The following is a 72,089-nucleotide window of genomic DNA, read 5'->3' on the forward strand; positions in this document are numbered from 1 at the left end:
ATTTATGATGAAAACTGTAATATTTATGTGAACATTGTAATATTTATGATGAAAACTGTAATACTTATGAGAAGAGGGATACACATATTGCTATTTATAAAGTAAAATGTACTCCGTAATACTTATGAAAGAAAATGTAATACTAGTAAGGGATAGATTGATTGTTACCTATGATGAAATGTCTAATACTTTGAGTTAAATTGTGTTACTCTGATTATTTAGGGTAAATTGATTGTTTCTTATATTGATATTGTACTACTTATAATTGAAATTGTAATATTTATGATTGAGACAATATACTAATAAAAAAGTATTACATGTTTGTTAAAAGTGCTACTTTTCTCTAGAAAAATATTGCAATCATTTTTGTATAATAAGGATAGGAAATACATAAAAAGTTTTATTATTATTTAAAAAAAGAGAAATACCTTATTTTAAAATTACTAATTTTAAATTAAAAGTATTAATTTTTATATACATTTGATATGTATTAGTTTTAAAAGTTGGAAAATGCTTCTTACCCGTCTTGAATTTCACTTCCTAGATTTCCCTTCTGATGTGGCTTCCACTTATTGGGTGTCATGAATTGGTTAATCCACCATTAAAAAAAATTAGTAACCAATTAACTAATAACACATCATGAATGATGGATTGGAGGGAAAAAAATACGTTTTTTTTTTTAAATAGTAACCAATTAACTAATGACACATCATGAAGGATAGATCAGAGAAAAAAAATATATGAAGGGTATCTACCCTGACTCTACTAGGTTATCAATTGAGGATTAAAATAATAACATTTCATTTGGAAGAGTCACTTCGTGCCATTAGACCACAACGTCATTAGTATCTAACATTACTCTTAAAAGTATTAGTTTTACAAAAATTTAAATAAAAATAATAGGTATTATTAAAATCTTTCCTCATAAATGATTTAAACCCAGACGTTTTTTAAAAAATAATAGGCATTATTAGAATCTTTCCTCATAAATGATCTGAACCCAGACGTGGATTTGGATTAGTTGGTTTGCACCAGACATTTTAATACTGCTAATAGAAAAATACATTTGAAGCGTCGACAGCAGGATTCGAACCTGCGCAGGCAAAGCCCAACAGATTTCGAGTCTGTCTCCTTAACCACTCGGACATATCGACGCTTGTTAACTTTGGAAGGATATTACTTTTAAATACAGATATCAGGGGACCTTTGGATAAAGAGACAGATCGAAATGCAAAAAAACATTTGAAACGTCGAAAGCAGGATTCGAACCTGCGCAGGCATAGCCCAACAGATTTCGAGTCTGTCTCCTTAACCACTCGGACATATCGACGCTTCGTTTACTTTTCAAGGATATTTACTTTAAATATGGGAGGTATGACTGTTTCTATTGTTTTTTTTGAAGGTGTGTCTATTGTTTAATTATTCACCTCATGACTAACTATGGTTATGTCAATTTTAGATGTTATAGATTACTAATGTCCTATGTGCAATTGAGAGATAAATTTAAAGGCTAAAAAAATCTTAGGACGATATTACAGGGAAAGTGTTTCAATTTTTTCTTTGTACATTTTATTTTGTCTAATTCTTCTTCATTCATGTAAGATTTGTGTACAACTGTACAATATTTTTTATGTGTTGGAATAAAGTTATACATAGTATTATTTATCTTTTTTTTTTTTTAATGCTACTGTGTTGGGGAAGTAAATATTGTTTTGGTTGTTGTTCCACTTTCGAGGGTGGAAATCCTCCAGAAAAGAAATATGAGGGAGAAACAGATTAATTAGAGTTCAGAGAGGGAAGTTTTGATTCAAAGGGTAATGCCCTGTACTTTATTTCTCATGCTCAATAAATATTGAATTTACAAATAACGGCTTCCTAATTATCCGAGATTTATTCCGCACTACTAACAACCATAAAGAAATGCAGTAGGAAATAGTCAAATGAAACAAACATGCATGCATGACTAACTAACAACAATTATTTTTATCCACAAACATAATCACGAAGCTTGACTGATGGAGTAATTAATCTTGAAATCCTCCTTTTGTTACCACCTTCTCCATGCATGCTCTTATTCGTAACATTACCCACCCCATCTAAAGGAGCCTTATCCTCAAGGCGGATATCAGGGAATGAAGCATGAAAAAGATCCCAATTCTCCCAAGTTGCTTCTGAAAGTGTAGTATGATCCCAATGGACGAGCACTTGATGTACCTTCTTACCATTTTCCTTGACAATTCCTCTGGCCAAGAATGCTGAGTGGAATTGGGAATTGATCTGCTGAAGGTGGGGGATGCAGTGGGATAGCACTAGACGGATTTGGACAGAACTTAAGAAGAGATATGTGAAACACTGGGTGAATGCGTGCAGTGTCTGGCAACAATAATTTATAAGCAACCTTCCCCACACGTGCAACTATTTGATACGGACCAAAGTAGCGTTTAGCCAATTTATGATTACGTCGCCAAGCAACAGAACTTTGGCGAAATGGTTGGAGTTTTACATAAACCCAATCACCCACGGAAAATTCCTTATCACGCCGATGATGATTAACCTGTTCTCGCATCCTCACTTGAGCCCGTTGCAAATTCAGTTTAAGATTAGCCAAAAGAGCATCACGATCTAAGAGTGCACCATCGAGAGCTTCCACAGGAGTGCCATCACTAGAGTAGCTGACTAGTGGTGGTGGGGGTCTGCCATAGACAATCTGGAAGGGGGAGAAACCGGTTGAACTATGAACACTGGTGTTGTACCAGTATTCTGCCCAAGGAAGGGTGTTGACCCATTTGGTTGGATAATCACTTACAAAGGCACACAAATACATTTGAAGGCATCGGTTGACTACTTCAGACTGCCCGTCAGTTTGGGGGTGGTAAGATGTACTCGGTTTCAGACTAGTTCCTTGTAGGCGAAAAAGCTCTTTCCAAAATAAGCTGGTAAATAAAGGATCACGATCAGAAACAATGGAGCGGGGAAACCCATGTAGTCTCACATATTCACGGACAAAGTACTCTGCCAATTTTGGAGCAGTCACACCATCTGGTAAAGCACAGAAATGCCCATATTTAGACAACCTATCAATGATAACCCAAATGACACATTTCCCACCTGATTGTGGTAATGAGGTTATGAAGTCCATGGTAATATCTTCCCAAATTTGTGAAGGAATTGGTAATGGCTGCACTAAACCTTTTGGACAAAAATTCTCTGGTTTGGTTTGCTGACAAACCGAGCATGCTTTCACATGCACCTTTGTGTCCTTACGCATCATTGGCCAATTGAAAGTAGCAGCTAGACGGGTATATGTTTTGTGCTCTCCCGAATGGCCTCCAACTAGCGAACCATGGAACAAATGCAATAACTTTTCACGCAACCCAGACTTTGAAGGGACATAAATCCTACCGTCATAATATAATATGCCATGCTTCTGAGAAAATCTCGTGTCAACTGCTTCCCCTGCATTAATAGATTTGAGAATGTCTTGCGCAAATGGGTCTATCTGCAACGCTTCTTTAACCTCAGTTAGAAATGTGGTGGTGGCAACAGTGAGACTCATCAAATTAGTTGTTGCTTCAACAGTCCATCTTGATAAAGCATCGGGACCACGGTTTTTGCACCAGCTTTGTGCTCAATGGTAAACTCGAATCCCAATAATTTAGTTAACCATCGTTGCTGCTCTGGGGTTTGAATGGTTTGGGACAAAAGTTGCTTCAAACTTTGGTGGTCGGTAACGATGGTAAATGGCCGACCTAACAAGTATGGGCGCCAACGTCGCACCGCTGCTGTAATAGCATACATTTCACGGCTATAAGCTGAGGCCGCTTGGTATCGAGGTGGTAACTTCTTACTAAAATATGATATGGGGTTATTTTCTTGCGATAGGATGGCGCCAACTGCACACCCTGAAGCATCTGTTTCCACGGTAAATGGAAGGTCGAAATTTGGGAGGCGAAGAACTGGAGTTTTAGTCATGGCTGCTTTTAGTTTATGAAAAGATTCCTCAGCAACCTCTCCCCAATCAAAACCATCTTTCTTCAATAACTCTGTCAACGGTCCTGCGATCGTAGCATATCCCCGAACAAATCGCCTATAATAGCCTGTAAGGCCAAGAAATCTCCGAACCTCGGTTACTGTCTTTGGTTTAGGCCAATCTACCACAGCTTGGATCTTTGACGGGTTTACCTGAACACCATCAGCTGATACAAAATGTCACAAATATTCAAGTTGGCATTGTCCAAAGCTACATTTAGCAAGCTTCGCGTACAACTGATTTTGGCGAAGTGTTTCAAGAACCATAGTAAGGTGTTGAATATGATCAGAAAGAGAGCGACTATACACCAAAATATCGTCTATAAACACCAAGACGAACTTACGGAGGTACGGATTGAAGATTGAGTTCATAGTAGCTTGGAATGTTGCTGGTGCATTTGAAAGGCCGAAGGGCATCACAAGAAATTCATAATGTCCCTCATGGGTTCTGAATGCGGTTTTAGGAATGTCTGGGGGATGAACACGAATTTGAAAATACCCGCTGCGCAAATCAAGCTTTGAGAATATCACTGCTCCATGTAATTCGTCAAGTAACTCATCTACCGATGGCATAGGGAATCGGTCTTTGATGGTTATGGCATTAAGAGCTCTATAATCAACGCAGAATCTCCAAGTCCCATCCTTTTTGTGGACTAATAAGACAGGTGATGAAAAGGGACTTGTTGATGGTTGGATTATTTTGTCTCGCAGCATTTCCTGGACTAGTCTCTCGATTTCATTTTTTTGGAAATAAGGATAACGATACGGTTTAACATTGACCGGGATAGAGTGGGGTAATAGAGTTATTTTATGGTTTAAAGCTCTATGTGGGGGTAGACCATTTGGTATGCTAAAAACATCGGAGTACTGAGATAAGAGAACTTGGATACCTGGTGATAGTGTGTGGTCAAGTGGGGATGACATGGGTTGCATGGTCAACATGAAGTATTCCTCTATTGCACCAGTTTGCTGCAATCTCATCAACTGGTGGTTAGTAATAGGTGAAACAGAAGGTGTTTGGCTCCCTACCAGTCTAACAGGTCTTCCTCCATGCTCAAACTCCATTGTCAAATCCTTGTGGTTTGTAATTACTTTCCCCAAACCTTCCAACCATTGGACCCCTAAGATAACATCTGCTCCTGAGAACTCCAGAATATGAAAATCAGCAACAAATTGTGCCCCCTGCATAACAAACTCCACATTATTACATGTTCCAATACTACGAATTTTTTCACCATTCCCCACTGCTACTGAGAAGCAAGAGGTTGTGTCAACCGATAAATGGAGGAAACTCGCGATCCTTGGTTGGAGATAATTATGGGAGCTACCGGTATCAATAAGAACTGTAAAGTCATGTTGTTTTATGCTTGCAATCAACCTGAAAGTGCGTGGTCCCATGGACCCAACTAGAGCATGCAAGGAAATTTCCGGTTCAATTTCGGGTTCCATCGTGGTTGGTTCACTTCCGTTCGCCTTAAAATCTTCTTCTTCAACATTGGTTGGCTCAGATGGATCATCGACCAAGAGTAATAGAAACTGTTGTGTACGGCAGCGATGTCCCGGCCTATACCGCTCATCACAATTATAGCACAACCCTTGTGCTCTTCTGCCTTGCATTTCTGAAGCAGTAAGACGTTTGATTGGTAGGGAGGTTTTATGGTTTGTGGGTGGAGGAAGTGGTAGCAGTGGTGGCTGGCCATCATGGCGTTGGTTTAGTGGTGAGTCAGGGATGGTGTTGGTTAGTTTCCAAGTGTTGGGTGTGGTAGGACGATGATATGTTGGTCTAGTGTCTCGAAGCTTGTCTTCGACTAACTTAGCCAAACTTATAGCTTCAGAAAGTGAAGAAGGTTTAAGTAAGGCCAACTCACATTGGATCGCTGGTTTAAGCCCAGAAACGAAACAATCTAACAAGGCTTCTGGGTGCAAGTTATTTACCCGGTTGCTTATGGCCTCAAATTCTGATTGATATGCACTTACTGTGGTTTTTTGGACCGATTTGAAGAGAGTAGCTCGATGATTCACATATGTTGAAGGCCCAAATCTTTGCTCAAGAGTGACCGTGAATGCCCTCCACGAGGAGAGTTGTTGGTTTCTATGCATCCACTGAAACCATGAAAGTGATTGTCCCACCATGTAAAAGCTTGCAACATCTATTTTTTGTTCCTCTGCAGTATCCCAAAGACTGAAATATTTCTCAGCTTGGAATATCCAGTCCAATGGGTTGCTCCCATCAAAGGTGGACATGTCGCAACGAGGAGGTCGTGGTTGTAACACATTTGTGTTCTGGTTCACCATGGTTTGATTGGCGCGAGCCGGTGGCGATGCAGCACCCGGAGAGGTAGACGATGACGCGGTAGGTAGTGTATTGAGATGGGTGATTCTGACCGATAAGTCTGCTATAGCGTTATTGATGGCAGTAGTAAGAGCCTGGTTTTGATCAGCCAAGGCTCGCCGGAGCTCTTCCGTCGTTCGTTGTTGGGATTCCCGGACCTGCTGTATTTGGTCTTCTAGAGCCCGCTGGCGAGTTTGTACGCCTTCATTAGCCATGATACTCTCAATGAAAGCACCAAATTGTTGGGGAAGTAAATATTGTTTTGGTTGTTGTTCCACTTTCGAGGGTGGAAATCCTCCAGAAAAGAAATATGAGGGAGAAACAGATTAATTAGAGTTCAGAGAGGGAAGTTTTGATTCAAAGGGTAATGCCCTGTACTTTATTTCTCATGCTCAATAAATATTGAATTTACAAATAACGGCTTCCTAATTATCCGAGATTTATTCGGCACTACTAACAATCATAAAGAAATGCATAACAACCATAAAGAACATAAAGAAATGCATAACAACCATAAAGAAATGCAGTAGGAAATAGTCAAATGAAACAAACAATCACGAAGCTTTGACTGATGGAGTAATTAATCTTGAAGTCCTCCTTTTGTTACCTCATTCTCCATGCATGCTCTTATTCGTAACATACTGACTTTATTACAGTGTGACTCGATCTCATTCGTAACATACTGACTTTATTACAGTGTGACTCGATCTCGTGACCTCCCATATGGGAGAAGTCACTACATGCCATTTGAGCAAAGGGTGCTTGGTAAATTATTTATCTTTACTATTACAAATTTGTCAAATAATTTCCTACACTTTTCTTTTTATTACAAAGGAATGGGTACACCCATACAAACTATGCCTACAATGCGGCTCGAAACCTAGACCTCCCACATAGGGGAGCAATCCGATACCAGTGGACCACAAGCCACTTGGTATTTCCTATACTTTTCATTGTATCTTCAAAAATATTTCGTCAAATTAAAAATGGTTATTACGCTCTAAAAAAAAAAAAAAAAGACATTATTATTGTATTCTGGGAACAACAAGTATTTTTATATTTCTTAAATATTGTTAAATTGTCATTAGACATCTATTTCAAAATTTATTTTAATATTCAAGTTTTGATTTTGGATGTCAATGCTCATAATGGTTGAATATGGATATTTGATTGTTTTTTCATACTTTTAATATGATGGTTTTTATGTGTATACTCACCTCTACGCTCTAGTACATAATATTAAGTTTAATTATGGAATTTAAATTTATGACATTCTGATTTACAAATTATAACATGGCATACTATTTTGATATTGTTAAAATTTGAAAATTTAGTCTATCCCTCGTAAAGTAAATTTTATGCATCAAAACCTTTTGCATTGGATCTACAACTTGTAACACCATATTAATTAGAGACGAAAATTACACTTGCATTATGACTCAAATGCTAAAATTACAACTTTTCTTATCTGTTATGATTAATTATACATAATATAATTTATTTTAGTCCACATATATTTTTTTATATACTTTGTATAATTAATTATGGTAAAATAAGATCATAAATTAACTACAGAGATTTTGAATCAACATATAGTTTAGTAGTAGTTTTAGATAGAAAATCAAATTATTTACTCTACATATATTTTTAAATAATTTGTTTTCAAAAAAAATAATAATAATAATAATAATAATTTACCATCTCTATCTATCAGTTAGGAATAATTGTAGTATAGATTTAGATGATGTTACAAATATATATTAGCAACTTAGACTCCTCATTCGTATGTATCAAGTCATAAGAGCCTTCAGCAGACCTTAGGAGTTGAAAAAGAGGCTCGGTAGTTGTAAAAGGTTGCCTAAGAGAAGCTTCCTGTGATCACTTTCGATAGACCTCTTATAGTCTAATAAGGTCAATCGGTAGACCCATTTTCAGAACCGGAACCGTGGCCAAGCCTATGACAGTATAATTTCTGGTGACCATAAATCCATTCTCACGTCTAAGTCCATCAGCGAAGTATCTATTAACTTTAACTAATCTGGAATTATTTGAATTTGACCAAACCATAGTTGCACACAAATTAAACAAGACAGACACATCACACATGGGAATAAACGAAATTTTGTACTATCAATAAGGCTCAATTGTTAAACTTGCTTCCATGTGCTTTATTCTGTGGGGCATAAAATATTAAGAAATGATGAAGGATATCAACCATCTGAGAAAACTTATTTAGATTGCAGAATTTGAAGATCAGTATCATTCAGGAATGAAGGCATGACTTTAATGGGTTGAATGATAAAACCAGCTTTCTGGCAATCTTCCTCGAGTTTCTTCACTTGGGATGGACCGTCAGGACAGAATGCAACTACGGCACCTCCACTTCCTGTAAATTTTGACGCTGCACCCACTCTTCGGGCCACTTCAACCATCTCTATGTTCAAGGCACCAAGACACTCGTCCCCGAACATTTGCCTGCAACAACGCCAAGCTAAATCTCATCTCCAACGAAAATATTTTGCAAGTTTGATTCAACTCAAGCAATAAGTAGTCCCAATATGAAAAATGAAATGAGGTAATAAAGCAAGGCTAAGCACCTACTAAAGAACTAATAAAATTTTCAACCTATTCTACATATCATTCTCACCTTCGTAGGTCAAAATTCCGATTCATGAGCTCTGCAAACGTGACATAGTCTTTCCCAAGTAATGCTTTTTGTCCTTGCACAGCTAGTTTTGCAACCTCTTCCATTGATGATATTATGAACTTATCATCATCTAACCACCTCTGACGAACTGTACTGTGGACCTGTATCACAGAAACGTTTTTATCAACTTGTTCAGAGATTATTCTAATCACATCGTTTATTAGCCTCGTAGGAAAAAAGATCTTTCCTAATTTATTTATCTCCCAACTTTCAAACCTTCAAATAAAGAAGCGGAAGTGAGTTATAACACTGACCTTTCCAGAATCACTGGGATTCTCAGCATAGATTAGATGCAAAGGGGGGAGAAGATCAATATCCATGGGTGTATATATTCCATGACCTAACGCATCCATATGCTTCTTGCCAAAATCCTGAAGAAGAGGAAGTACGATTATTCAAGACGAGTTTACGTCATCGCTATGACAAGATTACTTTTGTGTATTACGAGTATGTAAAGATTGCAATCATTGCATACCATGTATACGACACCGCCATAGACCTGTGCCACCCTATCTTGCAAACCAGCCACAATCCCGAGTTCCTTCTCTGCATTGAGGATAAGGTTTGGTCTGACCTCAACTTTAATCAGATGCCTAACGTTGTAAAAGTCGAGGAGGCAACTTAATGCAGCACATACAATAGCACTAGAGCCCGAAAGACCTGTCTGAGATGTAAAAAGTATTGATTTTTCAGTTCTGCTTTGAAATATTAGATAGTCCAAAAATATAACTGTCTATGCAAGTTATAAATCAACAAAGGCCAAAGTTCAAATTGTAGTAGACTAGAAGTAGTCACCACCTGGCGGGGGATGTTAGTATCATATGAAAGCTTGAAATTTCTTTCATGTAGACTGATGTTATTATCCTTGCAGTAATTGTGAAACACCTTACAAATTGCCATAAGCAATCGCACACCTCCATAATAACCTTCACTTTGCAAACGGTTCACCTAAGAGTCAAAGAAATACTTTAGATGAGTTTATATAGATCCAAAGAAACAAAAAACATAAGAATACCAAAGTGGAAGCATATTTTAATAAATTTTCTGTAAACTCTTCTTTGCTAGCATTTTAGCAGAAATAACTTTTAAATTATCAAATTTTCAGGAAAAAAGACACCCAACAAAACCATGCTCAAATCACAAGCAGAATGGACCTTACTAGTTTGAGGTAGTCCAATCATAAAGTGACACTTTCATCTATCAATAATTAGCAAAGAACTTCCTAAGCAATAGACATTATCATAAACAATCTAATATGCCCCGAGGCATAACTCGGTGATCGAAAGCCTCTGAGTGTAGGTCTAGTACCCAGCAATTACCCGGATTCGAATCCTCAATAAGGAGGATCTCAGCCCGAGAAAAAAACAAGACCCTACCTCACTTAGGCACATCCCACAATGAGGGCTCTCTGTGTTTAGGGTTAACCTATAAACAATCTAATACAATCCTCAGTATCAAACACAAAGGTTGAAAAGGGGAGATCAATTTATACATAGATAATTCAGCAATAAGAGTAGACGATTACACAATTCACCAGACAAGTGCAGAGAGAATAAGTTAATAGTCAAAACAAACGAATCAGATCAAGCACATTCCAAATCAATAGCATGAAAAAACGAAATAGACAGAGAGAGAGAGGGACCAGATTGGATAGGGAATTGAAGTGGACGTGATCGTGAGTAGGATGGGGGGAGATGAACAGATCCGGCGAAGGCTCCAAACGCACGGAAGCCCAGAAGTTGCCGAGGCTGAAAGATATGGCGTTGCCGTAATACACATCGCTGGGGTTCCCCAACAGACCCACCCTCGCGTACGCCTTGTGTTCGATCACTTCACTATTGCCACTCTCCATTACTGCTCAATTGCTTGCTCTCCACTGCTGCACACCAAATTGAACACTGTCAAATGATTCAACTCAACTTTATCCTTTATATATATACTGAAAGATTGCTTTACTTAAGTTGAGCTGATTCACCTCAACTTTATCCTTTATATATATAAAGATTGCTCTTACTTAATTTGGGCGATATCCAGAATCTCCGCGTCACGCTGATGAGTCAACTTAAATCCTACTCCGTAATAGTTTAGGTTTTTTCCCAAATTTTGTATGGATCTCTACTTTTACCTCATCATCCAGACTCAATCTCAAAAACTCCTTTTTTCATTAATTTTAAATTTTTTCTCATTTTTATAGACCCATCATTTTACTTTACTATAATTTATTTATTTATTTATTTATTATTATTATTTATAAAAATTATAATTACAATTATTATTTTTATTATATTTAAATTAAACATATCAAATTTAAATAATTTTATAATTATAAATGTTTTAATGTATCCACCTTTAGTTGAAATGATAATTATAAAATTAAATTGTTAATAAATATAATATTTAAAATTAAAATTATATATACTATATGGCTAAAATAGATTATATAAACAAAAATAATTTTATTAAAAAAATAAAAATTGTAGCAACGGCCAAAAGATTAAAAAAGAATAACAAAGCTATATGAACTAGAGTGACCGCCAGCTGGCGGCCACTCTGAGACGCCTCAACTGCCTTTATTTTTTTTAATTGAAAAAAACTAACAAAAATCATATATTTGCAGGGAGATTCAAACCCAAAAAATCAACCGTGCACATTAGTTAAAAACTCAACCTTGGGATTTTTACTATTCCAAAAACTAGGAAAGATCCCCTATTGGTGATGCTCTTAGGATTTATTTATTTATTTATTTTTGTGGCGAGGAAAACACGTAGTCACTCTCATAACTAATCGACTCAAACTAAGGGGACTGAAATTCGAACTCGTAATCTTGTGATTACAGGTTTGCATCCTTGTCCATATTTATTTGTATAGTTATTCCCACGGTAGAAGAATACCCTATTGAGTCAATATCTTTATTTGATTGATTATTAGTTTATTTATAATTTATTTTCTTATAATTAATATAAAAATTATATATTTAAAAATTACATTTAAAATATTATTAACCCACCAAAAAAATTAAATTTAAAAATAAAAAATACTAAAGAATATAAGAAAGAAAAAAGATTTAGTTTGAACAATGCAAATTTTGACTAACTTAATTTTGCTGACATTTACTTGTAAGCTAAAAGTCATTCGAAATTCTCCAAATCTTTAAAAATCATTAAGATTTTATTTAGTAGTCTTCTAAAGACAAACATTAATCTTTCTTTGCAAAGACGGGAGATCTTCTCTCAACAGATAATAAACGAAATATATGAAATGAGACCGAGGTTGTACTTATTTGAGTTAATGTCATTTTTAAAACAGATAATAAATGGAATATATGAAATGAGACTAAAGTTGTACTTATTTGAGTTAATGTGATTTTTAATCTTCTAAATAAGTAAATATACAGACTTGGTCATTTTTAATTTTCAACTTTACAATCAACCAATTTTGTTCTTCAAAGTAATAATTTTTACCACTTTTGATCATCTGATAAATGTTTTTGAGATACGACCAAAAACATTATTTCATTATCCAATGACCCTAAATCATCTCATATTTAGAATTGAAACAAAATTATATCATCCTAAATTGTTCCACCAGACATCACATCATGAAATGTATTCACCATGATTTACATCCTCCCAAATGCTCTGTCGGGCGGGGTGTGGGGGTCCTTAGGGTTGGGGTTCAACCTTTTGGAAGAATGAAATGTATTCTTGTTATATTTTTTTTAATATGAGATAGTTTAAGCTTCTTTTTTCTTTGAATTTGGGAATTGAGATGCTTTTAAGGGAATTTGATAATGAAATTACATTTTATCATCTCTCAAACGGTCATTTCACAAAAAAAAAAAAATAAATAAATAAAATAATCTATTAGAGAACTTAAAGTGGCAAAAAAGTTAATATTTGGAAGATAAAAAATGATTAGTTTTAAAGTTCAAGATTAAAATTAAATTGACAAAGTTTATACTTTGACGGTTCACGGGAGGCGCTGAGCTGAATTAAAAGGAAGGGATGACGGAGGGTGATGGTGGAGCTGGAAACTGATGCACAGGTGGTGACGAGAGTGGTGGACCGAGGTGCATAATATCTCGTTTGGGGACCTTATTCATAATATTCGAACGAGTAAATATCCAAAATGGTCCCTCGACTATAGCTAAATTCACAAATTGGTCCTCAACTTTCAATTTCACCCAATTAAGTCCTTAACTTTGTAATTTTAACACAATTTGGTGCTCTGTCTATTTAACCGTTTGTTGACTGTGATTTTTGAGGATATATATATAATTTCATGGTCCATCGTCGGTTTTTTAAGGTTCCGGTTACATTTTCAGACCGCACTGTTACATTTGAATTCACTGTCGAAAGCAATCTACCAAACCCGGTCACCTTCTTCATCCTCCCTTTGGATTCAATGTAGTTGAATTCGTACCAGAGCGAAGAAGACGACGTGTTTCCGAACCGGTGCAACGTCATCCTAGAGGCCTCCACGTGCTCCGACGAGAGCTGAAGGTTCTTCTGGAGATCGTCGATCACGGTCAACAAACGATCAATTAGATGGAGGACCAAATCGTGTCAAAATTGCAAAGTTAAGGACTTAATTGGGTGAAATTGAAAGTTGAGGACCAAATTTAGCTATAGTCGAGGGACCATTTTGAGTATTTACTCTATTTGAACCTTGTTACAAGATTTGGATTCGGTCTTTCTTTTGTTTGTGCACCGAGGTGGAAATGCCCAGCCGCATAATATGGCACGAAGTTCTCTTAGAAATCACGGTTTTGAGCTTTCTAAGTATTTTGATTATATTTCGTGTTGTATTTCGGGATGTATGTGTTAAATAATCCTTTATGCACTATAACTTAAATGCAGAAGCACAATTAACCAAGATCGCATGTAAATTAAATCAATCAACTAAACAATGTTCATGATCATGGATTTTTAATTAAACAGAAGTAAAGATAGAACTTACTTGTTCCGTTGGAGATGTAATCTTTAAATTGATTGAATTAATAATATAATGTTTCACCTCTCTGATCCGTATACTTTAATCACCTCTTGATGATATGGAGACTAGAAAACTATTAAGATCCCTAGAGTTTTCCTGGGTATTTATAGATGTGATGAGAAACCTTTTTCAAGAGAAATGAGGAACATCCTCTAGAAATAGAAATCCCTTTAGAAATGTGACCCCCTTTTAGGAATATAAATCCCTTTAGGAATGTGACCTCCTTTTAGGAATAGAAATCCCTTTAGGAATGTGAAACACATAACCTTTTTTCATTATACATCTTTTAACCCTTATAAACTTAAATTTTAACCGAATGAGAGGGAGGGAATTTCACCAAGTAATTCCGCCTTTACACATCACTAATTATCAACGTGAGTACCTTATTCAATTACAACTTTTATTATATAAATCATTGTTAGAATTATTTCTTACAGTATGAAGCTCATGAATTAATATATCTTGTTTTCTTGGTTTAAAAAAAAAAAAAAAGTATACTTTGAGAATTAGATATGGTATTAACTTAGTACAATAAAGATTTTATTATTACATTTAATAATAAAATATTAAATATTAAAAATGTACTATATTTAATAATAAAATATTAAATATTAAAAATGTACTAAACATATTATTATTATTATTATTATTATTATTATTATTATTATTATTATTATTATTATTAACTAGTAGTTTTACATATGCGTTGCACGAAATAGATATGTTATAATATGTAGTCTAAATGTTGCCACTCCCGTACGGTACGGGAGGGGCAATATATGTACCATTTTTAAAATTAAGGAGCAACATTTACACCACTAATAATTTAGGGGTGACATTGATAATTGACATATTAATGGAGAGACATAAATTACAATTTTTACTTATTTTCTTATAATATTAATTTTAGTATTAGTATATAAAAATTATATAATAAAAACTACATTTAAAATATTATTAACAACAACAAAATTAAATTTAAAAATAGACAAATGCTAAAGAATATAAGATAGAAAAATATTTAGTTTGAACAATAAAAAATTTGACTAACCTAATTTTGCTGACATTTACTTGCTAGCTAAAAGTCATTTGAAATTCTATAAATCTTTAAAAATCATCAAGATTCTATTTAGTAGTATTTTAAAGACAAACATTCATCTTTATTTGCAAAGATTAGAGATCTTCTCTCAATAATAAAATGAAATATATGAAATGAGGCCGAAATTGTACTTATTTGAATTAATGTCAATTTTAATATTCTAAATATATCGATTTTGTCATTTGTAATTTTCAACTTTACAATCAACCAAATTTGTTCCTCAAAGTAATAAGTTTTTGCCACTTTTTGTCCCTTGATAAATTTTTTTGAGATACGATCAAAAACGTTATTTCGTTATCCAATCACTCTAAATCATCCCATATTTAAAAAAAAAATAAAAAAATCTATATCATCCGAAATTGTTCAACCAAACATCACATCTTGAAATGTATTTTTGTTATGTTTTTTAATATGTGATCGTTTAAGTTTCTTTTTTCTTTGAATTTAGGATGCTTTTAAGGGGATTTGATAATGAAATTACATTTTTTATCATGTCTCAAACTACCAAAAAAAAAAAAAAAAAAAAAAAACGAAGCTAATATTTGGAAGATTAAAAATGATTGGTTTTGGGTTGTGGTCCAATGATATCAAGTTACTTCTTCATAAGGGTGGTTGTGGAATCGAGAGACGTGAGTAGTAAGATGAACATTAAAGTGACAAAGTCATTATATATACTTTTAGAATTAAAAATCGTATTAACTTAGTACAATAAAGATGTTATTAGTACATACATTTAATAATAACATAATAAATATTAAAAATGGATTAAATATGTTATTATTATATTTAACTATTATTTTTGATACGTGCATTGCACGAAATGGATTTGTTATAATATTTTAAGAATATATATTTGGATCGATATACAATTATATAAATTATAACAATCAATATTATATAGCGCAATTGATAAAATGTGTTGGATGGATTATGTTTTTTGATGTTACCCTTGCTTGAATTCGAGCAAATAATTGCCCAATTACTCGTGCGATACACGGATCAAATTTTTTTATTACATATTTAGATAATAAAATTAAAGATTGCAATTATAAACAATTCTAATATTTGACTGTGTACATTTATTTTATTATAATTGAATAATATATAACTCGTTTGTCTGCAATTATCTTACAAAATCGATATGCATGTAATATGATTTATGTAATTATATTATTACTAAAATAAATATAATATGGGAAAAACGAAGAAATAATTTATTTGTAATTACTAGTATTTGCGCCCGTGCGATGCACGGAATAGATTTGTTGTAATATATTACGAATATTTGGATTGATATATAATTATTTAAATTAGAGCATCAAATATTATATAGTGCAATTGAATATGTGATTTGAATCATTTATGTGTTTTGATGTTATCATTGCTTGAATTTGAGCAAATAATTGCTCAAATTAATAGCTAATGTGTAGATGTACGCATGCGGTGCTGCAATTTTGAAAATTATATTTATCATCATCTAGTATTTTTTTATAAATTAGGAAAATGTGCTCGTTCTCCAGCCACTAATTTATATGGAAAAATTGCTATCTTAATTCATTTGTATATATGGAAGATATATTTTTTTTGGGAAAAATGGCACTTTTTCCCCCTATGTTATATACTTATAGCACTTTTTCCCCCTCAATTATTTATGTAAGCACATTAGCCCCCTCAATTATTTTAAAAGTGGTGGTTTTCTCCCCTAATATATTAAATTGACATTTCTACCCTTAAAGTAAACATTTTATTTATTTTACTTCTCCAACAAATTATTGCGTATATGTAGCGATTACCACGGTTCGGTTCGAACTGAACCAGACACTATAGCAATCGAATTAAAAGTTTTCAGTTATGATTCAGATCTAGAACCCAATATTTGGATTTCAATTTATTAAATTTAAGAATAAAAAAAAAAACTGGATCATGAACCGACGGTTCCGGATCCCGTTCGCGATTTTGAACCGTCTTTATTTTAAAATTTTATTTTTTATTTTAAAATAGTTTAAATTCAACAATAAATGTATTTTATTTTTTCAGTTTGGAACATGAACCGCCCATTCCAGTTCGTGATTTTAATAAACTATAAATATCGCGTTTTGATTATAAATTGTAATTGGAATATTTTGGTTTGGTTACTATAGTATCTGGTTTGAACCAAATTATAGTAATAATTTATTGGAGAATAAAAATAAATGAAATATTTATTTTAAGGGTAAATATGTCCATTTAACATTTCAGGGGGAAAAAGAGCCACTTAAATAATTGAGGGGGAAAAAGTGCTATAAGTATATAACATAGAGGGAAAAAGTGCCATTTTCCCTTTTTTTTTTGTCTAGATATATATGAATTTTGTCATTTAAAAAAATATATATAATATCAACTATTGTATTTACACATTATTGAAATCTCTTTGTAGACGAATTGGTAGTAGCAACACAATCTCGTCCATCTTCGTCTAGAGCTAACACCTTTAGTCCATCTGGATGGGTGACTCTTGTGAAAATATATAATGGTAGAATATTAGTCAGTGATCCTTTTATATTTTCAGTCAATTAGTAATATCATATTCATTTTCAGTCAATTATTCTTTTTTATTTTCAGTCAATTAGTCAATTAGAATATTAGATGAAGTGATATTTTTACCTAATTTTCGTTCCATTTTTAATTGATGATGTATAATATTTTTATTGAAATATTTTCGTTATATTTTTAATTTACCTTTATATTGTTTAAAATATGCATTTACTATTGATGATGTAGAATATTATTATTGAAATATTTTCATCTAATTTTTAATTTTTGTTTCATTTTTAATTAAAATACAATGATATGCCAGTTTCTTTTTTCATTTTAGTCAATCAATCAATTACTCAATTAGAAGTATTATTGTTACCAAATAAGCTTTATTAATTTTTTACTAATTAATTAATATTCATATTAATATGGGCGGAAATGTTGAAAATGAGGATTTTACTTTTATTAATAGTATAGATAGATTAATTTCATTTTGAAATCATTGGTTCACATATTTGAATTATTTTTTTTCTTAATTATTCGCATTGTAAACATAAATGATATTGCAATAATTAATTTATGATATTTATCAAGTTGTATCTTTTTTAAAATATAAAATTTTCACATGTTTATGTGTTAAAAAAATTTTAAAATTATTTTTATTTTTAAAATTTTTTTCCAGCAACACAAACACTCCCTTAGTCTCCCATCAAAAACTGATAAAAAAAATCATTTTATTAAGGAAATTAAAACTAATTAAATTAAATCTAATCATGCTATATTTATTTGTAACTGTATATTAATTTCATTTTAAAATCATTGATTCACATATTTGAATTATTTATTTTGTCTTTAATTATTCTCATTGTAAACATAAATGATATTGCAATAATTAATTTATGATATTTATCAAATTGTATCTTTTTTTAAAATATTAAATTTTCTCATGTTTAGGGGTTAAATAATATTTTAAAATTATTTTTTATTAGTAATTATTTTTATTTTTAAAAGATGTTCCAGCAACCCAAACACTCCCTTAGTCACCCATCAAAAATTGATAAAGAAAAAAATCATTTCATTAAGAAAATTAAATCTAATCATGCTATACCAGGACTATGTGGTCTAATGGTACCCGGGTTGGACTTCCATTTGGATGGTTGTAAGTTCAAGCACTGAGGCATTATTAGCTCTTTGTGTTTCAGTAGGTTGAGAAAGTATATAAACAGATACTACAATGTAATAGAGCTAGTAGCATTCATGCTATATTTATTTGTAACTGTATATTAATTTCATTTTGAAATCATTGGTTCACATATTTGAATTACTTTTTTTTCTTTAATTAATTATTATAAACAGAAATGATATTGTACTAATTAATTCATGATATTTATCAAATTGTTCCCAAAAAAAAAAATTATAAGATCTGCACATGTTATGAGGGGTAAAAAATATTTTAAAATTATTTTCTATTAGTAAGTATTTTTATTTTTAAAATATTTTCCAGCAACTCACACCGTCTCCCTTCAAAAAGTGATAAAGAAAAGTCAATTCATTAATAAAATTAAAACTAATTAAAGTATATCTAATCATACTATATTTATTTGAAACTATATATTAATTTCATTTTGAAATCATTGGTTCACATATTTAAATTATTTATTTTTTTCTTTAATTATTATAAACAGAAATGATATTGTACTAATTAATTTTTGATATTTATCAAATTGTATTTTTTAAAAATATAGTGTTTTACCCGTGCGTTCCACGAATTGTTTTTGTTATTATGAATTTAAAACAAAAAATATTAAAAAAAAAATGAAAAGATGTTAAAATGTACAATATAATAATATAATTGTACTATTATATATTTGGTCAAATATCTATTTTCATAACATACAAAATTAAAATTAAAATATTGTATGTATAATATAATCTCTAATCATTTACATATTTAGATAAATATATAGAAAAAATTCACATAATTAAGTTGATTTATTTCTAATTATATTTCATATATTATAATTCTAAAGATATGAATAATAAATTAATAACTAAGAGAATTGTACTTAGACTTCAATAAAAAAAATGTAAATTCCAAATTTTGAATGAATAAATTTAAACCCTAATTCAACGCATTTCCTTATATGATTGTATAATTTATTGTATATACACATAATATTTATTAATATGTATATATGAAAGTTCTATAATATAATTTCATTAATTATAATTTATAATTAAAAAATTACATTTAAAAATTTAAAAAGTAACATTTAAATTTTGTATGATTATTATAATGCATAAGTGTATGTATGTATATTTTAAAAATTAGAAATATTCATGTTTTGTTAATTTTATAATTTCATTTCTTTCATTATAATTCATATTTTATTAATTGTAATTTAATGGAATTGCCACAAATATTTCTATGGAAGAAATCTTATATTTCTCAATTTCATTAATTATATTAATTATAATATTTGTTCTAATCTCTTCCAATATTTAAATACATTACCATAATAATTACACAAAAGAATGAAAGAAAAATTATCAGAATAGTTACCTTTAATAAAAATAAGAAAATTATATTAAAAATTAATTATATATTAAGGTAAGTATAATTTATTTCATGCCAATAATATTATACATTAAGTATAAAAAAAATATATATGTATATAAATTACCATAATAATTACATCAAAAAAGATAACAATACATAATTATTAATATTATACATTAAGTGTGTGTGTGTACTTTTAATTTTATATTGATTACTATAGTCTATGTATATACTTTAAGAAAATATTCATTATTAAAAAAGAATATAATTTTAAAAAATAAATTATTAATTAGATTACCTAATATAATTGTTTTACTAATTGATTCTATGCTACTATGTATAATTCATATATTTGAAAACTTTTTAAAGCTAGATACCTATTAATTGCTTTAATAATTAATATAATTGTTAGTCAAATCAATATCCAATAGTACTAAAAGTATTATTTCAAATTTTTATACATAAGATATAAAATTATTAAACCGAAATAATTAAAAATAATGTGTCCATATTACAAAAGATTTTATAATAGTAATTTTTATTGCCTAATAGAATTTTTCAATTATTAAATATTATTTATGATAATTATTGTATGACATTTAAATTATTAGGTAGAATTTTTATAATTAAGGTATAATATTATTAAATCAAAATTATTAAAAATAATGTATCCACGATATAAAATAAATTATACTTGTCTTAATAATCAATTTTTTTAATGCTACTAACTCTATTACATTGAATTAATATAAATTTATAATAATCATTTATTAATATAAATTTACAATTATAAATTTGTATAAGGAAAACATAGAAACTTCTAGGAATAAATAAATAAATACATAAATAAAATCTCTCCATTTCATTTTTCTCTTTTGTCACTGTCACATTCCCACTCTCTTTAGAAAAAGACAAAGTAGGATGAGAAATGGCATCTATCTACAACGTCCTCACCCCTCAATTCGATTTAGCTGTTGCTTGATTGGTGTTTTGCCCAACGAACCACGTAAACTCTTAACGCTGCTTATTAAAAAAAATATAGAAACTTGAATGACATGTACAAATTTCAAAGCCAACATACTAACTCTAAGTTTCATAAAATATTACAAAATTATCAAAATCACTGTCATTATCATCCTCGATCGCATCTCTGCGCTCTTCCATAAAAACTAAACCATTAGGGTTCTGTTACCAAGCATCTTCCTCCTCAATTTCCTTTTGCTGAAGCAAAGCCTCCTTAAGTATCTTAAAGCTCATACCAGACGATATAAACTGCAAAACATATTGAAGTACGGGGGAATATAGTTAGAAAAAGGTAGAAAATTAATACGAAAAGAAAGAAATGATGAGATGGAGAACTAAAAAAATGCTTTGAATTTTATTTTGGTTTTTAGTGTATTCTTATCATGCTTCCCTTTGTATCTGTTTACATATAAAGAGAATCCGTCCCTCTTCAAACTTTATCCACTTGATGAGCTAGGAACTCTATTACTTCCCGATCAATCTTTATAGATCCGTATCTTCTCCACAAAAACAAACAAACAAACAAACAAAAATATATCAACATTTTGTCTTAGGAACCACTTTTCTTATTTAAAAATCGGAAAATACAAAGAAAAAAAAAAAACAAAAAGAAAGAAAGAAAAATGAATCTAAGATAATGAAAACCTCACCTGTGCAAATCACGTATCAACCTCAACTGTGGAAGATCATAGGATAATTAGCAAAAGTCAATAAAATAATTAAGTTTAGTTGGGATTGTAGGTGAAGTTGATGGATTGTATATGATCATGTAAGGTGTATTTATACACAATAAATAAGATCAAAAGAACTTAGTATTGAAATTATAAAATGGTAAGAGATTTGAAGAAAGGTAAAAACTTTTAATTTCACACGGCATTCCATATACATATACTACACAGTAATTAGCACAGCATTCCATATGTACATATACTACACACTAATTAGCTTAATTAACAATAATCACCTTAATTACTACCTATTATATGAGTAACCTATACGTTAAGTACACTGTTCTAACCATCATTTCCCCTAATTATTTAATTAATAATATATTACTAATATAATTATTATTCCTAATGTATTTATTTGGAATTGTGTGTACCCAAGCTCAATACAATAAAATGGGTTAGGAAGATATCAGGTCAAACTTGTAGCTTAAAGAATATAATATAAATTAGGCAAAATAATTTATTTATTTAAGGTAGAAAATACTAATTTGTATTTATAGGTAGAAAATATTAATTCAAAAGGAAAGGATAAAAATTTATTTATTTAAGGTAATAACATTATTATTATTATTATTATTATTATTATTATTATTATTATTATTATTATTATTATTATTATTATTATTATTATATTACATAAATACCCCTAAGTTTTGGGGGGAAAATTTGGCTAGGAGGATTTTAGTTTTATATATATATATAGATTATAAAAAATAAATTCAGCGACTCATGATTAGCTTAATTTCTATAATAACTGTTACGCATTTATTATTATTAGGCAATTATTATTATTAGGCAATTATACCAAATCTGTGCAATTAAACTTTTACAGGGTGTTTGGTTGGAGGGATTTTAAATTCCCTTCCCACTTAATTCCCACATAATTCCAAAGACCATTAAATTCCGTAGTTTGGTTGGAGGGAATTGCAATTCCATGGAATTGTAATTCCCCCATTTTCATGGAATTAAAATCCCAGGTCCCCCCTGGTATTTTAATTCCTGGGAAAAAAAGATAATGATGAGTCAAAATTACCTCATCCCTTTTTAACCTAAAATTAATGTCTAGCAACAATAATGGACATTTTTGACTTTATACTACTTATTCCCTTTCAATTCCCATGTATACCAAACATTGGAATTGAAATTCCCAGTAATTTTATTCCTGTCAACCAAACACTGGAATTTAAATTCCCACTTTATTCCCAGTAATTCAACTCCTATGGAATTACAATTCTTTTCCCACATAATTCCCTCCCTCCAACCAAACGCCCTGTTATATATACATTAAGTATACTAGTTTTTGTCCCGTGCGATGCACGGCATAAAATTTAAGTAACTTTATTATTGATAATATTTTAAAAATAATAAAATAAAATATTAATCATGAAATTAAAACTTATTCGGAAATGTATTTTTCTTTAACAATATTAACTTGGTTGTTATATCGAACATCACATACTGTTAGCATATATTATAAAGAATTGTGTTATAACATACCACATGAGATTTAAAAAGTGTATATTAAATTAATTATACACACACACACACACAGATTTTTATAAAAAAAAAATTAAAATTAGGAAATCAAACAATATACAATAAAAAAATTATGAAATTAAATTTTCTTATATATAAAAACATTTATTAATATGATTTGCAATTAAAGCCTATAGTACATATACTTGACAATATATAAATAAAAAATACAATTTCATCATCATACATTGAAACTAACTACGAAAATCTTTTCTTGAACATTGCTTAATAATAATTATTATATACGTACAACATTATATAAATCTAAACTAAATATGAAATATTTCATGACATGAAAGAAAAAATAAAACCTGCAATGCTAAGCCCAATAAACATTTAATTATCTATCCATATAACCCAGTTACGTTGCATTTCAGCCCAATACCCGAGCCCATTAACCCAATTATAAAATCTGATTACCAAACCCTAATTCATATTTTTTGACGATTGCGCTTCCGTCTACTCTGTTGCGTTTGTCATTCTCTCTAAAATGTTCACTGACTTACGCGAACCTTCTCTGTTTCCGGCATCTTGACACACTCGATTTTAAATCATCGCACGTCCAAGTAATCCACTGCTAAAAAACTTTTCAGATAATCTGACTGTAGCTTTTGGCCGTTGTGGAATTGCTTTCTTCCCGAAATGCCGATCTGAAAAATCGGGTGACCGGAGCAGATCTAAAACAAACTAATAAATACAGTATCATCTTCAGGTAAAACTTATTGTTTAAAACGAAACCATATTTTCTAATTACTTAATATCAGTTCAATAATTATTTGTTTAATCTTATTCGTCTCTCCAATATTATTGTTCATGCAACTGATTTAAATTTAAAAAAACTTTTTTTCAATTTAGTAACTGATTTATTAACTTTTTTTAAAAAAAAAATTTCCCTCTCAAAACTATATTAGAATGAACAATTAAATTGTTGTCGATCAACAAAATTGTAAGAATAAAAAAACAGGTTAATCTTATTTTTTAAAATAAGATATTCTTAAAAATACTGAAATGTATTACCTGCTTCATCATTAAATAACAATAATTGTAGATTAACATGTATTGAAAATAGATAAGTATGCTGCATTATATACCTTAAAATGATGCAATTTCATTTAATTGGTATTTAATACCTTAAAAATGATGCAATTTCATTTAGGCGGGAAATTGATTGACAAAAAACATTTTGCTATTATATAGAGTAAGATAAGATTTTGTTTTTTCACTATATCGCCTTTATTTTTTTTCAATTCCTCCATATTTGAATGAATTAATTTTAATTAACAACTCATATTTAATAGTAAATAGATACGACGAAGGCTCCAAATGCAAGGAAGCCCAGAAGTTGCGGAGGCGGAAAGATATGGTGTTGCCGCAATACATATTGCTAAGGTTCCCAACAGACCTGCTCTCGCATACGCCTTGTGTTTGATCACTACACCGTCATTCTCCATTGTTCTTCTCCCCAAATGCAGCACATCAAATTGAACAAAACACTATATTCAATCAATTCTTATCGAGTTTTACATGTATTCCCATATTTTATTCTCTCAACTTTACTCTCTGATGTGGAGAGCTCTGATAAGTTATTTTTTTCATGTGGGTCCCAATATAATTGTTACATCAAGGTTTTGTGTGTGAGAGTAAAATTGGGAGTAGAAAATGAGAGTACAAATAGCATTTTTCATGTATAGATGAGTTTTAATACATGTACTCCCAAATCTACTACCTCAACTTTACCCCTTATGTGGCGAGCTCTGAGCTCTGATAAGTTACTTTTTTTCATGTTGGTCCCAATACAATTGTCTACATCAAGGTTTTTTGTGTGAGAGTAAAAAATTTGGAGTAGAAAATGAGATCACACATAACATTTTCCATATATAGATAAGTTTTACTACATATACTCCGAAATCTTACTCCCTCAACTTTTTTTCTTGATGTGGCGAGCTCTGATAAGTTACTTGTTTCATGTGAATCCCAATACAATTGTCTACTATAATGCTTTGCAAACGTGACATAGTCCTTCCCAAGCAATGCTTTTTGTCCTTGCATATCCACCCTCGCGTACGCCTTGTGTTCGATCACTCCACCATTGCCACTCTCCATTGCTGCTCTGATCTCCCCAAATGCTGCACACCAAATTGATCAAAAGACTCTATTCAATCAATTCTTAGCACATGAGAGAGTGTATGAGTAAACAGCTTTGCAGACTAGACGTCAACTGATTCACCTCAACTTTACCCTTTTATACTGAAAGATTGGTTTGGGCGTTATCCTAACAAGATCCCCGTCACGCTGATACAATCAAACTGTTAGGATTTTATTTTCCTTTTTTGTGACGGAAAACACAATCCCTATTAATTAAGGAGGTATATATTGAGTTAATTCCGTCTTGTGATTATATTATTATAATGAGTAAAAAGATAAATTAATTTAAAGAGTTAATTATCAAAATGAGTTAATACCCAAAATCGTCCTCGACTATAGTGGTTTTTCTCAATTTCGTCCTAAACGACTTTGGTGACCTAATATCGTCCCAGACTTTTGTGTTTCGCTCAATTTAGTCCCAGACTTTTGTGTTTTTGCTCAATTTAGTCCCTCATTTGTTATTCTGTCCATTTGGTGTTAAATAAATAGACAATTCAGTAACTTTAATATTGGCATCTCTTTACTCATAGACATGTGAACTGCGAAATCCCTTTTTTTTTTTTTACGAATTACTCCTAAAACTGCGAATATAAAATTTGATTTGCAGGTCCGGGAGTAATTCTGGGTGTAATTCGTACAAGAAAGAGGAATTTCGCACTTCACAAGTTGAAAGTAAAGAGAGATCAATATTAACATTACTGAATTGTCCTTTTATTTAACACTAATTTGACGGAATAACAAATGGAGGACTAAATTGAGCGAAACACAAAAGTCTGGGACGATATTAGGTCACCAAAGTCGTTTAGGACGAAATTGAGAAAAACCACTATAGTCGAGGACGATTTTGGGTATTAACTCTTATCAAAATGGTTCTTTGACTATAGTGAATTACCAATTTCGTCATCGACTATTTTTTTTGACCAATTAAGTTCTCAATTTTAAAAATCTTAACCAATTTGGTCCTCCGTTAGTTTTGCCGTTAGACTTTCGTTAACTTGGGACAAAATTGGTAATTTTTCTATACTCAAAGGACAATTTCAATAATTAACTTTAGGTGTGGACAATTTGGTTCTGTTTTCTCGAACTAAACCGTACCGAACATTAAAGTAATTAACCGTATCGAACGATTCGGTTAAAAACTTATTGAAAATACCATTTGATTTTATTTAAATATAATAATAATAATAATAATAATAATAATAATAATAATAATAATAATAATAAAGGAAATATGGTTCGGTTGAACGGTAAAGGAGGCATCAAGGGACTTAAATTTACTTCTTTTTATTATTATTATTATTATTATTATTATTATTATTATTATTATTATTATTATTATATTTTAAATAAAATCAAATGGTATTTTCTTTCAGTTTTTAACCGAACCGTTCGGTACGGTTAATTATTTCAATGTTCGATATGGTTCTGTTCGGGAAAATCGAACCGAATTGCCACCCTTAAAGTTAATTGCTGAAATGGTCCATTGACAATAGCAAAATTACCAATTTGGTCCCAAGTTAACGGAAGTCTAACGGCAAAACTAACGGAGGACCAAATTGGTTAAAATTTGTAAAGTTGAGGGACTTAATTGGTCAAAAAAATAGTCAAGGACCACATTGATAATTTCGTTATAATCAAGGGACCATTTTGATAATTAACTCTTAATTTAAATTATAAGTGACTAGTTCAAGTTAATAGAATTGAAATTCGAACTCCTAACTTTGTGATTGCAAATTTGTATCATTATTCATATTTATTTATAGAGAAAATATTTGATGCACCGTCGGTGTATAGCATCTATACTCCGACGGTGAACCAAAACAAGACACCTCATTAAAAAGTAAAGTCAAAATAGTCCAGGTCCCTTTTAGCAAATTATAATAATTCTTAATTCTTAATATATATTAATTATAATACTCTACTCATCGTTATACCCTGCACCACGGCGCACAGTGTAATGTGCGTCCCGCGCCTCCCAAAACGACGTCGTTTTGGGATGCACGGTAGGAAGTTGACATGATTATGTATATTTATTTATACAATTATGTATATTTTTTATTATGTACATTTTTTATACAATTATGTATATTTTTTCATACAATTATGTACCTCCGAATCATGAAATTTTTGTGTATTATGTTAAGAGTTGATGTGTATTATGTTAAAAGTTTATGTTTATTATGTATTATGTTAGCTTATGTGTATTATCTTTTAAAAAAGAGTGTGTATTTTGTTATATAATTATGTACATTCATGTATGCAATTATGTGTATTCTAGTATAACATTATGTACATTTTTTAACATGAGGTTTTTTTTAAGGCAAATTAACTGCCAAACACTGGGTAGCGAAAATTTAAAAAAAATAAAAATAAAAATGATTAAAACAACGTCGTTTTGCATCTGGGCGCACAATGCAATGCGCACGGTGGTGCAGGATATAAATTGCCAAAAGTAAGTGCACGTACGTACAATATTATTGCCAATATTAAAATTATAATTGTATTAAATAACCTAACTAGTACATTCAAAAAAAAAAAAAAACCTAACTAGTAGTGATAATAATTGATTGCTTAATTAATTACTAACACAAGTCATAAAATTTATATTATATATATAGAATTAATATCATGTTAAAATGATTAATTATTGACATAATAATTGATTGCTTAATCAATTAACCAAACGCTCTTTATATAGAAACAAATCCTAAAAATTACTAGCTCTATTACATTGTAGTATGTGAAACACAAAGAACCAATAACGCCTTCACTAAGGCTCGAACTCATAATTTTCCAAATGAAAGTCCAACCGGGGTACCATTAGACTACATAGTCCTGGTAGATAATATGACATTATCCTTCTAACATTTCTAAAATAATTTTATTACTTGAACCAAAAGAACAAATCCTAATTGGTTTTCAAAAAAAAAAAAAATCCTAATTAATGAAAGGAAAGAATATTGTGATTCTTGATATACAATGAGTATCTTTTAAAAAACGTTACAGTATTTTACTATTTTGGTAGTGTTTATTAAATGACTAGTTTAATAATTTTCAATATATGAATTTTACGAACTTTATCAATTTGACCAAATAAAACTATTAAAATGAGTATTTGGTGAATGATGAATTGGCTTAACAAATAGTCATCAATTAGCTAGAACTTGAAATGCTACTAAAATATATAGGGTATTTAGTTTAGTAAATACCTAATAGTTGTTAGCTGATTGAGTTAATGAGTTTGACTAGTTGATAGCATTAGCTGATTGTAAAAAAATGTTTGGTAAATTAGCTGTTAGCTGATAACTGATTACATGCAAAATGATTTTCTCAAAAAGACAAAAACTGATCGAAAAAGTTATTTTGAACAACTTTTTGAATTTTAGCATTTTAGAGCAATAAATTGTTACAAAAAGCTAATTAATCAAACACTCATATTGATTGTTTAACTAAATTAAATAGCTAATAGTGGTCAAATAAGCCAAAATTAATTGATAGGCTGACTATTTCACCAAACAGGGCCATAGTGTTTTAAGATGATGGATTAATTGTTGGTCTGTCTCTTAAACAAGAATGGAAAAGAAATATTACTGTTTTTTTTTTTTCCCCAGAATGAAAGAGTTTGTGATTCAACTGTGATCCTATCTATCCTATCCTTATACGGTCTTTCAAAATACAGACAGACACACAGAAGATAACATAAGCAAGTTTGTCTGAGCCCACAAGATAATTGCCTAAATAATGTCGATCACTGGGAAAATACAAAAGCCAGTTCTTCGAGTGTTTGGTAAATAGTTGTTAGCTAATAATGGTTAGTTGATTGAGTTAGTGTGTTTGACTGGTTAATAACATTAGCTTATTGTAGAAAAGTGTTTGATAACAGTTAACTGATTACTTTCTCAAAAAGCTTATCAAAAAAGCTGATGTGAGCAATTTTTTGAATTTTAACATTTGGAGCAATAAGCTGTTACAAAAAGCTAATTAATCAAACACTCATATTGATTGTTTAACCAAGTCAAACAGCTAATAATGGTTAAATAAACCAAAATTGATTAATAATCTAACTATGTACCAAACAGGACCCTTGTCTTCTTGAAAGAACACCAACAATATGAGTTTAAGAATTTCACCTGAAAGATCTCCTAAGTTGGATATATATAGGGTTGGTTGTCTTAACTGTATAGAAGAATACTTCATGCCACCAGATCAATGACCCCTCCCATGTTAAGAAAAATGCTCTTACAGAACTGTACAAGCATGCCTAGCCACCTAATCTCTGGCAATTTCCAGGCAAAAGATATGAGTAAGTGTCTGCATTGTTCAGAAGATAAGAAGGAAGATGAACTGCTGAATAAGAATGAGGGATAGGTCCCATCCCCCCAATGATATCCTTGAATGTGAATTCCTCGGGAAGCATGTCATATAAGTCAGCTCCGCGGCAGATGATGTCTTGAATTCTTTTCGGGTCCAGAAAATGCGAAAACCTCACTCTGTCGTTGTGGCTGTAGGCTTTCATCTTGAATATGAAGTCCGAAATGTGGGGGAAACAAAAGCTACAATGCCAACCTGAATCCGAGAAGAGGTAGTTGGACTGGCGAAAATGTGCAAATCTCGTCTTCTTTCTCTGATACGTATGGACTGAAGCTCTCCAGCTGACATGATCGATTTGAAATTCGAACGAATACAAATAGTTCTTCAGTTGGAGATGAAGAACCGGGGGAATTTCATCACACCACCTTAACAAATCGATCGTGTGCCTGCTGGGTATCTCATCAACATCCGACATAATCAGCAAATCATCGTCTTCTATACCAGCTATCCCGAGAAGCTGGTCGAGGGCAACTCTCTGATACGCCTCTTCAATAAATGGATTTTCGCCTCTCTTAAACCTTCCCCCGTACGCTCCATAGGTCAGCCGGGGCTCAACAAAGCCAAACTGCTCGCGGTTATTTGCAAAAAAGTAAGGCTTGTGCAACCCGGTGAAAGTCGAGTTTGATTCGAGAAGAACAAATTGCGTGATGAAAGGATACAACTCTTGCCATCTGATCTTAAGCATGTCTACCTCGTTACTGAATAGAACTGCATCAAAGACACGCCTCGGATATTCCCGAATGCCCCAGCCGTGAAGATTGCAAAGACTCTCCATCGACACATTCTCGTGATAATAGTGAGTTAAATGAACGAAAGGCTTCGGGGGAGATTGCCAGAGTGGTCGGAAGAAATAGGTAATCTTCTGCCCATGTACATATATGCCAACCATGCATGTTGGAACAATCACAAACAAAAAGAAAATGGCTTTTATATCCAATCCTCTGAGCAAGCAAACTACTCTTGCCATGGTTGGTGCTCCAGGAGAAGCCTGTAGAACAAGTCCAGTTCATCAGATAATCAAATAAAAGTAGGAAATTAAACAACCAAAAGGCAAATCAAATGCCCTCAAATTACTGAATAGGAACACTGTTTTGAAGGAAAAAGACTGATTCATAATTCATTCATGAAAGCCGAAATTACTTGCAAAGAATACAACCAGGAAACAAATATTCACAACCATTCATTCTGCCTCAAATTTTAGAATCAAACAAAACATTGCACATAAGGAACTAGGCAAAGAAAACACAGAATTCACAAATGTCCTCCAGCAGCTTACAACAAGATATGCTCCACACCCCTGTGTGCGATGGGCTCCAAGCAACACGTGGAAACATAGTCTCTTTTTATCAGGTGACACGTGGAAACATAGTCTCTTTTTATCAGGTGACACGTGGAAACATAGTCTCTTTTTATCAAGTGACACGGTCAGATTGACTCTGATACCAAATTGAAGCATATGCTCTATCTCGAAGACTAATTTGAGAGTTGAACTGCATATTTGTGTTTATATATTATATGCTCAACAATTCCAAAAAGGGATTAAAAATCAGTAAAATTTCTGGAGAAGAACAACCAAGCATCACATCATTCAAAGCTCCGGGTTAAAACCAGTCTGAACATACAAAGTTCATACAAATTCTAGAAAGCAAAAGGAAAATCCCCACATAAACTAAAACATCTAGCACGACCCACTTCCTAAAATCCCCAAAAGATCATCAGGCAATCATTGAAATTCAATCTTTTCAATATTGAAATGCTCATACAAGTGAATAATTCGCATTTTGAAAAATGAAAGATAGCAAAGTACCTGGCCACAAACATCTTCACACACATCATCACTCTTCTTAGAGGTGTAATACCCATCAGCCATCCTTACAGAAATGCCTTTAAACAAAACGTTTCCCTGCTTATATTACATATACATATCTCCACTCCTTTCCAGGTTCCTCCAATTTCATTGCTAAATTCTGTCTTTCATATCAATAAGAATATGCAAAAATCGACCATGAGAGAAGGGAAGATGGAAAAACCTTATAAAACCCCACACAGAATACGAAAGAGAAGATTTCCTTGAGAATCAACCAGTCATTCCCAATAAACTCAGAGGCTTATCTTCTTATATCTTATCGAGTGACAGTTCGGGAAACGCTGAAATTAAAGGCACTTTCGTGGGTTCTTCTACTTCTTTCTCTGATTCTTCTCTCTATATATATACACACACCTCCTCGCTCTTACAGCCATTGAGGAATGAGGACAGAGAAAGCAGTTATTAAATACGGAAGTATGATAGAGAAATTTATTGGAAATTTCGGAATTCCTAAACTTAACGAAACGAAAAAAATGATAAATTCAGATAGAATTTTGAGTGAAATATTGAATGCCTTACAATATGACAAATTCCAACCCAACAGGGTAGCTCAAGTGGCAAATGAACTCTTGGGGAAATTTCAAGATAACTCGGGTTCGATTCTAACAAGTGACGATTCCCTTTGGCGAACCGGGTGGACCTGGATCAGCTTCTGTGCCTCTCGGAGCGAACCACCACCGGGTGGACCTGGACCAGCTTCTGTGCCTCTCGGAGCGACCCGAGTGGACCTGGACCGTTAAACGGACAGAGAAAGACCCGGACCACAATGTGTGGTTTCCACCAAAAAAAAACAATATGACAAATTCCATGCGGAGATCTCCACGATATATTCCCCTGCACTGTCTCATCATTGGTGCGGACTAACGGACTCCGTAGGTAACTACATAAACTATCATGGGAAATTATATCGGCCTACTACTATATGTAAACAATAAATATATAAGTATGTTCTATACTTACTCTCTCAAACAGTTTAAACCTATGATCGCTCATTAAAAATAAAAAATCTTTTTCCATACGAAACGGGCAAAGTGCTAGTTAGAGTGATTTGTCTATATGAGAGGGAGTTCAAACTCCCGACCTCTCTTAAGAGATAAGAGTGCACAGTCACTCATGCCAACCAAGTTGGTTTTCCATTTTGATCTTTAATAAAATAATATTGAGGACTAGACTCAAAATTTGGCCCACGAGGGCCTATTACAATACCCATACGAAATAAGACAGTTGCCTAGGAAGGGGAAAAAAAAAACAAGAAACGAGTAAAGTCAATTGTTCACTATGAAGGATGATGCATGTGTATGAAGAACAATGACTCCTTATTTATATATGTAAGGAGGATAACACCCACAGAGAATGAATCACCCTTGTGCCTTGATCGTCCACTATCGGACACATGTGCCTCGTCTTAGAAGTATAAAAAATTGTGCAACTTGTCACGACTACCCATCACCCTAATTGAGGGAGCTAAATTGTTGCCCATCTACCATTACGAGGCCATACACGACCTTGTAGGGGCTGCCAACGCTTGACAACAATTGGTGGCCTACAATTGCACCCCATGCCTAGCGATGAGGTTCCGTGTGCCTGGCAATGCAAACTTGGGCGATTAGGGCACCAAGTTCCCTCACCCATGTATGCTCCCCACCTTCCTCACCTTAGCACCTTGGTCCCCATAGTTCATGCTCTCCCACTCCTTGTACCCTAAATTCCTTGCTTTCTCACATTTTTTGCCCTAGAACTCCCTACTACCGAATCTAATTTTTGTCTCAACTCCTTATATAGCCCACTTGAATTCTATCTTGGACCTCTAGGCCTAGCCCCCAAGCCCCCATCACAAGTTCACCATTTCTTTTGGTTGTCTAGAGAACTAGAGGAAGCAATAAATATTGAACTTGCGACCTCATAGAATAATTAGGCTTCCCGTTTAAATTTAAAATCTAACTAGAGGGAGACTTGAATCACATGTTCAAAGAATTTGAATACCCATAGTTACATAACCTACCTCAACTTCCTCCCTCAATTCTACGCCCTTTAACCCCCCCCCCCCCCCCCCTCCCCCCTCCAATTCTTTTCTCTATTTTATCATATAATTTTCTAGCTCCCAGTGCACTTTTGTTTTCTCTTCTCTACCACCTTAAATTTCAAAAAAAACATGATCACCCTCTAGAATAACACCCCAATGTACCACCTCATTAACCCTAACCGTTGCTATGAATTCCCTCACTATGGGATCACCTATATCCATCATCACACAAATGCTTGGATCACCACCATTTTGCCCACCCGATACCGTTGTTGTGCTGCCCATACCGCCCCCAACTTGCCATGTCCCTCCTCTACTATAGACGTTCACTACTAACTTGCCCCCAAAACTTTGTTGCCCATTTGCCTAGGTCGATTACGGGTTGCCCATTTATAGCCCTACTTGGCACCTTAGTGGGGTATGCTGCTAGCAAGTTGCACATCGTCTTCGTTGCCACCCCACTTCCAAACACTTGCTTAGGCCTCCTATCACAATCCTCTATCATCAATTACCTTACTAGCTTAGTTCCTATCCTACCTACTCCAAGTTATCTACCTCCAACTTCTCATAAACATTCCGAGGGTCCAAGTTCTTCCTTTACTCGTTAGGCCATTAAATTTTCCCTTAGTTATCTCAACTACAAACGAAGGGTCTTAACTAGTTTCCCCTTAAATAATCTAATTTGTCAAGCCTCTTTCCCATTAACTAGACTTACTCATCGTCCTTCGAATTTTCCCTCAATTGCATCCCGAGGAGCTCTAGACCCTTCGTTAGTGATTGGGTGCCAAGGTCACTCTTTTGCCCACTTCCTCGATTAGTAGCATCATTGCTTCCTCACACTCACTGGTAGTGGGGTGCACTACTACTTTGTTCGAGCTGGTCTGCCGTTCTCCCTCCATTCGCTGGTGGTGGAGTTCCTATGTCCTACAACCTTGTCATAAGCGTTGATATTTTAGTCATATCACATTCATATAAAATTAAGGGAAAATGGCGAGTTTGATCCCTGAGTTATAATGGTAGTGACGACTCAGTCCCTGAGTTATGACCGTATCCATTTTTAGTCTCTCAATTATGAGCGAAGTGGCGCATTTGCTCCCCGACCATTAAGACTGATGGAAAAATTAAAAAATAGTTAAAATTTTAGGGGTAAAGTAGGAAATTCACATTTTATTCACTTTCTTATATTGAAACCACTTCTGCAACATTATTTTCAACTTCCTAACATTCTATTTCAAGGTTCTTCAATTCCAAAAAGCAATTAAATAATCTTCGTATGACTTGTTAGTAACTTGAGTCTCGTATAAGAAACCTGTGATTCAGTACAAACAAGAGAACATTTTATCATTGTCTTCATGCATGTAAAACACACCATCTGAAAAGTTTCTGATTTCCCTTATTACTAAATATAATGGTAATCAAACCATAACTTTTGAAATACAAGAAGATAATCAAATTTCAAATGTTATTTTCATGACAAATTCACTAAGGGAGTAACTTGAGATTTTTAGTATGTAAAATTCTTTCATAAGTTCTGCAGTAACTTAATCAATAATTGTATATCCTGACAATATATGAAAATTATTATATATATATATATATATATATATATATATATATATATATATATATATATATATATATATATATATATATATCCATTACTTCTTCCGTCTTCTTAAAAACCAGAGTAATGAATGAGTAACCTAAGACTCAGTTATGAAAATTCTAAAAAGTTTTGTAACTTCTAAAAACGATTATTGACTAAACTACTGCATATGAAAAATTTTTACATACTAAAAATCTCAAGTTATTCCGTTAGTGAATTTCTCATAAAAGCAAGCTAAGAAATTTGACATCATTTTGTATCTCAAAAGTTCTGGTTTGATTACCTTTGTGCTTAGTAAAGAAAATTGAAAATTGATAGGATAGTGTGTTTCACACGTTTGAAGACAATGATAAAGTGTTTCTTTGTTTGTGCTAAGTCTTAAGTTTGTTATACGAGAGTCAGGTTCTTAACAAGTCATACTAAAGTTATTGAAATGCTTTTAGAATTGAACAATCTTCAAATAAGAGGCTAATAAGTGAAAAATAATGTTGTGAAAGTGATTTTGATATAAGAGGAGAATAAAATGTGAATTTCCTACTTTACCCTCCAAATTTTAAATATTTCTTAATTTTTTTCGTTAGTTTTAACGATCGGGAACTAAATGCATCACTTCATTCATAACTGAGAGACTAAAATGAATACGATCATAACTCAGTGACTGAATCGGAACTTGAGTATAACTCAAAGACCAAAAATACAATTTTCTCTAAAATTAAATTAAGGTGATTCAAGACTCTATAAAAAGTTAAAAAAATATCTACAACTGGTATTTTGAGTTTTCAATGATTTAGGCAATATTAAGGTTGAAACACAACGTGAAATTTCTCCTCATGCAAAGTGGGTTTTTATCTTATGTTTTTAATTAGTTATTCCTAGATAGGGCTTGCAATATCAGAGGGGTGTGGGTATGCTTATAAGTACCCTAAACTTGTATTTGCTTATTGAATAAATTTTTTTTTTATTTTAATTTGCCTTAAACAACAGTTAAATACAAACGGATAAGAAAGATAATAAAACAAAATCATTATCTATTACAAAAATACAATATTAGTTTATATGGGCAGAACAAAAAAATGTTGGTCAGTGGAGGCGAAAAAAAAAAACTTCAAAACGTGATAAAAGAATATTTATAATAAAATATGAAATGGTTGGAATAAATTGTATATCATCGCTTATTCAAAAAAAAAATGTATATCATCGCTATTAATATTATATTTATAAATACTTTTTTTTAGAACGACATATTCATAAATACTTTTTAATTTAATTAGATCAACTCTAAGTATTTTATATTAATTTAAATACGATAATACACAATTGACACTTTTAGATTATATTAACTAGATAGTTCATAAAAATGAAATTTTCTTTTAAAATATTAACTAGATAGTTCAAATTGGTCTTTTGACTTTTAATTGCACTCAAAGTAGTCCTCTGACTATAGTAAAACACTGAATTGTCAATTTTACCCTTCATTTAAACACCCACTTAACACCAAAACTAACATATGACCATTTTGGCTTAAAATTCAATAGTCGGAGGACTACTTTGGGTGCAATTAAAAGTCAATGAACCAATTTGAAAAAAAAAGTCATAGTCGGAGGACCATTTTGGAAATTAACTCCTATTTTCCAAATGCATAATTTAGCATCCCAATGCACAACTATAATTACAGAAATATCACCGCATGTTTTTAAAAATTTCAGTCATGGGTCAATACCACCCCCACTGAAGCTCAAACCCATGACCTCCCATTTGGAAGAGCCACTTCGTACCACTAAACCACAAGGTCATTAAAATAAAAAAATTATAAATTACATTTTTTTTTAATCTCTAAGTAATAATAAAAATGTAAACTTAGTCACAAATTATCATGAATTGTAAATTGTAATAAACATATTATGCATATACAACTAATATATTATGTACTTGCAGTTAATAAATTATGTACATGCAGTTAACATATTATGTGTCTTTAACCACTGACACTTAATAAATTAATTACAAGCATATAATATAAATATCATTTTGAATCAAAATTCACAATGCAAGGTACACCCTGCCACCCTAGTCCATGGTATAATTTGGCCACCCAAACTTGTAACTCAATCATAATAAAAGGTTTTTCCACTTTTGGTCCCTTGACTTTACTTGTGCTGACAAATATGATTCATGACTTTTATTCAGACAAAATTAGTGCCTAACTTCAATTTCTTTTCCACATTTGGTCCCATTTGACCAAGAATCCGGCCAACCCACCGGAAATTTACACATCTCTTGTTTTTCTAAGGGTACGGTAAATTAGTCTTTTCTTGCCCTTGTAAAATAATACGTAGTAAAAACTAAGAAATATTTAATTGCTTCATTCTCATCAAATTAAAGTTGCTTCCTATTATTTATTTATTTATACCTCCATCCTCATCCTATAAATCAATGTCACTGCCAATTTCTTCCCGAAGCTTCTCTGCTAACTGATATTTGCGTCTGCTCGACGGCGGTGATAGAAAAAAGCTTTGTTCGGTAGAGTAGAGTCATCGCGAGAAGCCATACAGGGCTCTCTGAAATGTATATGATCTTCAAGCTCCTGATCATCGGCGGCGAGATTGTTGAAGAAGAAGGCGAGTGGGAGAAAAAAAGATAATTTTCAAACATTAAACAAGGACTGTTGCTGAAAATTCTCTCCAGATTGTCCGCTAAATGTATGTATAATGTAATTTTGCAGATATAGTGTAAACTTGCATGTAGATTTGAGAAGTTTATAGTGTAGGTTTACGGGATATATATTTGATTCGTGGAATTTATGAGAGGATTCTGATTTTGTGTTTGATTTTTGAATACTATGTGCTATTATGCAGTGCGTAAATTTCGGAAGAGCGATTTGGATTTGGAATTCACCGAGAATGGCTGCGAAGACGATGATGATGAGGAAGGAGGCGGCATCGCAGGGAAACGGAGCGGCGGCGACAGCGACGGCGGCGAAGATGAACGAAGTGATGTTGTTCACAAAATGCGAGTGCTGCGGACTGACGGAAGAGTGCACGAAGGCGTACGTAGCGAAGGTCCGAGAGCGGAACCAAGGGCGGTGGATATGCGGGTTGTGCGCGAGGTCAGAGCGGCATATTGGCAATGAAGAGGCTCTGAACAGCCACATGACGTTCTGCAAAAAGTTCAAAGCTCAGAGGCCGCCACCGAGCAAAGACAACAATGAAGCAATTAAATATCTCTTAGTTTTTATTATTATACATGGCTAAAAAAGACTAATTTACCCTTAAAAAAACAAGAGATGTGTAAATTTCCGGTGGGTTGGCCGGATTCTTGGTCGGATGGGACCAAATATGGAAAAGAAATTGAAGTTAGACACTAACTTTGTCTGAAATAAAAGTCATGAATCACATTTGTCAGCACAAGTAAAGTCAAGGGACCAAAAGTGGAAAAAACTCATCATAATAATTAGACAGTACTAAACTTGCACCTACCCTAGAACTTGAAAAACCAATATTTTTTCATTTATAAATGCATCCATTAATCACATTAATATAGGACTGAACTGATTTTCATTCTATAGGACTGAACTGATTTTCATTCTATGAAAATATCATTCATAACTAAACTTATCAATACAACCATATAAAGATGGACCTTAGCTTATTCATAACTTGCTGTTGACTAGCAGTGCAGATATTGCATCAGAGGCCTTCTTAGTTTTAGATGAACCTTATTTAACAAGGATAATGTACATTGCAGCAGCAACAGCTGTACACTGCAGTATCTAGAGTTCAAGCTCCTTCTCATTTTAGTCAGAAGTGATTAGATGATCTAATGGAGTGGATAATGGTAATTGGTATCTCCCCCCCCCCCCCCCCCCCCCACCCCCCACCCAACTCCATTCAAGTTACAAGGCCTACTATCACAACTAAGATGTAATCAAATCAACAACTTCCTGTGTGGGGAATGAATGCAGAACTAGTAATATCTGCAGTCAAAAGTTCCTTGCATTTTTCATAATAAAGGTAGTTGAATTTCTTAATTCCGGGGAAAATATAATAACTCGGTCGTTCCCTTTCGCTGATCAGCAGCACGGGTTAAAACAGAAGAAGAAACCCCTCTGTTCATGCTCGATTGGGGTTTTTGGTGTATCCCCCGAGTCATCCCTCTTTGCCATTAAAGAGCTCGTGCCGGGAGATTCTGGGGGTAAGACAGCGTTCTCCGACGTGAAAATCCTTTGTGGTATTGCGGGTTCTGGTGGTGAAATTGCCGAGAGAAAATGCAGAAGCATCTGTATTATCTGAGTGAAGTTGGGGCGGGCGTTTGGATCCTCTCTCCAACATGAAGTCACAATTGCAGCCATATCCTCGGGGAGATCCTCTGCACTTGGTCTTACATTCTAGAGAAACAAATAAGCAAGAAACCAGTTTTAAAAAACTCTAACTAATTTGTAAAAAATCTATGTAAACAAGAAAACCCAATTTTTCAAGACTATAGTAAAAAAGGAGAAATGGAAGAAGACGGGCATAGGCAACTAATAACCAAAAAAAATAAAGAGAATTACTTTAAAAGCAGCGGCATAGGCAGCCTGCAGATTCGACATGCCCTCAAATGGTAACTTATTATGTATCAGCTCCCATAATACAATGGCAAAACTGTAGGCATCAACTTTGTGATTGTAATGCTTTTTCTCTCCATGCCTTAGCGTAACAGTGCTGTAGAGCTGCCACCATAGCAAAGCAAGTACCATTTCAGCTCTAAAGCCCGAGCAAAAAAAAAAAAGAAAGTGAAATGGCCGTTTTCATCTACCTCTGGAGCCATCCAGCGATACGTTCCAGTCTCAGCCGTCATCATCTCTGTCAACGACTCTTCCCTTGCCAAACCAAAATCCGCAAGCTTAATCATTTTGTGGTCTGCTGTTAAGAGCAAGTTCTCTGAAGGCAAAGAGCATATGAAAGATAACTTCAAAAAGAACTGTTAAGAGTCCCACATTATTAATAAAATAAGAGAGAACATATGGGTGTTAAGAGTCCCACATTAATAAAATAAGAGAGAACATATGGGTTTATAAGGCCATGAGTTAGACTAGTTAATTGGTTGGATTCAATCTTTTAGTGTGGTTTTGCCCATGTGCAGGACTAAACAGCAAGCCAGTTTTACATATTATCTATTTCTTACTTCTCAAAGATGGATGAGCTCACAATATGCAAGGTGGGAACATTAACAACTACCATTGTCATTTCCTTTTTTTCGTTCTTTGAGAGAATTTTCCTAGTCTATGCAATTGCCAATTACACGTAAATGTAACTATTACCAGGTTTCAAGTCACGGTGGAACATTAACAACTACCATTGTCATTTCCTTTTTTTCGTTCTTTGAGAGAATTTTCCTAGTCTATGCAATTGCCAATTACACGTAAATGTAACTATTACCAGGTTTCAAGTCACGGTGGATGATCCCATGAGAGTGTAAGCATTCCATTGCACGAGCAATATCAAGTGCAAATCCGATAGCAACACACATATCTAAGCATCGGGGCCGCAAGTTCACCAAGTACTTGCGAAGTGTGCCACCGAGCAGTAGTTCAGTTACAATGACCATAATAGGCTCCTTGCAAGCTCCAATAAACTGTAGACATTAAAGTTTGAATATGAGACACTACCAACTCATCATTCTTCATATTGAAAATAAATTTTGCAATTTTATCGAATCCAAGCAATGGAATTAGCATTTAGCAGTCAATTTGCAACAATGTAATTTTTGCTGGAATACAACGCTTGATATTAAAATGTAAAACCACCTTCACTAAGTTCTTGTGCTGAACTCTGGATAACATTGCAACCTCTCTCGCAAACCGGGCTTCCCGCTTAGCAATCTCCTCTGGCGTCTCTCCTCTATGAACAATTTTGATGGCTACATTCTGGTTTTTGTATCTGAAAGGAACTCGGGGAGATACACACTTAAAAGATTACACAATTGTATCCAAAGTAGAAGTTCAGGCAACTCTTATCAACAAATCTTAGCAAATTCTAGCACCTCCCCTCTACCAAGATTCAAGAATAAGACCAAATATGGGACACTATGGATAGCAAATTGTACCACATCCCCTCTAACCACAAGGTCACGAGTTCAAATCCCAACCTTCTTGATTCGAGCCGGTCAGCTATGGAAAACCTAGGCTAGTTTACCTCCTTTTGCAGCTAGGGTCACAAGATGGGGTTTACCCAAGTTATTGGTGAATCACAACACTATGTTGAAAAAAGTGGAGGATAGGATTTGCTAACTGGCCAAGCTTTTCTAGATCAATCAAAAAAAAAAAAAAAAAGCATTGATCTTAAACATTTCTTTACATGAATGTTTTTACACAATGCTTCAAAAAGGAAAGTCCAGAACTTCAGTTGAAAGCATACTCTTTTAATTTTGAAATTCAAAGTTGAAGAAGCATGATAGAAAGAGCAGAAAGTCAACTTACTTTCCCTCGTATACCTTGGCATGAGCTCCCTCGCCGATCTTGGGCCCAACGAAAAGAAGCTTCGGATCAACCAACCACTTTGAGTCCAGATTGAACTCCTCCTCGGAGTAGAACTCATTTGCAGATCCCATTTCCACACGCCCAAACCAATCCTAGTACTAGCTACCACATTTATGATTTATCCAACTCTAAACCACCAAAATCCAGACCCGAAAATCCGTACACCCTGCCCGAGATCAGTGAATCCTAAGCATAACCCAATTCTTGAGGTAACCAAAGAACCAAACCCCACAGGCTCATATAACCCAATTCTTGAGGAATAACCAAAAAGAAGTAAAAAGCATATAAAAAAAAACTCTGGGTCAGCAGCAAAGTAGATCAATGGTTATGGGAAACAGAAGATTGCCAAGATTAAACAATCAAGGAAATACCCATTCCGTACGTTTAAAAAAAAAAAAAAAAAAAAAAACACAAAATAGAAGAACGGCGGAGTGGTTTTACTTAGAGGTGGTGTGTGTGTTCCTGATCTGCTGAGCGACAGGGGAAGTGTTACTTGTAAGAAGGAGATAAAGGCCGAGGAAGGAACAGTGGGTTGTGGGCGTCGATTATTTTGTCTTTTCAAATTATTTTAAGGTGTCCAAAATAGGGTGGGTGGGTGGATAGAGGACATTGAAGGGCAGAATGGGGAAGACAATGAGAGAAAAAAAAAAAAAGATGTGTACTTTTGAAAAATATTTTTTGTCAAGCATCTTGTGCTCAGATGGCATGTAGTGATCTCTCTTATGTCATAAAATCGAGTCACAGTAGAAGCGTTGTTGACTCTTTGCGGAAAAAATAGATTAAAAAAGTATATTTGAACATATACTACAATGTAATACAGTCAGTAACATTAAAAAAAAAAATGAAATATGTTTCTTACCCCTTTTGAATATCACCTAAATTTCTCTTGTGATGTGGCTTTTATTTATTGAGTGTCATTAATTTACTAACTAAACACTATATTTTTAAAAAAAAATTAGTAATTAAAATTAACTAATGACACGTCACACATTATGAGGGTTAGATTGGATGGAAAAAATATAAGAGGTATACTATATATATATATATATGTCCATCATACAACATTGTTATTTGGGAATTAAAAGAAAGAAATTTTTTTTACAAATGATTAAATTTCTAATCTTGATGGTCCCTACGCCCCGGCCTGACAAAACATATAGAAAAAGTTAAATTACGGTAATTTAATGGTTCAGCATGTAAGGTCAAATGTTAATAGTAGTTTGGTATTTTTATTATTTAAATAATATTTATTATACTATTGAATTAAATTTGTACGGATAAAAAATAAAAAGTAATAATAAAACTATTGTGGTTGCACATGCACATGGAGGTGGATCCTCATCCCTCACACAGTTGCAGTTGGGGGACATCACTCTCACACTTGATTATCAATGTTACCTGTTGGTGTCTGGCCGGGTAACCTATGAAAATGATAATGATGAAGAAATAATATAGATTTTGACATTAAAACTTTTCAAACTCAAAATTAATCAAGGTTCAAAGAAATGTTAATCATAGATTTGTTGACATGAACGAACAAATTAATGAGATAAAAACAAGTTTGAAAGTCGTACAAATTTCACTGTAAACACATATGCAACTATTCAGTTTTAGTTTAATTTCAACCTATAACCTTCCTTCTAAATATGAGATGAGCGCAAGTGTGTGCTGCATTGGTGCATTTTTTGCATACCTAATAGTAAATTCGCACCAAACGTGTGGAAAGCATTATCCACATTTGAACTCGTATATATGTGTGTAAAATAAATTATAAATATTTTGTTCAACCATTAATTTAGACTTTTAGTTGAAATGGAATGAAATAATTTTTTTAATTTACTATTACAGTGAACCTTATGAAAAGATTATCAAATTCAAAAAATATATGGCCCACACAGGTGAAGGCACGTTAAGTTACTTTTTATATATATATATATATATATATATATATATATATATATAAACATAATAAGTCTCAATCAAAGTTATATCCCTCATTTATGTCCATATTTTTAATGTTAATCATTTTGTACATTGTGCTTCTAAAGTTGTACTATACAATTTTTTGGACAAAAATACCCTTACCGTTATAACTTCCGTTATCTTTTCCGTTACTTACCATGCACATGAATCTACCATATCTTTTCTTATATTCTTTAATTATAACAATATTTGTAAAACATTATATATTCATTATATATTAGATTAATATAATAAATAAATTTTATTTCACTTTGATTTTAATTAGTAAAAATTTGTTAGTTATTTTTAAAAATATAAATATTGGGCATATGTTTTTGCGCATCGCGCATAGAAAAGACTAGTATCTACTAGTACTATACTATACTAATAAGAACCCAAGAGAGTTAGGCCTATAATGGGTAGAAAAAATGGCGGTCACAGATTTTAATTAAATGAATGGCTCAGATTGATTAAAAGATTGATCAGATTTAAATTTTACACTAAAATTTCCTAAAATACCCACACACCGTTACTAATTCCGTTAAAATTTTAAGAATTGCCGTTCACCGTTAACTTACTCATTGATTTCAATAAAAATAAAAAATAAAAAAATAATAAAAAAAGGTCTTAGGTTCGAACCTCATCCTAATCAAAGTTGGCATAATTAGTACTCTATTTTACTCTTAGAATTATGTGTCCACAATGCCTTTATTCAAAACAAAAAATTATTCATTATCAATAAATTAAATAAGAGAAATAATTTTATTAGTTATATTGTCTTTATTTTTCTTCAATATAAAAATTCTTTATATTCAAATTTATTAATTGATTATATTCGCTACATTATCCTTACAATGTCTTTATTCAGTGAAAAAAAATTATTAATTATCAATAAATTAATTAAAAGAAATATTTTCATTAGTTATATTGTCTTTATTTTTCTCAAATGTAAAAATTTTTACATTCAATTTCATCAATTGATTATATTCACTACATTATCTATTATCTTTTTTGTGCACTATTTTTCTAATTAAATATCAAAGTTATAATACAAAATAATGTTATATATTTATTTACCAAGTATTTTATTAATACCATGAAAAAATTAAAAAAATATAATTAATAAAGCCAACCATATTAACTACTTGAGAGATTTTGTGACAAAGAGAGTATTCAAATCACACAACAAATTGAAGTGAGAACTACCTCGCAATGTCCTTGTTGACAATCAGCAGTTAGCGGTTAGCGTTAGCGGATTATACTAACGGATTTGACCAGCGAATTTATTTAATTATTAACATTGGGTAGAAAAAATGACCGCCAAATTATTAAATCAATGAATGGTTCATATTGTTCAGGTTTTAATTTTTTTCTTTTTAAGATTTTCTAATTTATCCTTTATTATATGATTATCCATTTAACTTTTCCGTTAATTCACCGTTAGTCTAATTCTAATATTAAAGTCTAATATAGAATTATAACTACACCATTAATCTAATTCTAATATTAAAGTCTTAATAGAACTTAACCACAAATCCTAATGTCGGAATCTCCTCAAACAATATTAGTATATATTTAATATTTTATGCCATAATTTTTATTTGTTCTCCCTTATGTCCCATATTTGGTTTCAACCATACCTATACAATTATTTTATTGACAATTATAATCAATCTTGACTATATTATCATGCATTTGTAAACTTAAAATTACCTATTTAACCCGCACGGGCTTAGCTCAATGGTTTAGTGGGTAGTATTTGGGAGAAGAGACCAAGGTTTAAACCTCGGCGGCGGCAGTGCGGGAATTATGTCCAAAGTGGGCAGATTCCTTGTGCGTATCAGCATTTGACCCTGTCTGCTGAACCATTGAGTCACCGTGATTTACAACTTCTCACAATGCTCTGTCGGGTCGGAGTATGGGGAGCCCTTGGGGTTGGGGACTCAACCTTTTTGGGTAAGAATTACCTATTTAAATACGCAAATTAAACCTTCAATTATCTATGCATGAACAATTTCAATATAATTATGCAATAATATACTTTAAAGTACTTATTTTAAAAAAAAAAACATTGAGCATTGTCCCAGTCGCGCAATGCGCGTAAAAAACTAGTAAATCTAATAAGAGTCAATAATGTTAAGCATTTAATTATAACAAAAATATAGGTAGTAGTTGTTTCTTAAAATGAATGGTTCATATTAATTTAATTTTAGTATTTTTTTTATTTACCCTTTATTATAATATTTTCTTTCATTGAATAACCCTAAATTCTGTTAGTATAAACTTTAGTAACGGAATATTTCGTTAACTATTTATTATTCCTAACATACTCATTAATTTATATAAGAAAGCTCTTAGGTTCGACCCCATCCCAATTAGAGTTGCCATAATTGTTAAACATATATTATGAATATGTTAAAATATATTAAAAATATATATATAATATAAAATTTAACATAAATTTTGGTTAAATAATTAGCCCAACTAAATACATAGCATTCAAAGTTGAGCATCAAAGATTATAAATCAGGAACTTTAAAAATCATTTAATTTTCTTGAATTCTTTTTATAAAAAAATTAGGTTAAGTGTTTTTTTTTTTTAATTTTATTCTACGTTTAATTAATCTTCTTTTGATTATTTATAACAAAACTTAATATTTCAATTATGCTTTTGCATTATTGGAATGATTTAGGTCATTATAGTATTAATATTTTTTGTATTTTTTAATAATGGTACAATTGTACATTACTTTACAAATATTATACTATTATTTTTTTAATAGACAATTAAATCATTGTCAGACCAGCGCGGCCTAACTACAAAGTTGTTGATCATAAATACAATCACACATGGACTCTAAAACGGTAGGATCATTTTCCAAATAATTGACACTGTTAACATCCTGCTAGCTCCAATTGAACAAGTTTACACATCATTTTATCAATTCATGAAAACTTCTAAAGAAATTTGTAAGTTAATTTTTACTATATCATTATAACAATCCTTCTATATATTAAAGCCATATAGCCATGGCCAATCAAATTGCAGTATTTTCCCGCCTAGTGTGAACACATTTTTTTATAAATAGAAATAAATAGAGATAGAGATTTGTCAGATATCCTCTACTAAGAAAAGAATATTCTAGAAAGCAGTCTATTTATTAATAAGTTGTTTATATTTCCAAAGAAAAAATAATGACCAGATATTATTTTTAAGGAGTCTTTTCAGTTTTCAATGAGTCTTTTCAATTGTTTAGATAGTAATATATATAGCGGCATTTGGGTGTTCAGATTTTGAAGAGCTTTATATATATGAATGAATAGTGCAAGGCGGTGGCCAAACTCACGGAAGGGAGCCAAAGAATCCGAGACGGCGGCGAGCGTTAGAAGGACGACGCGGAGAGAAAGATAACAGAGACGACCTATATGCTAGAACGAGGGAGCAGGTGGAGACGTTGGTGGTCGCCGGCCGCTTTGTTCTGGGCGTCTCACTTTTGGCAGTCAAGATTAGAGTATGGTGAGAGTCAGAGGCAAGAGGGTGAGAGACTGAGACTGAGACTGAGAGAGGTGAGAGGGTGAGAGTCTCCTCTGGCAGTGGTGTGAGAAGATGCGGTGATAGAAAGGCTGTTTCGGTGCATGGCAAGGGGTGGTGGTCCGGCAAGGATGAACACTCAATGATTGTGCAGATTGGAAATACATAGAGGTTTAAAGGAAGTGGTTTTTTTTTTTTTTTTAATTGAAGCATAACAAATGAGAGAAAGGGAGATACATTTTCAACATTACCAAGATGAAAACAAATAGGTTCTAAGTTGGGGATTTGGCTGCAGCATATGGCCATGGATAAATATGATAGAAGTTCTTCTCTAACTGCATTGGTTTGTTCAGGTATGATCATCTTGAATCTACAATAGACTCATCATCAAGGAAGATAATTTAGATGAGTTTTTTTTGTTTTTTGTTTTTTAGGTAATCTGGAAAGTCACCTTCAAGAAAGGTAGTCTGTTTTTATTTCACTACTTTTTTTAAGATTCATGTTTATATGTATATTATATGTATATTAACAATGTTTGCTATAAGAATTTTTTCTTTGATGTGTAGTTCCATAGAAAGTCACAATGCTATTCCATCTGTTTTGAAGCCCTACGGCCATTTATCTGATATTTATCATAAAACCAATAGTTTATAATTTCATATTTTCTGTGATGGGTTGCTGTTTTTGTTTTTTTTTTTTTTTGTTTTTTGTTTTAAATGGGTTGCTGGTTTTTAGTTTTAGGTTTTATTATTATTTGTTTGGGTGTTTGCCTCTATCTCCTTTGTCAACCTTAAAGTGTGCAATCATGGAAGCCGAGCACCATAGATGAGAACCAGTTTTACCTTTATTTTAAAAATGTGGTTAAGTTTTTTGATTTGCTGCCTCATTGACTCCATGATGATCCTTCACAAATGTGGTGGAAGAGGACCGATGTGCATACTGTCAAGCAAGGTAAAATCTTCATATTGTATTTTTTTTTATAGGGTGAAATCCTCCATATTGCAGCCTATATAATGACCACTCGGATGAGAAGATTTGCATGCATAACACATTAATACTTCTTGCAGAGCAGAAACCTTTCCAAAATGCATTCTTGATACATACTTGCACGCCAAATTCGCATCTACACAATAGAAAACCTATAATAATTAGTTTAGTGAGAAAATGTGAGGACATCTGACGGAGGACATCTAACTATAGCAATGACTGCCTATTCATGATGAGGTAAGCATATCTTATTTATTATCTTTTTAATTGTAAGCTGTATTATTTGTGAAAAATTTCTATAAAATGTTTTTATTTTATTTTATTCTATTAGGGTACATACATTTTTCGAAGGATAGATACAGTGAATGGAGTGGAGTGATTTTGGAATTGAACTCAAGTAGGATCAAAACACAGTTTGAAGTAATTCTTTTAATGTAAAGGAAGCAGGTAATTCAATAGGTTGGAAACAAACGCATTTACATAAAAAAATTATATATTAAACAAACATTTTATTTTATAAATCAGTTTATTGTTTACTGAAATAAAAAAAAAATTAGGTTATTGGTTTAAAAAAATGAGATTAATCTACTTTTTATACTTACAATTTTATTAAAAACGAAAAAACTTAAATATTTATGATTTATTACAATTTGATTGTTCATTCTAATACACAGTTTTGAGAGAAATAGTTATTAGATCAGTTACTGAATTTTTGTTTTTAAAAATTTAAATCAGTTGTTAAATTAAAAGACTGGGCATGCACAATACTTGCGCAGAGATGAAAAAATTTAAACAAACTGATATAAAGTAATTAGAAAAATAATATATTTTTTATCTTCGTTGAAAACAAAAAAGTTAACTCGAAGAATTTTATCTCACTGAAAAAATACTATTACAGATATGGTGGAGTTTGTAAAGTAATCTGTAAAATAAAACAAATAATATGAAACTAATATAAAGTAATTAGAAAAATTATGTATTTTTTTATTTTCGTTGAAAATAAAAAAGTTAACTTGAAGAATTTTATCTCATCGAATATTTTTTTAATTGTATTATAGATTTGGTCGCGTTTGTAAAGTAATCTGTAAAATAAAACAGTACATATTTCAAAAGTGATTCTGATTATGGTAATTTTGATTTCACGAGTGCTTGATTTTGTTAAAGATATAAATAAATGTCTAATTGAGGTAGAACTATGACCAAAACAAAGTGAGTAAACACAGATTCTGTAAAATGATGATCTAAATTGCAGATTAAATATAAAAACATAAGAAATGGAGAAATTGACTTAGCTTTTTGTATGTCCGAATTTTTTGGAGTTGTTTATTTATGTTTAGTCATAGCGTCTAATCTAACACCGGAGAATTTAATAGAATGGAAGATGAACGGAGAATATTAAAAGGAATCGCAACAAATTGGAAGAAAAAGGGAGGGATCAGAAAGAATTGTAATGAAGAAGATGTGTCGCCCCGTCGCGGTCTGCAGAGGGAGAATGCAATGACAGTCAAATGGGTTAAAAGTCTTGATATGTGATGATAATGAGAATTTTGTAATTACGACTAAAAATGTTGTATATTAAGAAATCTTTAATAATTTGTATTTTTTGAAAAATAATAATTTATACTTTCTTTATCGTTTTGATAATATTATTCATCTAGCTAATTTATTTTAATTTCAGATATTTTCAGTTGTATTTCTATAATTAGACTTATATTATATTAGTTTTATATTATGTCCTAATACAATTTATATTAATTAATTTTTGAAACTCTTCATTATTATTTTCAAAAAAAGAAACTCTTCATTATTCAATGTGTATTGTTATTTGTATTACCAATGTATGTTAATAGCCGTGATTAATAGTGATGGCCTGATGGAAGAATCCCTAGGCTGCATCATTTAATTATACTACCTGAGTCTCCAATAACAACCAATTAATGTATTCTCTTCAAATAGGATTTGAACTAAATATACCGACTGAAATCAATCATTATAAATACATGTAAAGAGAATACTTTCAGGGTTTCGACTTGGTTTCATATTACAGTTGGGCAGAAAGTATGATGTAATGGGTAAGTGTATTTAATTTGGATTATATATATATATATATATATATATATATATATACACACACACACATACATATACATATATATACACGCACAAAATATTGATGTTACTCATTTAAAAAATAGATTTTGATACAAAATATGTTATATTTAAAGTTTAATCTGTTGAATATATTATATTTAACTGCATTAGAAAGATAATAGTGGTACTGGGTATTAATTGTATAGTATTAGCATGTATATAGTTTTATGTTTTTTTTTTGTTTGTTTAAGTATTCCTCGTGTTTGTTATAACAATTGGGTTAATGATTTCTTTACTTTTTATACTCTAAACAAATTAAATCATTTATGATCTACATTAATTTATTTAATTTCAAGTCATTTTTGAGAATTTAAAAATAAAAAATAAAATAATATAATAAACCAACTATTACAGTATTACTTTAACCAACCATTTGATTGATTTATGCATTATTTGTATGAAAAAAAAATATTGTTATACATCTTTTTTACATTGAAAAAAATAATATAAGCAAGTTATATTGCATACGTTATATTATTTTTGAACTTTATATCCATAATTATGAATAGTTTTAGAAACGGTCCCAATATTTTACTTCTTACACATTATGCATTTTGGGCTCAGAAAATGAAAATATCCAAGGACAGTCAATTTATTTGCATGAGCATATGGATATCGGTAATCGCATCAATTCTCAAAATGATGACATGCCAATTCAAGGTGTACAATTGAACACTCCGACAAGCAATGAGTATCCAAATGGTCTCAAAATTTTTAACATGTGGCGACTCTAGTGTTTGTTTGAACACTACACAAAATGTAATTTACAAATAAATTTTCAATATCATAACCTATTTTTAATAGTATTCTGTATTTATGTAATACTAATTTTACATCTTACAATGCATTCGGTTTTCAAAAAATATTTATACTTCAATTATAATAAGACTAAGAATATACATCTTACAATATTTCTAATTTTTAGTCCGTGCATCGCACGGGTGAAATACTAGTATCTATTGTAACCATATATTTTGAATTATTTATTATCATCCTCTATTGACAGCAATTGTAGCAATTGTTATTGACAAACTCTCAAAACAATTTGTCTCAACAAGGAATAAAAATTAAAAAATAATAATAAGGGTCAAATAGGCCATCGAACTACACAAGAAAATGCAATTAGGCTATTGAACTCAAAAAGAATGCAATTGGGTCACTGAACAACGTAAAATGTTGCAAATGAGCAAAAAATGACCTGTTTACTTGTTAACTTGCTGATGTGGAGATTATCATGTTAAAATAATAATTTATTATTATAATAATAATTTAAAATAACAAAAAAAAAATAAAAATAAAAAAATAGGTTTGCTGCAGAAGACGAAGAGCTCTTCGTCCCCGGTCGGAAACAAAGAAGTTCTTCGTCTCCAGCAGCGGAGACGAAACGGAAAACCTGTTTTTTCTTTTTTTTTTTTTTTTTTTTTTTTGTTTTAAATTTAGTTTGTTATTTTAAATGATTAAAATAAAATTAAAAAGTATTATTTTAATATGGTAACCTCCCCATCAGGTAAACAAGTCATTTTTGGCTTAATTGTAACATTTTGTGTTGTTCAGAGACCCAATTGCACTTTTTTTGAGTTCAATGACCTGATTGCATTTTCGTGTGTAGTTCGATGACCTATTTGATCCTTATTCCCAAAAAAAAATCATTAATTTCATTATTGTTGATGAAAAGTGTGTACGACACTTTATTGCGCTTATTAAATTAAATAAATTAGTAGCTACAACAAAAAATAATACATATGCATTGAATTAATTTAGAATTAGATTTCTATAATGCTTTATTTAAAAAAAATTATTCATTATAAAAAAATTTAAAAGAAATATAATTTCATTAGTTATATTATCTTTATTTTCTGCAATTCAATGATTATTTACCTTCAATTTTATTAATTTATTATATTCACTATATTGTCCATTGTCTTCTTTTTACATTATCTTGTAATGAAATATCAAAGTTATCATTTAAAAAAATATCAAAGTTATAATACAATACATGTTATACATATTTATTTACCAAGTATTTTATACAAATATAATAAATATTAATATTTTGTTCAATACTTTCACATGATAACCTACAACACACATCTCACAACAAATTGAGAAAAATTACCACTACTAAACATCAATAAGTGTTTGTATGTAAGATAAAGAGTTCATATTACAACTAAAATCTCAGTCATATACATAGAAGGCAAATCTAAAGCTTCCTACACCATAATCTCATTGCATGATGAATCCCTCTATGCTGCCACCAGTAACCTAATTGCACATGACACACTACCAATAAAAAAAAAGGACATGTATTGAAGATGAAAACAATGACAATGCTATCCAAAAGATAATCAAGAAGAATTAGAGAAATTTAAACCGAATTAAAAGTAGTATTTATTTAGAATATCGCTTTAAGACTAAGTATTTAGACTAGCGTTATTACAAAGTTGCAAACATTTATTTAAGTGACAATTATAATCAATCTCTCGTATATTATCTTGAGTTTATATACTTTAAATTACCGATTTAAATAAACAAGTTCAACATTTATTTACCCTTGCATAAGCATCTCCTATATAATATTGCATTGATATACTTTGAAATATTTATTTAAAAAATAGTCATTGGGCATTATTCCATTCGCGCAAAGCGCGTAAAAAACTAGTATATATATATATATATATATATATATATATATATATATATATATATATATATATATATATATATATATATCCAAATATTAGTTTTAGGGGTTGTTTGGTAAATAGTTGTTAGCTGATTAGATTAGTAGGTTTAACTTGTTGATAACATTAGTTGATGTAGAAAAGTGTTTGGTAAATTAACTGTTAGTTGATTACATACAAATAACTTTCTCAAAAAAGTTGATTGAAAAAACAACATTGAGTAGCTTTTTTTTTTTCAGCACTTTGGAGCAATAAATTGTTACAAAAAGTTAATTAATCAAACACTCATATAGATTATTTAACCAAATCAAATAGCTAATAGTGTTCAAATAAGTCAAAATTGACTAGACTAACTATTTCACCAAACCAAGCCTTAATCTTTTAAATGATGAACATTTTTTTTTAACATGACGAGCCCATATCGTTGAGTTGAGCCAACGGGTTCAAATTGATGAGTCCACAAGCCATACTAAACAAAACAGACTTTGAGCGTGTCATTCTTGAAACAAAAGTCGTATATGTCAGTTGAGAGTTTTTACGGGAGGTGCTAGAAGGACTTGGATTCCTTATCTTCTTTGTTGATTGGATTATGGAGTGCGTCAGAACAACTTCATTCTCAGTCTCTGTTAATGGAATGTTGCATGGTCACTTTGAGGGCAAGCGGGGTTTGCACCAAGGAGATCTAATGTCTCCCATGCTTTTCACCCTTTGCATGGAATACCTCTCCAGAATGCTGTTGGTGAAAACAAAAAATTCAGAGTTCAAATTCCACCGGAGATGTGCAGGTATGCGTGTTACCCACCTTGCTTACAGCCTCTGTGGAGGTTTTTATGCGTGCCCTTAATGAATTTGAACAGACTTTTGGACTTGCCATTAATGCAAACAAGTCCAAATTATTCTCTGCTGGAGTGCTTAATGACCTCTCCTTCACTCGTATCCCTGTGGGGTCCCTCCCGGTTCGCTGGGGTTCCACTGGATGCACAAAAATTGAAGGTGACAAACTATTCACCACTCATTGACTCCATTAACAACTACTTTGCTGCTTGGAAAGGTTGTACTTTATCTCATGCAGGTAAGATTGAACTGCTAACTAAGGTGATCCAAGGTGTCATTGCTTATTGGCTACAAGAGTTCCCTCTCCCCCTACTGTTATTGAACACATCAATTCCATATGTCGAAAATTCTGGTGGGGGGGGGGGGGGGGGGTAAGCAAGAGGGCACTTGTGGCATGGGACATTATTTGTAAGCCAAAGGATGAAGGTGGCATGGGCCTTCGAAATCTAAAATTCTGGAATTATGCTTTCCTAGCCAAACAAATCTGGAACATTCATTCCCGAAAGGAATCATTATGGATCCGATGGATCCATGACTACTACTTGCGGAATGATGACTTCTGGGAATGGTTGTCCGGAAAGAATGAATCTGCACTCATGCGGGGTGTCGCCAAGGTTCGAGACACTCTCTTGAATTCGCTAGGAGGCAAGGCTAGCTGCATCAACAAACTGTCCTCTTGGGTGGGTCTAAAAGGCCTCAACACCTCAGAGGTTTATGAAGCTATTCGTGTTAAAAGCCAGAAATCCTTTGCCATGCGATTCATTTGGAAAGGCTTCATCCCCCCTAAGTTTTCTTTCTGTTGTTGGTTGTGTCTTCATGGGAGGTTATCAACAAAAGACAACATCAACTTTATAGAAAAGCACTGCTTTCTTTGCGGCAATGAACCTGAAAGTATTCCTCATCTCTTCTTTGCTTGCCCGTTCTCCAAACAAGTGTGGGAAATTGTTAGAGGTGTCATTGGTATTCAAAGAAACGCATGCTCAATCAAAGGGGCCATTAAATGGCACAAAAGGGATTCGCGAGGTACTTGTCTTCGGTCCAAAGCTGGAGGCTCTCGCAATTCTGGCTTCAGTCTTTCACATTTGGCGGACGAGAAACTCTTTGTATTTTGACAAGGTGGCTGCTGACCCGGCTCGGACAAGCTCCATGATCATCAAGAACATCTTCGAAGTGATGTTCAATCTCTACCCGGGTGGTTGGCAGCAACGAAGTTCACTTTTGAGAAGCTACGTTTGTGGAGTTCTGGACGGGAACTCTTTGCCACCTTTGGATACACCACTATAGGAACAATTGAATCTTTGGTGGCGCGTCAAGCTTCCATAACTGATTCTACCACGTAAAACCCACTGGGACTGTCCCCACCCTACCCTCCATCAACCTTTTGTACCCCTATTTAACTGTGTACTTACCCTTTAAATCACCTGGCCAATACCACAAGTTCACAAAACCTGGGCAGATTGGGATACTCCTGATCAATTCCACATCCCTTTCATCCAACAAATCCCTCAACACATTGTCATCCCAACCTAACCTGTCTACCCTCATTAAGCTCGCCACCTTCAACTCTTCCAAAAACGGAAGTGGCGGCGTTGCCACGTACAACTCTTGCCTCAGAAGCCAAAGATAACCCCATATCGGTGTTGCTTGCCCCTCCCCAACCCTCCTCCGGACCCCCTCCACTATCAAATCATGGGCTACTATAATATTCCTCCAACAATAGCTCATATTACTACCCACTGTAGCCTCTAGAAACAAGTCCATCCTATAATGTCTAGCTTTGTAAACCCTACTCACTAGAGATGCAGTATTGTTTAGCAAATGCTACCCATGTTTCACTATAAGTGCCACACTAAACTCTGCCAACCTCGCGAAACACAGACCTTTGAACTTCTTGGGCACACACAACCTATCCCACGCCATCCACCGAATACCCCCATTGCTCCCTCCCACACCAACAATCATTCATCAACCTCTCTAACCTGGCATAAAAATCCCCTAGTATGAGAAATACAATCATCATAAATATAGGGAGTGCCTGAGCCACACAGTTCAACATAATCTCCTTTCTTGCCCTAGAAACAATGCCCTATGCCAGAACCCCAACCTTTGCCTCGGCTTGTGCTCCACATATGAGAACACTGCTCACTTATTATGCCCAATGAATGATGGCAAACCGAGATACCTACCAAAGTCATCCGCCCTACCCACATTAAGAACACCCTACACCAACTCCCTACAAAGCACATACGCATTCTAGATATACACCACATTAGACTTGTTGAAATTGATAGCTTGACCCAACACCAGCCTATAACGATCAAGGCATTCCTTAACAACCACTGCCCCCTCTTCATTTGCCTTAAAGAAAAGCAAACTATCATCAACAAAGAAAGGATGTGACATTGAAGGGGTCCTACGCCACCCTAACCCCATGAATATGCCCCACCCATTCAACCTCCCTAATGAGATACAACAGCCATTCCGCACAAATTATAAATAAGTATGGCGAGAACGGGTCCCCTTGTCTTAGCCTCCTCATAGGGACCACCTGACCAACCAATACTCCATTCACCAACACATTATACCTCATAGTGGCCACACATAGCATCACCAACCTAACCTAGCTATCCTCAAAATCCAACCGTCGTAGCATGTACTCAATGAATTTCCACTCCACCCTATGATAGGCCTTAACCATATCTAGCTTCATACCCACCCTACCCTCCTAATCTGCTTGCGTCTCAAGTAATGTCACACCTCCGCTACTACCAAAATATTATCCATTATCAGTCTTCCCGGAATAAACGCACTATAAAAAACATCAATGATCTTATCTATAAGCGACTTCATCCTATTTGCAATTATCTTCGCCGTGACTTTATAGAGCACATTACGCAATGTTATCATATGCAAATCTGTGACCAACTCTGAGACCCCCTTCTTGGGATAAGCACAATATTGGCCTCATTCAACCCCTTATGAAACTCCACCTCGCCCAAACAACCCAATACAAACTCAGACACATCCACCCCCACTACTTTCCAAAAATGCTAATAAAAACCCGGGTTCATCCCATCTGGGCCCGGAGCTTTGTCTGGGAACATCGCAAACACCCCACTACTTTCCAAAAATGCTAATAGAAACCCCGGTTCATCCCATCTGGCCCCGGAGCTTTGTCTGGGAACATCGCAAACACAACAGCCCGTATTTCCTCCATCCCCTACGGCCTTCCCAAACGCTCATTATCAACCTCCCCAACCAGCACTTGCACACCCACAAAATCATGTAATCTACTCGTACCCCCCTCCATCGTATGAAAAATACCCTTGAAATAGTCCAACACCAGCCCAACCCCCCCCCCCCCCCCCATCTCCCTCCCCTCCACCCACTAACCATCCTCCCTCCTCAGTCGCAAGAACTTATTCTTTTACTTTTGATGTGTAGCATACCTATGAAAATATTTCGAATTAGCATCAACCCCACCGAAGCCAATGTTGTTTCGCCTTCTACCACCAATACACATTCTCCCCGCCCTACCACATAGCCAATTCAACATCCACATGCCTAAATTCCTCCAACGACTTAGGATCGCAAGTTCTTAGAACAAACAAACGCTGCTTACACGACGCAATGTGCCTACTAAAATTCCAAATCTGATCTCCTCCCCACCCATTCAACCTCTGCACATAGTGCGCTAGCCTCTCCTACAATCCCTTTCCCACTAACTCCTCCCACGTTCCCTTTACCACCTCTCCACACCCTTCATCCCCCAACCAAGCCATTTCAAACCAATAATGATGCACTCGACTCTCACTCGGTCCCTCAAACTCCAACAGAATGGCATCATGATCAGATATATCATATATACGTCCTCACATGTCGCACTGCCGCATGCGCATGTGACTCACACCACCGAGAATCAGCTAGCACTCTATCCAACCGCTCCTCCACCCAGGCTGACGTACCCCTACCCCTCTCCCAAGTAAAGCCATAACCCTCCATCTCTAAATCCACCAGCCCACAATCCTCCACCGCTTGGCCAAAACCCCAAATAAGACTTCCTAGACGAGGATGACTACCCTTCTTCTCACTCTAGCTCAACAAATCATTAAAATCCCCCCCCCCCCCCCCCCACCACCCATGGTAAATCCGACCTACCTCTCAACGACTGCAAAAGATCCCAAGATTGCAGCCACCTCCCCTTCTTCGAAAACCCATAGAAACAAGTTAATCGCCACATGGACTCCCCATGCAACGCCATACCCACATCCACATGATTCATAGAGTAGATGATTAGGCTCACAAACCCCCTCACCCACCAAAGCAGCGCCAGCCCACTCCCAATACCACACTATCCACATAAAAGAACTCATCAAACCCCAATCTCACTCTCAATTGCTCCACCCTTTCCCTCCCTATCTTTGTTTACATAAAAAATACAAAGTTGGGTTGCTTCTTAGACACAAAGTTCACCACCTCCTGAACTGTACGTGGATCACTTAAGCCACAACAATTTCAACTTAATATACTTATTATAAACAAGCGGGCTTGAATCTCAAGTCTTGCCAAAACCAGTCATGCACCCTCATCAACGATCATTGGCTTAGTCACCCGTACAACCCCAACCGTTGAATGGATTTAAGGTTTACTTGATAATAAATCACACAATTCCTTAAATAGTATATTGAAATCAAATTCCATAATCACTCAATTCTTGTAAAAAGTGAACATTGTTGCCTAATTAAGAATTATAGTAAAAGACACAAAATCAATTTTATAATTATTACGGAGTATAAATTTTTATTGTTGAGTAAGTTTGCAAGTGGAAAATTAGAACACTTACAAAAAAAAAGTTAAGAAATTGACTCAATTTTCTAAAGTCTATCCGCTTTCTTTGTTTCTTTCTTCTGTGTTGGGACGGCGGGCGCGAGCAGCGAGCCGTTGGGAAATGTATGCGCTCAATCTCCGTCCATCAATATACGAGTTCCCACGCTCGCCCAATCCCAGATCTTTACCACAGCTTCACTCGCACAACTCTACTTCCTTCCCTCTGCACCCACAAATCCCTTCTCCCACTCGATTCAGTCGGATTCCCATCACTTCTTCTACAACTTTCTTTTCTAATTTTCCGACGGATTCTCCGGAAAATGATGGAGACTACCTCAGCTCTGATTCAACTCTCAATGAGACCACATTGCCGTCTGGTTCGTCATTCCTTAATCTTATTAGTAAATTCGTATTAGTTAAATAAATAAATATGTTATTATTTCTGCACTTAAATATCGACCATTTCTCAAAATGAATCAAATTTGTGTAGGCAAGCAGTTCTTGGAAAACGCCTCGTGGATTGGTCTCGCCACTATTACTAGCAAAATTATGGTGATCTTTGTTTTGCTATCCGTCTACTCTATGTCTTTGTTCTCTCTTTTTCCCTCCTCATAAGAAAGGTGGAATTTGTATCTATGCCTATTGCCTATGCAGGGATTACTGCGGGAAATTGTAATGGCTTCGGTTTTCGGGATTGGGCCAGTAGCAATTGCATTTAGGTACATTTATCTTCTGTAGAATTGTTTTGAATGCTTCGTTTTGGCTGTGTTGCATGCTTTCTTGAGGAAGTTGATTTTAATACTTGAGCCAAATTTATGGTTGAGAGTGAGCTCAATTTTAGATATGCTTGGGTGCTGCCAGGATTTGCTGCATCTGTCCTTGGTGGTGAGTTCCTGAGATTGACGCAACATCATTTCCACTGTTTGTTTTAAATTGTATATTCTGCAAGTGAGCCATGATTAATTTTGGTTTCTTTTTTGGTCCTCTGAGGGAATGTTTGCATAAAACTTTGAAAACCCATCTTTCTAATATGTGTTTGTATACTTGTATACCTTTATCCAATATATTGCATACTGAGATTCATGTAGTTTTTTCAATTTGTGAAGAGGTTCCAACCTCTGTTGTTACATCATATCATAATGTATTATTCAAAACATTCCAATAGAGAGAATGCGGACGGATGAGGAAAGCCAATCTAATTTACAATCTCTCTCTCTCTCTCTCTCTCTCTCTCTCTCATGTTAACTAAAATTGTAGAGTTCTGGGGTGGTGTTTACTAGATAAACATATTATATGGTACTTTGTCACTTTAGTTGAAAACAAGTACAGCTGCTTTATCACTGCCTTTCTATTCTATGCAGGTGTAAATGGTCCAATCCATATTACAATGACTACAACTCTAAGGTTATGCATTGTCTCTCACTCTCTCCTGACAACTGAAGTTGTTATTCATTCATTGTCATTAAAATTTACTAGAATAAATACTAAGTATAGCACTCTCTTACATATACCACTGTAGTACAAGAGAATAAGAGATAGATTGTTACCAGTGTTGCATTAGGTTAAGTGATTACCGCATATTGATAATGTATGGAACTCAGTGAAAGGTCTTAAACAATTTAGCCAAGTTCCTAAATAGTTGTTTTCTTTAACTTTCTCTGTCAATGTTCTTCTGGGTTATCTTAATTTTTCATTTCAAGCTTCTGATTCACTCATCAGTAAACTTCCCGAGGAGCGTCAAAAGAAGCTATTTCAGCATACAAGTATCATCTTGTTCCTGGTATGCAAGCAAATTAAGCACTTGTATCATCTCATCTTCTGCTACTCTTAATTATGATCTAACAAGTAATGGTGCCACACAGGGAGGAAGTGTTTTTGCTGCTCTAGTATTCATATTTGCTGAGTTTATAATTCATGCTTATGCACCTGGGTAAGGTACTAAGGTTGAAGAGAGCTTTTCTCTAATAGAAATGAGAATAAATTTATAGGATTTAGCATTGCTAGGTGACTAACTTAGCCTACCATTCATAACATATGTAACTAACAAAATACAAAGCTGCATATCTGATTATCTGATTACTAAACTGTACTTTTATGGATTTATCTGATTACTAAACTGTATGGAAATTTTAAATGAAACTAATTTATCATTTGGGGCTGACCTATTAAAGCATATTTAGAGCCATGTATGTTCCTGGTGATTATATGTATTTTTCTTTTCCTTTTTAACTACGGAGTAATTTTTTTTATTCAGTTTATGGACCTTGGTAGACGGTGAAACAACTAGAGAAATAGCTATTAAGCAGGTAATTCTGGATTATAGAAGCACTGCTCATTTGGTTTTGTTGCTTCATTTTCTTAAGTCTGATGTTCCTCTATCATTCATCTCTTTTCAGTTGAAAGTAATGAGTTCCTGCATAGCTGTTGCTGGACCTATCGGACTTGGCTATGCATATATGAGGTACTCATTGTAATTTCAGTAGTTCATTGCAATAGTTATATGTGCACCTAACAATCTCTTCTTGCTCGCCCATTTGTGATTTTGTGGTTGCTTGAAACCAGTACAAGGGGTAAAAATGTCCTTCCTGCTATTTGCCCCACACTTTCTAGCTTGATCCTGATTGCCAGTGTGAGTTTCACCTTACAATTTTTTGTGCTCTTGTCCACCATTTTCTGCCAACTGAATTGGGAGATAAATCCACTTTTATGTTTCTTGCAGTGCATCTTTTATACTTTCAGTGGACAAGGAAATGCTCCTTATTATGGTAATGAAGGATTTCATTTATGTACTATATCCATATCCATATCCATATTCCATGTAACTGATAGTTATATCCATCTCAAATACATTATACAGGAGGGATTCTTTTGTCTTTTGGAGCTGCATTTGGCTTGTTTTTGCAATGGGTAATGCAGGTATCCCTCCTTTTTCTCCTCTTCAACTCCCACATCCCTTTCCCTTTCTAGGTTTGTAAGGTTAAGCACATTTATCTTCGTTCTTGTATATTGAGTATCTTTCTCACTCCTTTTTCTCCTAGTATCTCAGCTTCCTTGATGTGCATATGATATAAACTTATATGGATATGTCATCCTTGGGTTTCAGGCTCTAGTGCTTAAGGGAGCATGGCGTATCAATGTTCCATATCCACAGATGGATACATTAGCCATCTATGATGTCAGCAAGGTAAATGCCTTATGTCCTTTGCCTAGAAATGTTATGCTTATTTAACCAGTTGGTTGCTGCTTTTTTCTAATTATGCTATCATTTTTTTGTGCATAGTTTTTCTCATTGCTTCTGCCAGCAACATTTACTTCCAGCTTGGAGCATATTGCATCATTCACTGACCTATGTTTTGCCTCACGTGTACCTGGTGCAGTGGCAGGTCTCTCATGTAAGTTCTAGTTAAGTGATGTTTGAAACCACTCAACCATTGTCTAATGTCTATTAATCATGATTTCATTCTCTCAATTTTGCATGAACTCTTTTAAGTTTTTAAGTTGAATTTTATGATATTATGGAGTATTTCACTATCTAACAAACTTGAGTTTCAGATGCAAATCTTTTGGTGACTGCACCACTTGGACTACTTTCAAGCACAATTTTACTGCCACTTTTGCCTACTTTCTCCAAACTGGCAAAGGTGCTCATGTGATGCATTTTCCAATTGTAATTCGGTTATGCAATGATAGCTTATTTTATTTTTTATTTTTTGAATTTTTTCCCTGTCAGAGTGCATCCTGGACAGACCTCACCGAAAAGCTAAGAAGTGCTATTCTGCTATGCATGGTAGGTCTTTCACTGGGAAATAAGTAGTAGACCCTTTCGGGCTCCCTGGTTTGCTTATGTATACAACTGCCTGAATTCTGATAATCTTGGGCATTCCCCTTTCTGATTTGGTGCAGGTGGTTCTATTACCCATCTTGTCAACTGTGTCCACCTTAGCAGAACCAATAATCAGAGTCTTGTTTGAGCGTTTAGCATTTAATTCCTCTGCAACTTCTCTAGTAGCTTCACTTTTTATTTGTTGTAAGGATGTTCAGTGGAAATTTTTACAAGGAGCCCTATGCATATAATTTTTATGAATGCTCTCCAGGTACACATAACTTATTGACAAAAAATTTTGTTATGCAGATTCTATTGGCACACCATTCTTCATTGTTAGAGACCTGTTAGTTGCAGTCTTTTATTCCCTTGGAGATGGACAGAGGCCTGTTCTGGTTAGCATCAGTGCCATTGCTCTAAATGCCATACTGGACTGGTTTTTGGTCTGCAGATATTTCCTCGGAGGACAAGGGCTGGTAAGGTTCTTTATTTAACCACTGGATGGAAGAAAGTAAAAGAAAGGTTTTGACATTGACTTATTTTACATAAAGGCACTTTCAACGTCAGCCACAGCTGCACTTTCAGTTATTCTGATCCTTCTTCTTCAGAAGAAGCTAGCAGGTAAATTCTTGAAAATTGTGTGTCTGCAGATATTTCTTTGTTTATAAGAGAAAGGATTGGGTATTGCTAGGATACCCCGACAACCCGTGAATGATAGGGTATGAATATGCATCTCAACCTATCATGAATATACACATCAACTATTTTTTAAAATCATCAATTTTCTAAAAAATAGAGCATATGTGAAAGGAGAAATATGATAGGGAAATAATGGGGATCCAAGTTGCATGATCTTGGGAGCTAAAATCAAGGAATTACATGTTAATTGATTGATTATCCTCAATTTATTATTGCCTTTTCTATATTTTTATAGACTATAAATAACAGATTCCCTTAGAAGGGAGGGGCAAGAAGGATTAATTCTTATTATAATTACTATAGTATATCAATAAATTATTGTTTAAAAATAAATAAATAAATAATATAATTAATAAGGGAAAATGACACTTTTTCCTCCTAAGTTATATACTTATAGCACCTTTTCCCCCTCAATTATTTATGTAAGCACATTAGCCCCCTCAATTATTTTAAAAGTTGTGGTTTTTCCCCCTGATATATTAAATTGACATTTCTACCCTTAAAGTAAATATTTTATTTATTTTACTTCTCCAACAAATTATTGTGTATATGTAGCAATGACCACGGTTCGGTTCGAACTGAACCGGACACTATAGCAATCGAATTAAAAGTTTCCGGTTATGATTCAGATCTAGAATCCAATATTTAGATTTCAATTTATTAAATTTATGAACCAAAAAAACTGGATCATGAACCGTGAACCGGCGGTTTCGGATCCGGTTTGTGATTTTGAACCGTCTTTATTTTAAATTTTATTTTATTTTTTATTTTAAAATAGTCTAAATTCAACAATAAATGTATTTTATTTTTTCAGTTCGGAACATGAATCGACCATTTCGATTTGTGATTTTAATAAACTCTAAATATCGCGTTTTGATTCTAAATTGTAATTGGAATATTTTGGTTTGGTTGCTATAATATCTGTTTGGTTTGAACCAAATTATAGTAATAATTTGTTGGAGAAGAAAAATAAATGAAATATTTATTTTAAATATTTATTTTAAGGGTGAATATGTCCATTTAACATTTTAGGGGGGAAAAGAGCCACTTAAATAATTCAGGGGGGAAAAGTGCTATAAGTATATAACTCAGGGGGAAAAAGTGCCATTTTCCCAATTAATAATTAACAATTATTTTTATTTATTTGTTTAAATATCTACAAAAATTAATTTATTATTCGTTAAATGTAATTATTTTGTAGTTAGTAATTAATAATTATTATATTATTAATGAATTGTTTTTTTATAAAATATATGGATATGGATGTGGTTATATGTCTTTTTACATGTTAATCATTAATCATAAATAGCTAATTTTACCAAACATCTCTACAAACTGCAAAGACAATCCACTGGTTAAAACTGCTAACATCTAACCACTAACCTAATCGCTGATTGTGCCTAATGCGGTATCCCAGAAATACACAATATTTATCTTTCTCAACCGTGTCCACATCTATCCAATTTGTTTCTAGTATCATTTTATGTTTTTGGTGTAAACTTTTGCAGGAGTATTCCATTATGCTGAACTTATGTATCCTGCTTTTCTTCTAAGCATTTGTTGCCTCGTCTCAAGCCTTACTACTTCCATCACTCATGATTTATTGGTCCAAATGTTGACCTCAATCTGCAGGAAGAGGTTTGCCCCTCATCAATTTTCCAGCACAGCCCTTTTAAGATGTGTTAAGCTTTTCAATATATGCAATTTCTTTTAACCTGGGGATCTTGACTGTCTTTTTCAGGTTAGGTAGGGTGGTAGAAGCTTTATCCATTTGTTTGGCCAGTGCTACTGGAATCATCAGCTTCTTTGTTCCAGTTATATTGCTTTATTTTTCAGGATTTAAGATGCCTGGTTTATCAGGGTTGCTGGGCTGGTTAACCAATAAGCCAGAAACTGTTGCTTAATTCTCTTGCAATATGCCAAAAACAGAAAGCTCTGGAATCTGGATTATCATTGGGTAGTTGGTAAGTAGTTGTTAGCTGATTGGGCTAGTGGATTTGAGTAGTTGATAGCATTAGCTGATTTTAGAAAAGTACTTGGTAAATTGGCCGATAATTACATGTAAAATGACTCTATCAACACTAGGAATCAATTGGAGTTATTTTTTTTTTTTTTAAAAAACAATAACATTTTTGTAAATAACTCAAACTTTAAATTATTTTACCATATATATATATAATGGTTTTTTAATATTATAAAGTGCACTTTAGCAAAACTACAAAGTGCATTATTGATAAATCGTGAAAACTAAACTAAAAACCAAAACACAAAGCTAAATCATAAATACTATATTAAGACTGGAATGAGGACGGGATTGGAATGAGAAACACAACAGGACGTGAATAACTGAATAAGGAACACAAAAGAGATTTTCTCTCAACAATATAACAAAATACATAATATAGATGCTATAAAAATACTAGTAAAATGTTTCAAGACTCTTAAGAATATTGTCAATTTGTTGTACATCTAGATCCTAAGACATGGAAGCTCAAAAAAGTACCAACGCCAAGAAAACTCTACATGACTGATAGTGCAAACTTGGACAACCTAGCGACGCTTGTATATGCAAGGCTTGAGCTCAGGCCAATCAATTTCCCTTCCCTGCAACTTTTGCTTATCCTGCAATCAAAAGGAACCCACAACTAAATACAGGCACTCACTTCACAAAGAAACACAATTCGACTTCTGTGAAACCTGGAACAACCCAAAGAATATAACACTGTCAAATCAATAATTTACGAGTAAATCTTATCACCTTTTTCTTAAAGTAGAGGAGTACAAACATCTTATTGGAGAAATCCTGCACACCAAACATAGTACTCAGAAGTGATTTGTAGATTACCATTTATAATGAGAACAACAATCTGGAGAAAACATGTATACCTTAAGTACGGACGTATATCCAAGTTCACATACAGCTTTCACAAACTTCACAGGGTCTGCTCCCCCAGTATTTGGATCAAGTCTGCTCTTTACCTCGGCTATCAGGAGCCACCCACTGCATACACTCATCCACAAATAACGTAAGAAACTATAACATCAAGAAACCTCAAGATTTAGTACTTTGAATACCCAGGCTTAAGAACTCGATGAGCTTCTTGAAGATAGCTTGAATAGTTTATTCCCATCAGTGAAAGGCAAAACACAGCAACGTCCACAGAGGAGGAACCCAGAGGAGTCTGCAATGAAAAACGGGAAATTTAAAAGGAAGCCTGGCCAAATTCAGATAAAGACCAAACTCCCAGCTTATTCTAGACACTTAGCATTTCAATGTATTCAAGCAGATAATCGGAGGTGCATTCAGATAAACTTCAATGTCCACTAAAAGCACATACATCTGACATATCACAGGCTATAACCGAAGGATCATTTGACACAAGATCAATAGAGAAAACTTTATTCTTCACACTCCTTGAGAGCCGTGCATCTCCTGAAATGATAGAAGAACAAACAATATTGGCAGCAGTAGAAGCCACAACTTGGTGAAACTAAACTATCAAAGAATGCATTATATATATTATATATACATGGGGTTAGGACCATGCTTCTCAATTCTTACCACAGCCAAAGTCAGCCACTACTAAAGAAGGGTCGTGATCTTTGAGCCACTTCATCATTATGTTAACTGGCTGATCAGGCCAATGTGACATCTGTTCTTGGTACCCTGCATGATACTGGCCAGGTAAGTAAACATAAGTTAAGTAGAAAGCCAATAGATACACTGAAGGATGAACTGAGAAAAGAAAATTTTCATATCTAAAACATGTGAAAATAAAGGAAATTCAGATAGGATTACTCATTTGCAATGACATACATGGAAGACTGAAGTATATGCACAAGGACTAGCATTGGATATAAAAAGAAAATCAAACAGTGGTCGAAAAGCAAATAATACTTTATACTGTTTTTCTTCAGTACTGAAAACACAAGAGTGCTCCCATCAACAAGGATGTAATTACTTAGCAAGCATGATGATCATGCTAATTAGAGCTTGGGCCACAATGAGATTATTATGGCCCTGTTTGGTAACATAGTTAGCTTATCAGCCAATTTGGGCTTATTTGATCACTATTAGCTGACCACGGCAAATTATGCCCTGGACCTGTGTCCACAATGCCCAAAACGACGTCGTTTTTCAAAAAAAAACGCGTCATTTAGTTTATAAAAAAAAAAAAAAATCGCGCGTGTTTTGCCGTTAACGGCGTTATTTTTTTTGGATTATGAATGTACAATTATGCCGTTATGAATGTGCAGTTATGCCATTATGAATGTACAGTTATGCAGTTATGAAATTATGAACATAGAGCTCTAACATTATGAACTTACAATTATGAACATATAGTGATAAAATTATGACCATGGAGCTTTAAAATTGTGAATATAGAGCTTCGAAGATTATGAATGTACAGTTATGGAGTTATGAATATACAGTTATAGAGTTATGAATCTACAGTTATGGAGTTATGAATCTACAGTTATGAGATTATGAATCTACAGTTATGAGATTATGAATCTACAGTTATGAGATTATGAATGTACAGTTATTGATCGAATTATGAACAAAGAGCTCTGACATTATGAACTTACAATTATGAACATATAGTGATAAAATTATGAACATAGAGCTCTAAAATTGTGAACATAGAGCTTCGAAAATTATTAATGTACAATTATGGAGTTATGAATGTACAGTTATGGAGTTATGAATGTACAGTTATGGAGTTATGAATGTACAATTATAGAGTTATGAACGTACAATTATGGAGTTATGAATGTGCAGTTATTAACATATAATAATAAAATTATGAACATATACTTCTATAACGAAACGGTCTGAAATTTAGAAAAAAAAAAGGAGATAACCGTTACCCGTGTCCAGCGATTGTTAACTATTAGCTGTTTAACTTGGTTAAACATTCATTGGATTAATTAGCTTTCTATATAGCTTATTGCTCCAAAATGTTAAATTTTTTTGAGAAAGTCATTTTGCATGTATTCATGCTATAAGCTTACAACTAATTTACCAAACATCGTTCTACAATAAGCTAATGCTATCAAATACTCAAACCCACTACCCAATCGACTAACAATTATTTACCAAACACCATGTTTTGGATTTTGGATTTATTTACGGAGATTCGACATAGAAAGCAAACTTACCACACTAAACAACTGTGGATCTTGTTTGAAATAGTTGAGTGCCTCATCTCCACTGAATTAAAGGGACACAAAACAAAACTTTCATCAGATAATTTCAGCAAAAGGCTTAACTTTCATGCTAGGCTGTTATTACATAAATAAGAAGATATTTGTTAGAATAGCCTAGAAACAGGAGATAAACCGTTACGTATTAGGTTCAGTCATCGCCGCATCAAAAGCAGGGAAACTTACGAGCATGTGTAAAGCTTCTCATTAATCATACGGAAGTGTCCCCCTGACAATCTCGCCCTCATCTGCATAATCACGCCAATAATTACCAATTCCTCATATTATCGAAAGATAGATGGAGGGAGGAGGGAACCTTATCGATAAATGATGAAGTTTTGTTGGGTTTAGAGATGGTTTTGCTCTGCAAGGCGGAAACCGAGGATGAATCGCCGGATTTGTGCTTAGCAAAAGAAGCATTATCTCCGCTAGGAGGCGGAGAGGCGGCGGGTTTTTGGCGGCGCTTCCCTCTCTTCCTTTTACGATTCCGTGTGTCTTCCTTCATCACTGCTCGTCTGCTCCTCTCCGATTTCGGCCGACCTTCGTGTCTGTCTTGCCCGAGTGACTCTCTCAGGTAGTACAAATGGGTAATTTTTGGTCCTTTCTTCGGCCCACTACCCTTTTAATGGACTGCATAATTCCAATCGTTATACCTTACACCACGGCGCGCGTAGCACTTTGCGCTGCGCGCCTCCCAAAACGATGTCGTTTTGGGACCGTTTTAAGAGGCGCGGTAGGAAGTTGTTATGATTATGTATATTTGTTTATACAATTATGTATATTTGTCCATATAATTATGTATATTTGTTCATACAGTTATGTACATTTTTTATACAATTATGTACATCCAAATAAGAAAATTTGTATGTATTATGTTAAGAGTGTATGTGTATTATGTTAAAAGTTTATGTTTATTATGTATTATGTTAGATTATGTGTATTATCTTTTAAAAAGAGTATGTATATTTTGTTATATAATTATGTACATTCATGTATACAATTATGTGTATTCTAGTATAACATTATGTACATTTTTGAACATGGGTTTTTTTTAAAGAAAAATTAACTGCCATACACTGGGGTGAGAAATTTAAAAAAAAAAATTAAAATTAAAACGACGTCGTTTTGCATCTGGGCGCACAGTGCAACGCACTCCGTGGTGTAGGATATAAATTGCCGCATATGAGTGTTTGGTTAATCAATTTTTTTTATAATAGCTTATTTCTTCAAAACACTAAAATTCAAAAAACGGCTCAAAACAACTTTTTCGATCAATTTTTTGAAAAAATAAATTATACCTTTAAATGTCATTTTTCATTTAATCAACTAATATAGAGTTAATAACCAAAATGGTCCCTCAATTATACCGTAATTATCAATTTAGTCCTCAACTATTATTCTTACCTAATTTAATCCTTAACTATGTAATCTTTCTTCAATTTAGTCATCCGATTTGTTAACTAGTCTATTAGTTCAGGATTAAAATTAGAGACAAAAATATAATTCCATAACCTTTCTCCTTCATCTCCCATTTAACCGTGTCAAACCTTGCTGTTCCTTATACGGTGACTCAAGTGTTCACGTATTGATATATTCCTTGTGCTTCAGGAAATGCTCCAATATGATTCAGGAAATCTTCAGGAGTGCGTGTTGGGAAATAGATTGTTTAGTTCATTGTCTCCCTGGGAAGAGTTCTCAATGAACTTAATTGTGTGCAACAACTGCAAAACGTCGTTAATCCACAACCTCGGCACAGTTAAATGAAAGATGAAGGAGAAAGTTTATAGAATTACATTTTCATCATTAATTTTAACCATCAACAAACCGATAAGTTAACTGAGGACTAAATTAGGGAAAAATTACATAGTTGAGAACTTAATTGGGTAAGAATGGTAGTCGAGGATTAAATTGGTAATTACGGCATAATCGAGGGACCATTTTGGTTATTAACTCACTAATATATATAGCTAACAACTAATTTACCAAACATCTCTACGACCAACTAATGCTATCAACTAATCAAACCCACTAACTCAATCCGCTAACATCTATTTACCAAACACTCACAATATGTTAACGGAACTGTAGGTACATAATTTAAATGTCATTTTGAATCATGACCTACAATGAAATGTAGACCTTGGTCCATATGTGTGATAAATTATATCGTGGACTAGGGTCAACCTTGGTTCAAAATGGTGTTGCTTTATATTAAGTTTTAATTAGTGCATCATGTTTAAAACATTATCATATACTATGCTCATAATATTTGTTTTATATATTTATAAACTTAAACCTTAATATACATAAACAATAAACCACATGTATATCATATGTATTTTCATCTACACTATAATATCATAGTAAATTCATAATGTTGATTCTATATGTTCATAAAAAAACAAAATGTAATCTCTATAAACATTACACTACAAATAAATCCTTTATATAATAAAGCTATATGGTTTGGAAAATAATTAATGTTACAATTAATGCCACAACATCATTTATTATATAAAAAAAAAAAGAAAAAAAAAGCACAACATTTTAAAAATAAAATAGCTATATATTATATAATCATAAAAAAAATATACTTTTGAAAAGTAAAATAGCTATATATTATATAATCATATAAAAAATGTGTTCAATTAGAGTTTAAATTTACACATACAAAATTTGAAATTTGCTTTCTAAATGTAATGATCTTAGTTATTATTTGTATTGTGAAAATTATAATATAGATGAAATACAATTAAGAATAAATCAATGTAATTATGTAAATTATCTCTATAAATTTATTTGAATATGCACATAATTAGAGATTATATTAACCATACAAAATTATAATTTTAATTTTAACTTTAATTTTAATTGTAATTTTGTATTCTATAAAAATAATAAATACTTGACCAATGAAAGCTCAAAAATATTATTATATTAAATAATTTAAAATATTTTAATTTTTCTATTTTTTATTTATAATAACATAAATTTTTTCCCCTGCATCGCGCGGGTGAATTACTAGTCATGTTTAATAACATTAAGGACATATATAATGTAATGTCCATAAACATACAGATAAACCCGCTGAAATCAAACTTGTCGGATCACACATAAAATGCAGGCGAACGTGAAGTTATCTGGCAAATTATATCTTGCACCGCGGTGCATAATCAATTATGCACTACGCATCAAAACGATGTCGTTTTATTTTATTTAATGAAAAAAAACGACATCCGTTTTTTGCCGTTCCACACCCTTTCGTAAAAATAACTCTATTATTCAGTTTCATTTTGTATACACTGCAGTTTCAGTTCAACACAATTACAA

At 33.1% G+C, this 72,089-nt stretch overlaps 5 protein-coding genes and 2 non-coding genes across 12 annotated transcripts; 1 reads left to right on the forward strand and 6 right to left on the reverse strand.

The window, feature by feature from the left end:
• Nucleotides 1-1,072: 1,072 nt before the first annotated feature.
• TRNAS-CGA lies at nucleotides 1,073-1,154 on the reverse strand. The gene has a single exon. It is a non-coding gene; the product is annotated as a tRNA-Ser (tRNA).
• Nucleotides 1,155-1,248: 94 nt separating this feature from the next.
• On the reverse strand, nucleotides 1,249-1,330 carry TRNAS-CGA. Its single transcript has one exon. It is a non-coding gene; the product is annotated as a tRNA-Ser (tRNA).
• A 7,136-nt stretch (nucleotides 1,331-8,466) lies between these two features.
• LOC109158268 (glucuronokinase 1) lies at nucleotides 8,467-25,779 on the reverse strand. 2 transcript variants are annotated; one of them, XM_019306176.1, is made up of 7 exons: nucleotides 25,615-25,779; nucleotides 10,711-10,905; nucleotides 9,867-10,016; nucleotides 9,544-9,732; nucleotides 9,323-9,439; nucleotides 9,009-9,169; nucleotides 8,467-8,836 (listed from the first exon to the last, which is right to left on the reverse strand). In XM_019306176.1, exons 1-7 carry the CDS (start codon nucleotides 25,624-25,626, stop codon nucleotides 8,590-8,592), a joined length of 1,071 nt encoding a protein of 356 aa, XP_019161721.1. In that variant the 5' UTR covers nucleotides 25,627-25,779; the 3' UTR covers nucleotides 8,467-8,589. The 2 variants fall into 2 exon arrangements, with proteins under 2 accessions (XP_019161721.1, XP_019161720.1); XM_019306175.1 differs by lacking the exon at nucleotides 25,615-25,779 and having other exon boundaries at nucleotides 10,711-11,030.
• Nucleotides 25,780-29,692: 3,913 nt separating this feature from the next.
• LOC109157994 lies at nucleotides 29,693-32,373 on the reverse strand. The gene is made up of 2 exons (XM_019305808.1): nucleotides 31,847-32,373; nucleotides 29,693-31,027 (listed from the first exon to the last, which is right to left on the reverse strand). Exons 1-2 carry the CDS (start codon nucleotides 31,907-31,909, stop codon nucleotides 29,930-29,932), a joined length of 1,161 nt encoding a protein of 386 aa, XP_019161353.1. The 5' UTR covers nucleotides 31,910-32,373; the 3' UTR covers nucleotides 29,693-29,929.
• A 7,067-nt stretch (nucleotides 32,374-39,440) lies between these two features.
• Nucleotides 39,441-42,571, reverse strand: LOC109158202 (serine/threonine-protein kinase HT1-like). 2 transcript variants are annotated; one of them, XM_019306084.1, is made up of 6 exons: nucleotides 42,007-42,571; nucleotides 41,321-41,453; nucleotides 40,953-41,148; nucleotides 40,330-40,454; nucleotides 40,085-40,243; nucleotides 39,441-39,919 (listed from the first exon to the last, which is right to left on the reverse strand). In XM_019306084.1, exons 1-6 carry the CDS (start codon nucleotides 42,108-42,110, stop codon nucleotides 39,605-39,607), a joined length of 1,032 nt encoding a protein of 343 aa, XP_019161629.1. In that variant the 5' UTR covers nucleotides 42,111-42,571; the 3' UTR covers nucleotides 39,441-39,604. The 2 variants fall into 2 exon arrangements, with proteins under 2 accessions (XP_019161629.1, XP_019161628.1); XM_019306083.1 differs by having other exon boundaries at nucleotides 41,993-42,567.
• Nucleotides 42,572-59,075: 16,504 nt separating this feature from the next.
• On the forward strand, nucleotides 59,076-65,702 carry LOC109158201 (putative lipid II flippase MurJ). 4 transcript variants are annotated; one of them, XM_019306080.1, is made up of 21 exons: nucleotides 59,076-59,406; nucleotides 59,520-59,581; nucleotides 59,684-59,748; nucleotides 59,871-59,914; nucleotides 60,391-60,433; nucleotides 60,749-60,809; nucleotides 60,892-60,959; nucleotides 61,284-61,335; nucleotides 61,426-61,490; nucleotides 61,592-61,658; nucleotides 61,749-61,794; nucleotides 61,887-61,945; nucleotides 62,133-62,213; nucleotides 62,332-62,431; nucleotides 62,582-62,670; nucleotides 62,760-62,816; nucleotides 62,933-63,056; nucleotides 63,162-63,328; nucleotides 63,404-63,473; nucleotides 65,060-65,189; nucleotides 65,293-65,702. In XM_019306080.1, exons 1-21 carry the CDS (start codon nucleotides 59,151-59,153, stop codon nucleotides 65,453-65,455), a joined length of 1,869 nt encoding a protein of 622 aa, XP_019161625.1. In that variant the 5' UTR covers nucleotides 59,076-59,150; the 3' UTR covers nucleotides 65,456-65,702. The 4 variants fall into 4 exon arrangements, with proteins under 4 accessions (XP_019161625.1, XP_019161624.1, XP_019161627.1 ...); XM_019306079.1 differs by having other exon boundaries at nucleotides 59,079-59,406; nucleotides 62,310-62,421; XM_019306082.1 differs by lacking the exon at nucleotides 59,871-59,914 and having other exon boundaries at nucleotides 59,090-59,406; nucleotides 59,520-59,748; nucleotides 62,310-62,421.
• A 218-nt stretch (nucleotides 65,703-65,920) lies between these two features.
• LOC109158204 (ribosomal RNA-processing protein 8) lies at nucleotides 65,921-69,357 on the reverse strand. Its single transcript, XM_019306087.1, has 9 exons — nucleotides 69,076-69,357; nucleotides 68,946-69,007; nucleotides 68,715-68,766; nucleotides 67,114-67,228; nucleotides 66,890-66,984; nucleotides 66,627-66,733; nucleotides 66,438-66,552; nucleotides 66,310-66,354; nucleotides 65,921-66,173 (listed from the first exon to the last, which is right to left on the reverse strand). The coding sequence occupies exons 1-9, from the start codon at nucleotides 69,262-69,264 to the stop codon at nucleotides 66,102-66,104; spliced, it is 852 nt and encodes a 283-aa protein (XP_019161632.1). The 5' UTR covers nucleotides 69,265-69,357; the 3' UTR covers nucleotides 65,921-66,101.
• Between the last annotated feature and the right edge of the window lie 2,732 nt (nucleotides 69,358-72,089).

Source organism: Ipomoea nil, unplaced genomic scaffold, assembly GCF_001879475.1.
Source record: "Ipomoea nil cultivar Tokyo-kokei standard unplaced genomic scaffold, Asagao_1.1 scaffold2805, whole genome shotgun sequence".
NCBI classification, from domain to species: domain Eukaryota; kingdom Viridiplantae; phylum Streptophyta; class Magnoliopsida; order Solanales; family Convolvulaceae; genus Ipomoea; species Ipomoea nil.

Coding starts and splice junctions, on each gene's coding strand:
- LOC109158268 (XM_019306175.1), bottom strand. CDS start 10,920: ATGGAGAGTGGCAATAGTGAAGTGATCGAACACAAGGCGTACGCGAGG. Junction 9,440..9,543: donor ATGGCGGTGTCGTATACATG/GTATGCAATGAT, acceptor CCTCTTCTTCAG/GATTTTGGCAAGAAGCATAT. Junction 9,170..9,322: donor ATCCCAGTGATTCTGGAAAG/GTCAGTGTTATA, acceptor TCTGTGATACAG/GTCCACAGTACAGTTCGTCA.
- LOC109157994 (XM_019305808.1), bottom strand. CDS start 31,909: ATGGCTGATGGGTATTACACCTCTAAGAAGAGTGATGATGTGTGTGAA. Junction 31,028..31,846: donor GTGAAGATGTTTGTGGCCAG/GTACTTTGCTAT, acceptor CTTGTTCTACAG/GCTTCTCCTGGAGCACCAAC.
- LOC109158202 (XM_019306083.1), bottom strand. CDS start 42,123: ATGGGATCTGCAAATGAGTTCTACTCCGAGGAGGAGTTCAATCTGGAC. Junction 40,244..40,329: donor ATCGCTGGATGGCTCCAGAG/GTAGATGAAAAC, acceptor CTATGGTGGCAG/CTCTACAGCACTGTTACGCT. Junction 39,920..40,084: donor CCTATGCCGCTGCTTTTAAA/GTAATTCTCTTT, acceptor TTGTTTCTCTAG/AATGTAAGACCAAGTGCAGA.
- LOC109158201 (XM_019306079.1), top strand. CDS start 59,151: ATGTATGCGCTCAATCTCCGTCCATCAATATACGAGTTCCCACGCTCG. Junction 59,915..60,390: donor TGCTGCATCTGTCCTTGGTG/GTGAGTTCCTGA, acceptor TATTCTATGCAG/GTGTAAATGGTCCAATCCAT. Junction 60,960..61,283: donor ATTCATGCTTATGCACCTGG/GTAAGGTACTAA, acceptor TTTTTTATTCAG/TTTATGGACCTTGGTAGACG.
- LOC109158204 (XM_019306087.1), bottom strand. CDS start 69,264: ATGAAGGAAGACACACGGAATCGTAAAAGGAAGAGAGGGAAGCGCCGC. Junction 66,985..67,113: donor AGTGGCTGACTTTGGCTGTG/GTAAGAATTGAG, acceptor CTATCATTTCAG/GAGATGCACGGCTCTCAAGG. Junction 66,734..66,889: donor TAGCCTGTGATATGTCAGAT/GTATGTGCTTTT, acceptor TTTTCATTGCAG/ACTCCTCTGGGTTCCTCCTC.